This window comes from Cyclopterus lumpus, chromosome 18 (genome assembly GCF_009769545.1).
Source record: "Cyclopterus lumpus isolate fCycLum1 chromosome 18, fCycLum1.pri, whole genome shotgun sequence".
In the NCBI taxonomy this organism is placed as follows: Eukaryota; Metazoa; Chordata; class Actinopteri; order Perciformes; family Cyclopteridae; genus Cyclopterus; species Cyclopterus lumpus.
The window spans coordinates 296,912-368,610 of NC_046983.1; the positions used below are offsets into that span (position 1 = coordinate 296,912).

Here is a 71,699-nt window from a genome sequence, read left to right on the forward strand (position 1 = left end):
GATATGATGGTGCATCACCAATCAAGGCTTTGTAGGTGAGGAGAAGAATTTTAAATGTGATTCTTGATTTTACAGGGAGCCAGTGCAGAGCAGCTAATACAGGAGTCATGTGATCTCTTGTCTTAGTTCAGTTCACCTTTAGCTTCTCAAACACCATTTCCAGCCTCTGCAGCTGTTAGTTGGGTGCAAAGACAACGATGTCATCCAGGTAACACAAGAGGCTCAAGGTTTGAAGATGGCCATCATCATCCTCATGAATGCGTTGAACTGCTTCTCCTCGTCATGGACCTCCACATTGTACTATCCAGAGGTCAAGCGTTCCCTCTCAGAGCAGTTACACACACATGTAACAAACACATAAAAACGTGTGGACCAGCTTCACTTGAATGGGGTTTCAGAAGAGAAAACGCTAATCAACACTAATCTTTGTGCCCACACTGTGTCTCCATACATTAAGGTAGAGAAATGATTTAAAGTTTAAAACGTTAACAAAAGGATGGCGCTTATTTGCCAAATTGGACATTTTTTCATAGCTAGCACAGTTTACATGGAATCTTTGTTCGGGTTTCGGTAGATTTCCGGGCTGTTTCAGAGTTTATAATGTGTGTGTGTGGGACGGGATGTTCAGATCCAACTGCCAGAGTGAGAGGGAGACACCGAAAGTCCTACAAAAATAAAGGTACCATGTTCACTCTTTTTACACCATTTATGGATCAAAACGTAGGGATTGTTGTGCTGGTCCTCACATGTGTCGATGGAATCCACAATGTTTCCCACATGTGTCAGGAGAACCCTTAACGAGGGAGTCCACCTCTCTGCCCCATCTGACTCCAACCGAGCCACCTTTTCTTTAAAGAAGTGAGAGCATTAAGCCGTCATATCTAAACCCAAAACACATTTCAGGACGCGTAAACGTTGACAAGCCTTGAGCCTCTCCTAATGTCCACATGTTTGAGATCAGAGTTATAGTTTTCTGTGACATTCCACAGTTTGACAGGTTCTTTTTCACGAAATACCAGATTAGTCAGGGACACAGCTGTGCTACTTAATCAAGGCAGTTTCTCACACACAGATTCTCGTTTATAATACGTACTGGGGTCAGCGCTGTGGAAGAGAGATAGAGAAGTCTCACATGACATCTATTGTTCATCTGGTCACATGACATCTAGTGTTCAACTGGTCACATGACATCTATTGTTCATCTGGTCACATGACATCTAGTGTTCATCTGGTCACATGACATCTAGTGTTCATCTGGTCACATGACATCTAGTGTTCATCTGGTCACATGACATCTCTTGTTCATCTGGTCACATGACATCTATTGTTCATGTGGTCACATGACATCTAGTGTTCATCTGGTCACATGACATCTAGTGTTCATCTGGTCACATGACATCTAGTGTTCATCTGGTCACATGACATCTATTATTCATCTGGTCACATGACATCTATTATTCATCTGGTCACATGACATCTCTTGTTCATCTGGTCACATGACATCTATTGTTCATCTGGTCACATGACATCTATTGCTTCTGTCTCTCCTCTGTCTCCTGAAGGGTTCTTTTCTTGGGAGTTGTTCCTGATCCTTTGAGGTCAAAGGTCAGGAATGTCGTATGTGTACAGACTGTAAAGCCCTCTGAGGGGAGTTTGTGATGAGTCTCTGAGTAAAGAGTTCCACAAAAGCTCTTATGCTGTGTTCACACCAAACGCAGGAAATTCCGTGCGACCAGATCCCAAAGTCAACGCACAGACGCGTTTGACGCGTTTGATGAAATTTGCCCGAGGCGACAGCCAATCAGCGTTAAGATGCTCCGCCCGTCACTGTCCTGCCGTTGTTGAATCAGAAAAACATGGAGGACATCGTAGCGATTTGCGGACCCCCCGAGCTCTTTAATACAGCTACAGGTTAGCCTGAAGTAGCGCTGGAAGCTACTTCAGGCTAACCTGTAGCTCTTTAACACAGCTACAGGTTATCCTGAAGTAGCGCTGGAAGCTACTTCAGGATAACCTGTAGCTCTTTAACACAGCTACAGGTTAGCCTGAAGTAGCGCTGGAAGCTACTTCAGGCTAACCTGTAGCTCTTTAACACAGCTACAGGTTATCCTGAAGTAGCGCTGGAAGCTACTTCAGGCTAACCTGTAGCTCTTTAACACAGCTACAGGTTAGCCTGAAGTAGCGCTGGAAGCTACTTCAGGCTAACCTGTAGCTCTTTAATACAGCTACAGGTTAGCCTGAAGTAGCGCTGGAAGCTACTTCAGGCTAACCTGTAGCTCTTTAATACAGCTACAGGTTAGCCTGAAGTAGCGCTGGAAGCTACTTCAGGCTAACCTGTAGCTCTTTAACACAGCTACAGGTTATCCTGAAGTAGCGCTGGAAGCTACTTCAGGCTAACCTGTAGCTCTTTAATACAGCTACAGGTTAGCCTGAAGTAGCGCTGGAAGCTACTTCAGGCTAACCTGTAGCTCTTTAATACAGCTACAGGTTAGCCTGAAGTAGCGCTGGAAGCGGCAGTCATCCAGACGCAGTTCCTGGAGAAGACGGTGAAATTCTCCGAGCTGCGGTGACGGGTGATGTTATGAACCCAAACACGAGGGCGGCTGATGTTCCGACGTTTGTGGGATTTCCACAACAAGTACAGAGTAGAAATAGTGGTTATTTATTTCATGGCGGACAGCGGTAGTTATAACTTTACGGAGACAAGCCACGGAGATAAGCCACGCCCCCTTTTCGCGTCTAAACGCGCCTGTGCACTGACTTTGGGATCTGTCACTGAGATAAGAACGACAAATCACCTTCTACACACACACATGACAGAATGAAAACAGATGTGGAAACTGACTATACGAATATAATAAAAAAGATGAAGAGGTGAACTATGTCTGTCTGTCTCTCTGTCTGACTCTGTCTGACTCTGTCTGTCTGTCTCTCTGTCTGACTCTGTCTGTCTGTCTCTCTGTCTGACTCTGTCTGTCTGTCTCTGTCTGACTCTGCCTGTCTGTCTCTCTGTCTGACTCTGCCTGTCTGTCTCTCTGTCTGACTCTGCCTGCCTGTCTCTCTGTCTGACTCTGCCTGTCTGTCTCTCTGTCTGACTCTGCCTGTCTGTCTGTCTGTCTGACTCTGCCTGTCTGTCTCTCTGTCTGACTCTGTCTGTCTGTCTGACTCTGCCTGTCTGTCTCTCTGTCTGACTCTGTCTGTCTGTCTGACTCTGCCTGTCTGTCTCTCTGTCTGACTCTGTCTGACTCTGTCTGTCTGTCTGACTGCCTGTCTGTCTCTCTGTCTGACTCTGCCTGCCTGTCTCTCCTTCATTCCTTCATCTAACTCGTCCCAGATGTCGGAGGATCAGAGGAAACAGGAGACATGAGTTTGAGGTCCATGTGTAAACAAGCTGAGAACGACAGCAGCCTGTCTGTCTGTCTGTTTCACTGTCTGTCTCTCTGTTTCACTGTCTGCCTGCCTGTCTGTCTCTCTGTTTCACTGTCTGTCTGCCTGCCTGTCTGTTTCACTGTCTGTCTGTCTGCCTGCCTATCTGTCTCTCTGTTTCACTGTCTGTCTGCCTGCCTGCCTGTCTGTCTCTCTGTTTCACTGTCTGTCTCTCTGTTTCACTGTCTGTCTCTCTGTTTCACTGTCTGTCTCTCTGTTTCACTGTCTGCCTGCCTGTCTGTCTCTCTGTTTCACTGTCTGTCTGCCTGCCTCTCTGTCTCTCTGTTTCACTGTCTGTCTCTCTGTTTCATTGTCTGTCTGCCTGCCTGTCTGTCTCTCTGTTTCACTGTCTGTCTGTCTGCCTCTCTGTCTCTCTGTTTCACTGTCTGTCTCTCTGTTTCATTGTCTGTCTGCCTGCCTGTCTGTCTCTCTGTTTCACTGTCTGTCTGCCTGTCTGCCTGCCTGTCTGTTTCACTGTCTGTCTGTCTGCCTGCCTGTCTGCCTCTCTGTTTCACTGTCTGCCTGCCTGTCTGTCTGTCTGTCTCTGTTTCACTGTCTGTCTGCCTGCCTATCTGTCTCTCTGTTTCACTGTCTGTCTGCCTGCCTGTCTGTCTCTCCGTTTCACTGTCTGTCTGTCTGCCTGCCTATCTGTCTCTCTGTTTCACTGTCTGTCTGCCTGCCTGTCTGTCTCTCTGTTTCACTGTCTGTCTGCCTGCCTGCCTATCTGTCTCTCTGTTTCACTGTCTGTCTGCCTGCCTGTCTGTCTCTCTGTTTCACTGTCTGTCTGTCTGCCTGCCTATCTGTCTCTCTGTTTCACTGTCTGTCTGTCTGCCTCTCTGTCTCTGTTTCACTGTCTGTCTGCCTGTCTGCCTGCCTATCTGTCTCTCTGTTTCACTGTCTGTCTGTCTGCCTCTCTGTCTCTGTTTCACTGTCTGTCTGTCTGCCTGCCTATCTGTCTCTCTGTTTCACTGTCTGTCTGTCTGCCTCTCTGTCTCTGTTTCACTGTCTGTCTGTCTGCCTCTCTGTCTCTGTTTCACTGTCTGTCTGTCTGCCTCTCTGTCTCTGTTTCACTGTCTGTCTGCCTGTCTGCCTGCCTGTCTGTTTCACTGTCTGTCTGTCCCATATTTGTATTACTTGTAATCAGCCGTCAGATGAAACACGTTTGAAACTTGTGACATCATCAGCAGATCTGGTTGCTCAGACTGAACGGCTCCATAATGAAAGGCATCATGGGAAACGTAGGAAATGAGGGTCAGGGACATCACTTCCTGTCTGCTGATGGAATGTTCCGAGCGGCCAATCGGAGGCCAGGATTCACACAGAAGAGACACACAGGAAGTCCAGGAGGGAGGAGCGCACAGGAAGTGGAGCTACTGCAGGGACGGGGTCAAAGGTCACACGGGTGTGTCAGCCATGAAGACACGGCCCACAATGCTTTGGGGCTGACTGAGAGACGACCAGAGAGACAGACTGTATTCTTCTTCCTGTCTGATGATGATGGTGATGATGAAGATATGATTATGGTGATGATGAAGAAGATGATGGTGATTGTGACGATGGTGTTGAGGATGATGATGAAGAAGATGATGGTGAGGATGATGATGATGGTGTTGATGGTGATGAGGATAATGTTGATGATGGTGATGATGATGATGAAGAAGAAGATGATAGTGATGGTGGTGATGATGATGAAGATATGATGGTGATGAAGAAGATGATGGTGATGATGATGAAGATATGATGGTGATGAAGAAGATGATGGTGATGATGATGAAGATATGATGGTGATGATGAAGATATGATGGTGATGAAGAAGATGATGGTGATGAAGAAGAAGATGATGGTGATGATATGATATCATGATGATGATGGTGATATGGTGATGATGACATGATGATGATGGTGGTGATGGTGATGATGACGATGATATGATGATGATGATGGTGATGATGGTGATGATATGATGATGATGATGGTGATGATGACGATGATATGATGATGATGGTGATGGTAATATGATGGTGATGGTGATGATGATGGTGATGATGATGATGATGATATGATGGCGATGATGATATGATGGTGATGATGATGGTGATGATGATGATGGTGATGATGATGATATGATGATGATGATGAGATGATGATGATGGTGATGATGATATGATGGTGATGATGATATGATGATATGATGGTGATGATGATGGTGATGATGGTGATGATGGTGATGATGATGGTGATGATGATGATATGATGGTGATGATGATATGATGATGGTGATGATGATATGATGATGGTGATGATGATATGATGATGGTGATGATGATATGATGATGGTGATGATGATATGATGATATGATGGTGATGATGATGGTGATGATGGTGATGATGGTGATGGTGATGATGATATGATGATATGATGGTGATGATGATGGTGATGATGGTGATGATGGTGATGGTGATGATGATATGATGGTGATGATGATGGTGATGATGATGGTGATGGTGATGATGATATGATGGTGATGATGATGGTGATGATGATATGATGGTGATGATGATATGTTGGTGATGATGATGATGATGATGATGGTGGTGATGATATGATGGTGATGATGGTGATGATGATGGTGATGATGGTGATGATGGTGATGATGATATGATGATATGATGATGATGATGGTGATGATGATATGATGATATGATGATGATGATGGTGATGATGGTGATGATAATATGATGATGATATGATGATATGATGATATGATGATGATGATGGTGGTGATGATATAATGATGATGGTGATGATGATGGTGGTGATGATATGATGGTGATGATGATATGATGATATGATGATGATGATGGTGATGATATGATGATGATGATGGTGATGATGATATGATGGTGATGATGATGATGATATGATGATATGATGATGGTGATGATGATATGATGATGGTGATGATGATATGATGATGATGATGGTGATGATGATATGATGATATGATGATATGATGGTGATGATGATGATATGATGATGATGATGGTGATGATGATGGTGATGATGATATGTTGGTGATGATGATGATGATGATGGTGGTGATGATGATGGTGGTGATGATGATGATGATGGTGGTGATGATGATGGTGATGATGATATGATGGTGATGATGGTGATGATGGTGATGATGATATGATGATGATGATGGTGATGATATGATGGTGATGATGATATGATGATGATGATGGTGATGATGATATGATGGTGATGATGATATGATGATGATGGTGATGATGATATGATGGTGATGATGATATGATGGTGATGATGGTGATGATGATGGTGATGATGATGATATGATGGTGATGATGATATGATAATGATGATGGTGATGATGATATGATGATGATGATGGTGATGATGATATGATGGTGATGATGATGATATGATGGTGATGATGGTGATGATGATATGATGATATGATGGTGATGATGGTGATGGTGATGATGGTGATGGTGATGATGATATGATGGTGATGATGATGGTGATGATGATGGTGATGATGATGGTGATGATGATATGATGATATGATGGTGATGATGATGGTGATGATGGTGATGGTGATGATGATATGATGGTGATGATGATATGATGGTGATGATGATGGTGATGATGATATGTTGGTGATGATGATGATGATGATGGTGGTGATGATGATATGATGGTGATGATGATGATGATGATATGATGGTGATGATGGTGATGATGATGATGATGATATGATGGTGATGATGGTGATGATGGTGATGGTGATGATGGTGATGGTGATGGTGATGATGATATGATGGTGATGATGATGATGATATGATGGTGATGATGGTGATGATGGTGATGATGATGGTGATGATGATATGATGATATGATGGTGATGATGATGGTGATGATGGTGATGGTGATGATGGTGATGATGATATGATGATATGATGGTGATGGTGATGATGATATGATGGTGATGATGATGGTGATGATGATGGTGATGATGATGGTGATGATGATGATGATATGATGATATGATGGTGATGATGATGGTGATGATGGTGATGGTGATGATGATATGATGGTGATGATGGTGATGGTGATGATGGTGATGATGATATGATGATATGATGGTGATAATGATGGTGATGATGATGGTGATGATGATGATGATGATATGATGATATGATGGTGATGATGATGGTGATGATGGTGATGGTGATGGTGATGATGGTGGTGATGATGATATGATGGTGATGATGGTGATGATGATGATGATGATGATGGTGATGATGATATGATGGTGATGATGATGGTGATGATGATATGTTGGTGATGATGATGATGATGATGATGATGGTGGTGATGATGATATGATGGTGATGATGATGGTGATGATGATGGTGATGATGATATGTTGGTGATGATGATGATGATGATGATATGTTGGTGATGATGATGATGATGATGATGGTGGTGATGATATGATGGTGATGATGATATGATGGTGATGATGATATGATGATGGTGATGATGGTGATGATGATATGATGATATGATGATGATGATGGTGATGATGATATGATGATATGATGATGATGATGGTGATGATGATACGATGGTGATGATGATATGATGATGATGATGGTGATGATGATATGATGATATGATGATGATGATGGTGATGATGGTGATGATGATATGATGATATGATGGTGATGATGATGGTGATGATGATGGTGGTGATGATGATATGATGGTGATGATGGTGATGATGGTGATGATGATATGATGGTGATGATGATATGATGATGATGATGGTGATGATGGTGATGATGATGGTGGTGATGATGATGGTGATGATGATATGATGGTGATGATGGTGATGATGATATGATGATATGATGATATGATGATGATGATGGTGATGATGATACGATGGTGATGATGATATGATGATGATGATGGTGATGATGATATGATGATATGATGATGATGATGGTGATGATGGTGATGATGATATGATGATATGATGGTGATGATGATGGTGATGATGATGGTGGTGATGATGATATGATGATGATGATGGTGATGATGGTGATGATGATATGATGGTGATGATGGTGATGATGGTGATGATGATATGATGGTGATGATGATATGATGATGATGATGGTGATGATGATGATATGATGGTGATGGTGATGATGACGATTATATGATGATGGTGATGATGATGGTGATGGTGATGATGGTGATGATGATATGATGATATGATGATGATGATGGTGATGATGATGATATGATGGTGATGATGATGATGATGGTGATGATGATGATGATGGTGGTGATGATGACGATTATATGATGATGGTGATGATGATGATGGTGATGATGATGATGATGATGATATGATGGTGATGATGATGATGATGGTGATGATGGTGATGATGATATGATGATATGATGATGGTGATGGTGGTGATGATGATGATTATATGATGATGGTGATGGTGGTGATGATGATGATATGATGATGATGATGGTGGTGATGATGATGGTGATATGATGATGATGATGGTGATGATGATGATGGTGATGATGATGATATGATGATGATGATGGTGATGATGATGATATGATGGTGATGATGATGATGATAATGGTGATGATGATGATGATGATGGTGATGATGATATGATGGTGATGGTGATGATGACGATTATTTGATGATGGTGATGATGATGGTGATGATGACGATTATATGATGATGGTGATGATGGTGATGGTGATGATGATGGTGATGGTGATGATGATATGATGATGATGATGGTGATGATGATGATATGATGGTGATGATGATGACGATTATATGATGATGGTGATGATGATGGTGATGATGACGATTATATGATGATGGTGATGATGATGGTGATGATGATGATATGATGGTGATGATGGTGATGATGGTGATGATGATATGATGATGGTGATGGTGATGATGGTGATGATGATATGATGGTGATGATGATATGATGATGATGATATGATGATATGATGATGGTGATGATGATATGATGATGGTGATGATGATATGATGATTTGATGATGATGATGGTGATGATGATATGATGATGGTGATGATGATATGATGATATGATGGTGATGATGATGATATGATGATGATGATGATGATGGTGATGATGATGGTGGTGATGATATGATGGTGATGATGATGGTGGTGATGATGGTGATGATGGTGGTGATGATGATGGTGGTGATGATGATGATGATGGTGGTGATGATGGTGATGATGATATGATGGTGATGATGGTGATGGTGATGATGATATGATGATGATGATGATATGATGATGATGGTGATGATGATGATATGATGATGATATGATGATGGTGATGATGATGATGATGGTGATGATGGTGATGATGATATGATGATATGATGATGATGGTGATGATGATGATATGATGGTGATGATGATATGATGATATGATGATGATGGTGATGATGATGATATGATGGTGATGGTGATGATGATGATATGATGATGATATGATGATGGTGATGATGATGGTGGTGATGATGATGATGGTGATGATGATATGATGATATGATGATGATGGTGATGATGATGATATGATGGTGATGATGATATGATGATGATGATGGTGATGATAGTGATGATGATGGTGATGATGATGATATGATGGTGATGATATGATGATGATGGTGATGATGATATTAATGGTGATGATATGATGATGATGGTGATGATGATATGATGATGATGATGATGGTGATGATATGATGATGGTGATGATATGATGATGATGGTGATGATGATATGATGATGGTGATGATGACGATGATATGATAATGGTGTTGATGATATGATGGTGATGATGATATGATGATGATGGTGATGATGATGATGGTGATGATATGATGATGATGGTGATGATGATGGTGATGGTGATGATATGATGATGATGGTGATGATGATATGATGATGGTGATGATGACGATGATATGATGATGGTGTTGATGATATGATGGTGATGATGATATGATGATGATGGTGATGATGATGATGGTGATGATATGATGATGATGGTGATGATGATGGTGATGATGGTGATGATGACGATGATATGATGGTGATGATATGATGATGATGATAGTGATGATGATGGTGATGATGGTGATGATGACGATGATATGATGGTGATGATATGATGATGATGGTGATGATGATATGATGATGATGATGATGACGATGATATGATGGTGATGATAGTGATGATGATGGTGATGATGATATGATGGTGATGATGATGATGGTGGTGATGGTGATGATGGTGATGATATGATGATGGTGATGATGATATGATGATGATGATGATGATGATGGTGATGATGATATGATGATGATGATGATGATGGTGATGATGGTGATGATGGTGATGATATGATGATGGTGATGATGATATGATGATGATGGTGATGATGATATGATGATGATGGTGATGATGATATGATGATGGTGATGATGATGATGATGGTGATGATGGTGATGATGATGATGATATGATGATGGTGATGATGATATGATGATGGTGATGATATGATGATGATGGTGATGATGATATGATGATGGTGATGATGATATGATGATGGTGATGATATGATGATGGTGATGATATGATGATGATGGTGATGATGATATGATGATGGTGATGATGACGATGATATGATGGTGATGATGATATGATGATGGTGATGATATGATGATGGTGTTGATATGATGATGGTGATGATGATGATATGATGATGGTGATGACGATGATATGATGGTGATGATGATATGATGATGGTGTTGATATGATGATAGTGATGATGATGGTGATGATGATATGATGATGATGGTGATGATGATATGATGATGGTGATGATGATGATGGTGATGATATGATGATGTTGATGTTGACGATGATATGATGATGGTGTTGATATGATGATGATGGTGATGATGACGATGATATGATGATGGTGATGATATGATGATGGTGATGATGATGATATGATGATGGTGATGATATGATGATGGTGATGTTGACGATGATATGATGATGGTGTTGATATGATGATGATGGTGATGATGACGATGATATGATGATGGTGATGGTGTTGATATGATGATGATGGTGATGATGACGATGATATGATGATGGTGATGATGTTGATGTTGACGATGATGATGATGATGATGGTGATGATGATATGATGATGGTGATGATGACGATGATATGATGATGGTGATGATATGATGATGGTGTTGATATGATGATGATGGTGGTGTTGATGATGATGGTGATGATGACGATGATATGATGATGGTGTTGATATGATGATGATGGTGATGGTGACGATGATATGATGATGGTGTTGATATGATGATGATGGTGATGTTGACGATGGTATGATGATGGTGTTGATATGATGATGATGGTGATGATGACGATGATATGATGATGGTGATGGTGTTGATATGATGATGATGGTGATGATGACGATGATATGATGATGGTGATGATATGATGATGATGGTGATGATGATATGATGATGGTGATGATATGATGATGATGGTGATGATGATATGATGATGGTGATGATGACGATGATATGATGATGGTGATGATATGATGATGGTGTTGATATGATGATGATGGTGATGGTGACGATGATATGATGATGGTGATGATATGATGATGGTGATGATATGATGATGGTGATGATATGATGATGATGGTGATGGTGACGATGATATGATGATGGTGATGATATGATGATGGTGATGATATGATGATGGTGATGATATGATGATGATGGTGATGATGATATGATGATGGTGATGATGACGATGATATGATGGTGTTGATGATATGATGATGATGGTGATGATGATATGATGATGGTGATGATGACGATGATATGATGATGGTGATGATGATGGTGATGATGATATGATGATGGTGATGATATGATGATGGTGGTGATGATGATATGATGATGATGGTGATGATGACGATGATATGATGATGGTGATGATGATATGATGATGGTGATGATATGATGATGATGGTGATGATGATATGATGATGGTGATGATATGATGATGGTGGTGATGATGATATGATGATGGTGATGATGACGATGATATGATGGTGATGATGATATGATGATGGTGATGATATGATGATGGTGGTGATGATGATATGATGATGGTGATGATGACGATGATATGATGGTGATGATGATATGATGATGGTGATGATATGATGATGATGGTGATGATGATATGATGATGGTGATGATATGATGATGGTGGTGATGATGATATGATGATGGTGATGATGACGATGATATGATGGTGATGATGATATGATGATGATGGTGATGATGACGATGATATGATGATGATGATGAAGGCTCATTGATGAGCTTGTTATAGATACTTTCACTGCTGACTTCTGACTATAAATACTCCATACTCCATACAGTATTTATACAAGTGTGTACATATACTTAAGACAAAGTACAAATACTACCGCATGTACACAGTACTGCGTAGAGCTTGGTGAGGACCGAGGACAGGAAGTGCATACTGTAGACTGAAGATGTACTACAGTACTGAAGTACCTCAATATTGTACTTCAATGTTGTAGTTGTACCTCCATCAATGCTTCTTCTCTTCTTTCATTTTGTCTTCCTTATTTTATTTATTTACAAAATAATTTACTCTTCGCACAACAATATAATATAAAATAATATAATGTAGAGCCCTGCTAAGTTGTTTACATGTGTTTGTTGTCATTTCTGCCTTCTGCTAGAGGCTAACAATCTAGCGGCTAACAAGCTAACGCCTAACCACTGGACCCTGTGCACTTCATTTGTTTTTATGTTGATGTTCTGTTTTAATGTTGTTCCTATCTTTCATGCTTTTATCTTTTATCCTGTATTATTTTATTGTAAAGTGACCTTGGGTGACTTGAAAGGCGCCTCCAAATAAAATGTATTAATATTATTATTATTATTATTATTAACAAGCTAGCGGCTAACAAGCTAGTGGTTAACAAGCTAGTGCCTAACAAGCTAACGCCTCACAAGCTAGCGGCTAACAAGCGAGGGACAGCGCCTCCTGTTGGACACAAGGGGAAGACTCTCTCTAAGGAACAGTGAGTACTTGCCACTCTTTTCTGTGGAGGATTTAAATAAGGACTATTGAATCCCCTGTATTATTGTGTTTTTCTGTTAACAATCTGTGGGTTATTGTTTTGTGTTATAATAAATGTCGACCGTTGTATTCAATGTGTGTGGTTGAAATGAATGTGTTAAAGCAATGTAATCTTTACTTTAAAACAGCGCTATGTATGAATTCATGGGAGTGTGAGCTGTATTTGAAGATAACCAGGCCTCTGCACTTTAGGCCGAATTAGACAATTAAATTGGGCTCGTTTTAGACGCATTCTTAAAATCTATATTTTAGTAGACCCTCTCCAAGTCACCTCTCATGCAACAGGGGTAGTGAATACCCTGACTAGAACTACAATTGAGAATGAATATAGAGTATAATATGATATACCATAATATATAATATAATATACAATAATAACATAATATAAATTAATATTAAGTATAATAACAGAACATTTAATTTAAATGCAAAAATGATATAATAAAACACAAATAAATAAACATGATTTTAAAGTAAATAAATGAAATGAACACTACATATTTTTGGAGGCAGTGCTATCAGCTGTCTGTCAAACCCTCATCTCTTCCTGTCGTTTGACAAACTTGTGACAATTCCCCACAATCCATCTTTTCCTCCACTTCTATCCTTCCTAACCTATCGCTTTCCTCTCTTTTCCTGCCTCTTGACCTTCTCCTCAACTTCTTACCTTCCCCTCCTCCTCCCCATTCCCTCCTCTGTTGTTGTCATTCACACCTCCTGACAGAACAGGAGCTGATACATGACACCTCCAACAGGAGGGGGGGGGGGGGGGGGGGGGGGTATCTGCCTCCTTTCATATGACTCCATAGGGCTCAGCCTTAGAGATAGGGTAAGGAGATGAGTTTCCTCCTTAGGACTCAGCCTTAGAGATAGGGTAAGGAGATGAGTTTCCTCCTTAGGACTCAGCCTTAGAGATAGGGTAAGGAGATGAGTTTCCTCCTTAGGGCTCAGCCTTAGAGATAGGGTAAGGAGATGAGTTTCCTCCTTAGGACTCAGCCTTAGAGATAGGGTAAGGAGATGAGTTTCCTCCTTAGGGCTCAGCCTTAGAGATAGGGTAAGGAGATGAGTTTCCTCCTTAGGGCTCAGTCTTAGAGATAGGGTAAGGAGATGAGTTTCCTCCTTAGGACTCAGCCTTAGAGATAGGGTAAGGAGATGAGTTTCCTCCTTAGGACTCAGCCTTAGAGATAGGGTAAGGAGATGAGTTTCCTCTGTAGGGCTCAGCCTTAGAGATAGGGTAAGGAGATGAGTTTCCTCCTTAGGACTCAGCCTTAGAGATAGGGTAAGGAGATGAGTTTCCTCCTTAGGGCTCAGCCTTAGAGATAGGGTAAGGAGATGAGTTTCCTCCTTAGGACTCAGCCTTAGAGATAGGGTAAGGAGATGAGTTTCCTCCTTAGGACTCAGCCTTAGAGATAGGGTAAGGAGATGAGTTTCCTCTGTAGGGCTCAGCCTTAGAGATAGGGTAAGGAGATGAGTTTCCTCTGTAGGGCTCAGCCTTAGAGATAGGATAAGGAGATGAGTTTCCTCTGTAGGGCTCAGCCTTAGAGATAGGATAAGGAGATGAGTTTCCTCCTTAGGGCTCAGTCTTAGAGATAGGGTAAGGAGATGAGTTTCCTCCTTAGGACTCAGCCTTAGAGATAGGGTAAGGAGATGAGTTTCCTCTGTAGGGCTCAGCCTTAGAGATAGGGTAAGGAGATGAGTTTCCTCCTTAGGACTCAGCCTTAGAGATAGGGTAAGGAGATGAGTTTCCTCCTTAGGACTCAGCCTTAGAGATAGGGTAAGGAGATGAGTTTCCTCCTTAGGACTCAGCCTTAGAGATAGGATAAGGAGATGAGTTTCCTCCTTAGGACTCAGCCTTAGAGATAGGGTAAGGAGATGAGTTTCCTTCTTAGGGATCAGCCTTAGAGATAGGGTAAGGAGATGAGTTTCCTCTGAAGGGCTCAGCCTTAGAGATAGGGTAAGGAGATGAGTTTCCTCCTTAGGACTCAGCCTTAGAGATAGGGTAAGGAGATGAGTTTCCTTCTTAGGGATCAGCCTTAGAGATAGGGTAAGGAGATGAGTTTCCTCCTTAGGGCTCAGCCTTAGAGATAGGGTAAGGAGATGAGGTTCCTCCTTAGGACTCAGCCTTAGAGATAGGGTAAGGAGATGAGTTTCCTCTGTAGGACTCAGCCTTAGAGATAGGATAAGGAGATGAGTTTCCTCTGTAGGACTCAGCCTTAGAGATAGGATAAGGAGATGAGTTTCCTCCTTAGGGCTCAGCCTTAGAGATAGGGTAAGGAGATGAGTTTCCTCTGAAGGGCTCAGCCTTAGAGATAGGGTAAGGAGATGAGTTTCCTCTGTAGGACTCAGCCTTAGAGATAGGATAAGGAGATGAGTTTCCTCCTTAGGGCTCAGCCTTAGAGATAGGGTAAGGAGATGAGTTTCCTCTGAAGGGCTCAGCCTTAGAGATAGGGTAAGGAGATGAGTTTCCTCTGAAGGGCTCAGTCTTAGAGATAGGGTAAGGAGATGAGTTTCCTCTGTAGGAATCAGCCTTAGAGATAGGGTAAGGAGATGAGTTTCCTCCTTAGGGCTCAGCCTTAGAGATAGGGTAAGGAGATGAGTTTCCTCTGAAGGGCTCAGCCTTAGAGATAGGGTAAGGAGATGAGTTTCCTTCTTAGGACTCAGCCTTAGAGATAGAGTAAGGAGATGAGTTTCCTCTGAAGGGCTCAGCCTTAGAGATAGGGTAAGGAGATGAGTTTCCTCCTTAGGGCTCAGCCTTAGAGATAGAGTAAGGAGATGAGTTTCCTCCTTAGGGCTCAGCCTTAGAGATAGGGTAAGGAGATGAGGTTCCTCCTTAGGGATCAGCCTTAGAGATAGGGTAAGGAGATGAGTTTCCTCCTTAGGGCTCAGCCTTAGAGATAGGGTAAGGAGATGAGTTTCCTCCTTAGGGCTCAGTCTTAGAGATAGGGTAAGGAGATGAGGTTCCTCCTTAGGGCTCAGCCTTAGAGATAGGGTAAGGAGATGAGTTTCCTCCTTAGGGCTCAGTCTTAGAGATAGGGTAAGGAGATGAGGTTCCTCCTTAGGGATCAGCCTTAGAGATAGGGTAAGGAGATGAGTTTCCTCCTTAGGGCTCAGCCTTAGAGATAGGGTAAGGAGATGAGTTTCCTCTGTAGGGCTCAGCCTTAGAGATAGGGTAAGGAGATGAGTTTCCTCTGTAGGGCTCAGCCTTAGAGATAGGGTAAGGAGATGAGGTTCCTCCTTAGGGCTCAGCCTTAGAGATAGGGTAAGGAGATGAGGTTCCTCCTTAGGGCTCAGCCTTAGAGATAGGGTAAGGAGATGAGTTTCCTCCTTAGGGCTCAGCCTTAGAGATAGGTTAAGGAGCTTGGACATCAGGAACTTGAGGCGCTACTCCTTTGTGTTGAAAGGAGTCAGCTGAGGTGGTTCATCTCATCAGGACACCTCCTGGATGGTTGTCCGGGCTTGTCCAACTGGGAGGAGGCCCCGGGGAAGACACGCTGGAGGGATTAGAGCTCTCAGCTGGTCTGGGAACGCCTCGGGATTTTCCTCATGTTGTTTTAATTATTTTTTAAAAATAAATAAAGTATTTACTCCTTCATGTTTTATCATTATTATAATTAATAATAATAACATTATTAAAGAGCGACAGACACATTCCCTTACAGCAGTCTGTCGCTCTGATGATTGACGGCTCGGACAGCCAACCACAGCCGGGAGAGGAGGCGTGGCCTCAGCGTCTCTCCAGGACGAAACTTGATTCTTTTGTCCCAACTTTCTGAGCGCTGTTCCTGGAGGTCCGGACTGGGACCACTGGAAGCCCTGGGAACCGCCCGGAGATCGGACTGGTCGGGACGGACCTGCTGTTTCTGTGTGTGTGTGTGTGTGTGTGTGTGTGTGTTTGTTTCGGGACCCTCCAGCCGACACACCGACCCTTCTCCGCTCACCAGGCCGCCTTTCAGAGCTCCTTTCCCGGACACAGGGGTAGCCACGCCCCGCTGTCTCTCCTGGAGGAGATAACATTTCGGAATGTAGGAGTGAGAGAGTGAGAGAGTGAGAGGGGGTGAGGGGAGTGCTCCCTTTTCTTTCTGAAGCTCTACTTCACTTTTGACGGCGTCCATCTTGAAAAGTTTCGGATTCTTTCTGAACTAAAAGAGTTTTTTTGGATCTCTGGGTTCCAATGAGGAGCGCGCGACCCACTGAGTGCGCGCGACCCACTGAGTGCGCGCGACGTTGACGGTCAGCGGTCAAGGATCGATAGGTGTGATCCGGGTCCGGGTCTGGATGGAGGCTCAGAGGGGTCCGGGTGGGGCCTCCTCCCTCTGCGGGCTGCTCCTCCTCCTCCTCCCGCTGCTGAGCTGCTGCGGAGCAGAAGAAGGTCGGTGCTCCATCAATAAGAGAGAGTACTTCTACCTCTGAGAGGTACTTCTACCTCTGAGAGGTACTTCTACCTCTGAGTACTTCTACCTCTGAGAGGTACTTCTACCTCTGAGAGGTACTTCTACCTCTGAGAGGTACTTCTACCTCTGAGAGGTACTCTACCTCTGAGTACTTCTACCTCTGAGAGGTACTTCTACCTCTGAGTACTTCTACCTCTGAGTACTTCTACCTCTGAGAGGTACTTCTACCTCTGAGTACTTCTACCTCTGAGAGGTACTCTACCTCTGAGTACTTCTACCTCTGAGAGGTACTTCTACCTCTGAGAGGTACTCTACCTCTGAGAGGTACTTCTACCTCTGAGTACTTCTACCTCTGAGAGGTACTTCTACCTCTGAGTACTTCTACCTCTGAGAGGTACTTCTACCTCTGAGAGGTACTCTACCTCTGAGAGGTACTTCTACCTCTGAGTACTTCTACCTCTGAGAGGTACTCTACCTCTGAGTACTTCTACCTCTGAGAGGTACTTCTACCTCTGAGTACTTCTACCTCTGAGAGGTACTTCTACCGGTACTTCTACCTCTGAGAGGTACTTCTACCTCTGAGTACTTCTACCTCTGAGAGGTACTCTACCTCTGAGTACTTCTACCTCTGAGAGGTACTTCTACCTCTGAGTACTTCTACCTCTGAGAGGTACTTCTACCGGTACTTCTACCTCTGAGAGGTACTCTACCTCTGAGTACTTCTACCTCTGAGAGGTACTCTACCTCTGAGAGGTACTTCTACCTCTGAGAGGTACTCTACCTCTGAGTACTTCTACCTCTGAGAGGTACTCTACCTCTGAGAGGTACTTCTACCTCTGAGAGGTACTTCTACCTCTGAGAGGTACTCTACCTCTGAGAGGTACTCTACCTCTGAGAGGTACTCTACCTCTGAGTACTTCTACCTCTGAGAGGTACTCTACCTCTGAGAGGTACTCTACCTCTGAGAGGTACTTCTACCTCTGAGTACTTCTACCTCTGAGAGGTACTCTACCTCTGAGTACTTCTACCTCTGAGAGGTACTTCTACCTCTGAGTACTTCTACCTCTGAGAGGTACTTCTACCGGTACTTCTACCTCTGAGAGGTACTCTACCTCTGAGTACTTCTACCTCTGAGAGGTACTCTACCTCTGAGAGGTACTTCTACCTCTGAGAGGTACTCTACCTCTGAGAGGTACTCTACCTCTGAGAGGTACTTCTACCTCTGAGAGGTACTTCTACCTCTGAGAGGTACTCTACCTCTGAGAGGTACTCTACCTCTGAGAGGTACTCTACCTCTGAGAGGTACTCTACCTCTGAGTACTTCTACCTCTGAGTACTTCTACCTCTGAGAGGTACTCTACCTCTGAGTACTTCTACCTCTCAGTACTTCTGTGGTGTCAGAGTACTTCTACTTCTGAGTACTTCTGTGGTGTCAGAGTACTTCTTCAGAACATCTGTTCTTCATCTGTGAGGTTCTTCTGATCTGTGAGGTTCTCCTGATCTCAGATCTGTGAGGTTCTCCTGATCTTAGATGTGTGAGGTTCCCTTCATCTGAGCTTCTACCCTTGATGAAGGTTCCCTCCAGAACATTACAAACACGTTCCCCCGTGTTCTCAAAGAATGTTCGACTTCACTCAACTTTATTGAAATATTTACACATTTCTTTCCTAAAATGTCAATGTTGTTGTTAAATGATCCAGATTCACTCCACTCAACTTCATTAAGTTCCTTTAGGATGAGTAGAAGGACTACATGTCGGTATCCAGATGTTCTTAAAGTACCAACAGTAGAAGGACTACATGTCGGTATCCAGATGTTCTTAAAGTACCAACAGTAGAAGGACTACATGTCGGTATCCAGATGTTCTTAAAGTACCAACAGTAGAAGGACTACATGTCGGTATCCAGATGTTCTTAAAGTACCAACAGTAGAAGGACTACATGTCGGTATCCTGATGTTCTTAAAGTACCAACAGTAGAAGGACTACATGTCGGTATCCTGATGTTCTTAAAGTACCAACAGTAGAAGGACTACATGTCGGTATCCAGATGTTCTTAAAGTACCAACAGTAGAAGGACTACATGTCGGTATCCAGATGTTCTTAAAGTACCAACAGTAGAAGGACTACATGTCGGTATCCAGATGTTCTTAAAGTACCAACAGTAGAAGGACTACATGTCGGTATCCAGATGTTCTTAAAGTACCAACAGTAGAAGGACTACATGTCGGTATCCTGATGTTCTTAAAGTACCAACAGTAGAAGGACTACATGTCGGTATCCAGATGTTCTTAAAGTACCAACAGTAGAAGGACTACATGTCGGTATCCAGATGTTCTTAAAGTACCAACAGTAGAAGGACTACATGTCGGTATCCAGATGTTCTTAAAGTACCAACAGTAGAAGGACTACATGTCGGTATCCAGATGTTCTTAAAGTACCAACAGTAGAAGGACTACATGTCGGTATCCAGATGTTCTTAAAGTACCAACAGTAGAAGGACTACATGTCGGTATCCAGATGTTCTTAAAGTACCAACAGTAGAAGGACTACATGTCGGTATCCTGATGTTCTTAAAGTACCAACAGTAGAAGGACTACATGTCGGTATCCAGATGTTCTTAAAGTACCAACAGTAGAAGGACTACATGTCGGTATCCTGATGTTCTTAAAGTACCAACAGTAGAAGGACTACATGTCGGTATCCAGATGTTCTTAAAGTACCAACAGTAGAAGGACTACATGTCGGTATCCAGATGTTCTTAAAGTACCAACAGTAGAAGGACTACATGTCGGTATCCAGATGTTCTTAAAGTACCAACAGTAGAAGGACTACATGTCGGTATCCTGATGTTCTTAAAGTACCAACAGTAGAAGGACTACATGTCGGTATCCTGATGTTCTTAAAGTACCAACAGTAGAAGGACTACATGTCGGTATCCAGATGTTCTTAAAGTACCAACAGTAGAAGGACTACATGTCGGTATCCTGATGTTCTTAAAGTACCAACAGTAGAAGGACTACATGTCGGTATCCTGATGTTCTTAAAGTACCAACAGTAGAAGGACTACATGTCGGTATCCAGATGTTCTTAAAGTACCAACAGTAGAAGGACTACATGTCGGTATCCTGATGTTCTTAAAGTACCAACAGTAGAAGGACTACATGTCGGTATCCTGATGTTCTTAAAGTACCAACAGTAGAAGGACTACATGTCGGTATCCTGATGTTCTTAAAGTACCAACAGTAGAAGGACTACATGTCGGTATCCTGATGTTCTTAAAGTACCAACAGTAGAAGGACTACATGTCGGTATCCTGATGTTCTTAAAGTACCAACAGTAGAAGGACTACATGTCGGTATCCAGATGTTCTTAAAGTACCAACAGTAGAAGGACTACATGTCGGTATCCTGATGTTCTTAAAGTACCAACAGTAGAAGGACTACATGTCGGTATCCAGATGTTCTTAAAGTACCAACAGTAGAAGGACTACATGTCGGTATCCAGATGTTCTTAAAGTACCAACAGTAGAAGGACTACATGTCGGTATCCTGATGTTCTTAAAGTACCAACAGTAGAAGGACTACATGTCGGTATCCAGATGTTCTTAAAGTACCAACAGTAGAAGGACTACATGTCGGTATCCAGATGTTCTTAAAGTACCAACAGTAGAAGGACTACATGTCGGTATCCTGATGTTCTTAAAGTACCAACAGTAGAAGGACTACATGTCGGTATCCAGATGTTCTTAAAGTACCAACAGTAGAAGGACTACATGTCGGTATCCTGATGTTCTTAAAGTACCAACAGTAGAAGGACTACATGTCGGTATCCAGATGTTCTTAAAGTACCAACAGTAGAAGGACTACATGTCGGTATCCAGATGTTCTTAAAGTACCAACAGTAGAAGGACTACATGTCGGTATCCAGATGTTCTTAAAGTACCAACAGTAGAAGGACTACATGTCGGTATCCTGATGTTCTTAAAGTACCAACAGTAGAAGGACTACATGTCGGTATCCAGATGTTCTTAAAGTACCAACAGTAGAAGGACTACATGTCGGTATCCAGATGTTCTTAAAGTACCAACAGTAGAAGGACTACATGTCGGTATCCAGATGTTCTTAAAGTACCAACAGTAGAAGGACTACATGTCGGTATCCTGATGTTCTTAAAGTACCAACAGTAGAAGGACTACATGTCGGTATCCAGATGTTCTTAAAGTACCAACAGTAGAAGGACTACATGTCGGTATCCAGATGTTCTTAAAGTACCAACAGTAGAAGGACTACATGTCGGTATCCTGATGTTCTTAAAGTACCAACAGTAGAAGGACTACATGTCGGTATCCAGATGTTCTTAAAGTACCAACAGTAGAAGGACTACATGTCGGTATCCTGATGTTCTTAAAGTACCAACAGTAGAAGGACTACATGTCGGTATCCAGATGTTCTTAAAGTACCAACAGTAGAAGGACTACATGTCGGTATCCAGATGTTCTTAAAGTACCAACAGTAGAAGGACTACATGTCGGTATCCAGATGTTCTTAAAGTACCAACAGTAGAAGGATTGTACTCTCCAGGTGCAGAACATTGCTCACCTGTTGAAACAACAATAAATAAAGTTAATTCATCTTCAATTAATTAGAAATACAACAACATGTTGTTCTGTTGGCTAAAAGCTTCCAACATGTTTCCAGACACCATTGATCCTACTTTAATAATAATATGATCATTCTAACAGCTCCGTACGTGTGTGTGTGTGTGTGTGTGTGTGTGTGTTAGTGTGTGTGAGTATATGTGTGTGTGAGTATATGTGTGAGTATATGTGCGTATGTGTATATCTACGCGTGTGTGTGTTAGTGATTGTGTGTGTGTGTGTGTGAGTATATGTATATGTGTGTGAGTATGTGTGTGTGTGTGTGAGTATATGTGTGTGTGTGTGTGAGTATATGTATGTGTGTGTGTGAGTATGTGTGTGTGTGTGTGTGTGAGTATATGTGTGTGTGTGAGTATATGTGCGTATGTGTACATCTACGCGTGTGTGTGTTAGTGATTGTGTGTGAGTATATGTATATGTGTGTGTGTGTGAGTATATGTATATGTGTGTGTGTGTGTGTGTGTGTGAGTATATGTGCGTATGTGTATATCTAAGCGCGTGTGTGTGAGTATATGTGTGTGTTAGCGTGTGTATATGTATATGTATGTATGTGTGTGTGTGTGTTTACCTGTCTCACTGACTAACCTGTCTGTCTCTCAGAGGTCCTGCTGAACACCAAGCTGGAGACTTCAGATCTCGGGTGGACGAACTATCCAGCTGAAGATCCTCAGGTACGTCCCGAGAGCTGTTAGCTCCCCGCTAACGGCTACTATTCATGTCAATGGAGAAGGCTAGTCCATAACCCGCGCTCCCATGTGCAGTGGGAAGAGCTAAGTGGCCTGGACGAGGAGGCGACCAGCGTGAGGACCTATGAGATCTGCACGCCGGACAGCCCGACCTCCTATTGGCTGAGGACCCGCTGGATCCCTCGCCGTGCGGCGAGCATCATCTACGTGGAGATCCGGTTTACCATGATGGAGTGCGTCAGTCTGAACTGGCGGCATTGCAAGGAGACCTTTGACCTCTACAGCTACCAGAGCGACAGCGACGAGGCCACGCCCTCCCACCCGGCCTGGATGGAGAACCCGTACGCCAAGGTGTCCACGCTGGCGGCCGACCAGCTGATGTCGCGGAGCGAGCGGCGCTCCAACCTGCGTCTGCTGCGGGTGCAGCGGCTGCAGGGGGCGGGGCTCTACCTGGCCTTCCGCAGCCAGGGCACCTGCATGGCGCTGCTCGCCGTGCGCGTCTTCTACAGGAAGTGCCCCCCCCTCCGCCGCGCCTTCGCCTACTTCCCCGAGACCGTCCCCCATTCTCTGGTGGAGCAGGTAAGCTACATTTTATTTTGAAAAGTAAAATCACCATCGCCACATAGTTTACAAAATAAAAGCTTTGACATGTAGTTTATAAAAGAAAAGTATTATTTAGTTTAGTTTACAAAATAAAAGCTTCGACATGTAGTTTTCGACATGTAGATCAATTCCCTTCATCAGGAGTTCAGTAATGTGTAGTGGCATGAAATACACAAGAATTACTGGACAAATCACACAAAAATCCAAATGGCTGACTTCTGGTACCGTTTAGAGCATGGTCCCAAGAGACTTTCTTTTCAGTTTACATGTTGTACATATGACTACCAAGTTTCATAAATGTAGGTGAAACGTAGCGCTGGGGCTGCTTAAATTAATGTTTGTAGGGGGCGCTATCGAGCATTAAAATCGTATCAGGTAACTACATCGTTGACTTTAAATGTGCTAAGTTTAGTTGCGTTTCGAGCATGTTACATTGGTTTATTCGGTCACGGCGAAGGATCAAACTTCGCCTCACACACTCACACACTCACGCGTAGATATACACGTACGCACATATACTCACACACACACACACACACACACACATATACTCACACACACACATATATATACATATACTCACACACACACACACACATATACTCACACACACACACACATATATATATACATATACTCACACACACACACACACATACACACACACGTATAAAAGTAGAAAACATGTAACTTAATGTTGCCACTAGGTGGCGCTATAACTAGAATTCAAAATTACCATATGGATGTCTTCAGGGTCAGTGTGTCATGACACATTAGAAATATGGAGCAGATTACATAATGTATGGCCGAGTTAAAAAAACGTCCATTTTCATGGCGAATGGTGTTTTTTGCCGCTGCGGCCTACGCACATAGTTTTATATTTTTTAAATCCTTTGATAACTTTTCTTTGCTAAGGTCTCTAGATCACACTGCCCGACTTTGGAATGAATCGGGTTTGATCTCTAGGAGGAGTTCGCTATTTTACAACTCCCCAAAATGTGAAAAAACGTGAAAAAAGGCAAGAAATGCAGATATTGAGCGATTGACTGCAGCGCCCCCTAATGTTTAAATATGATGAGAGTAGGTAGGTAGCTTTAGGGATGCCATGTGGACATAGGCTAGCAATCTGGTGAGAATAGGCTAAGTGTTTTCAAAGTTATGTGTCTTTACATATTAGGCCACACCCCTTAGATATTCATTGGTCCATATCCTCTGAGATATCAACAAGCTTTTGACAAGTTCTGATGACATTGAACCACAGAAAGTTCTGTAGAAATCGGCACCAGCATTTCTGAGAAAATGGAAAATAAACATGTTTTTTACTAAATTCAAAATGGCATTTTATGGCCACCATTGACCTTTTTGTAGAGCAGTTTGTGCCAAATTCAATTCAAAGTGGGCTTTTCCAACTTAACTCTGTGAGAATTCTAAAATATTACATTTTTCACCAGTCCTGATATGCATGTCAAATTTAACAACTTGTGGGATATGATAAAGCCCCCCAAAACACTTTCATTGCTAGAGAATAATACTAATAAAAATACTAATAATTCCTCAAAATACAATAGGTTCCTCGACGATGAAGTCGTCACGAGGACCCTAATAAAATCATTATTTTATTACAGTATCTTTATACTAGTTTACAAAGTAAACGTTTTATGTCAAGGTGCCTAGACCAGCAGTCCAGACACAGCAGGGTTCTCCGAGTCAACAGAGGTACAAAACATATTGTTTCAAACAATTTACTGTGTGTGTGTTGCAGGCTCAAGGTGTGTGTGTGGAGAACGCTGTGACTCCGCCCGGCGAGCAGTCTCAACCTCCCAGCATGCTTTGCGGTGAGGACGGGCAGTGGGTGGGGCAGCCGACGTCCAGCTGCTCCTGTCGCCCCGGATACGAGGCGGGAGACACCAACGTGCGCTGTCGAGGTGAGTTTTAATAATAATAATAATCAATAATACTTTTAATTAAAACCAAGGCTTTGAGGGCGTGGCCTCTCTGAGTGACAGGTTCCCAAGCTATGAGTCTCCTCAGTGTCTCTGTCTCGCCGCCTGTCAACAATAATAACAACAATAATAATAATAACCCTAATTATATAAACAACAGTGAATCTCTTGATGAACAGTTTGGTTTTCAAAGCTTCCTATTATTCTTTTTGAGTTCAGAGTTCAACAGACAGAAACAGACACACAAGCTGACACACACACACACTCACAGACGTGTGTGTGTGTGTGTGGGATATGGCGGTGATGACATCATGGCAGCACTTTCCACATCCTGTTGAAGCCGCTGTCACTTCCTGTCTCTCATTGTCCTGGTGGTGTCTTTCTGGGATCCGGTCTCCTAAATTAAACTATGAGTCACTGGGTTCTGGGTCTGGTGGATTCTCTGGGTTCTGGGTCTGGTGGATTCTCTGGGTTCTGGGTCTGGTGGATTCTCTGGGTTCTGGGTCTGGTGGATTCTCTGGGTTCTGGGTTCTGGGTGGATTCTCTGGGTTCTGGGTCTGGTGGATTCTCTGGGTTCTGGGTTCTGGGTGGATTCTCTGGGTTCTGGGTCTGGTGGATTCTCTGGTTTCTGGGTTCTGGGTGGATTCTCTGGGTTCTGGGTCTGGTGGATTCTCTGGGTCTGGTGGGTTCTGGGTCTGGTGGATTCTCTGGGTTCTGGGTCTGGTGGATTCTCTGGGTTCTGGGTGGATTCTCTGGGTTCTGGGTCTGGGTGGATTCTCTGGGTTCTGGGTGGATTCTCTGGGTTCTGGGTCTGGTGGATTCTCTGGGTTCTGGGTTCTGGGTGGATTCTCTGGGTTCTGGGTCTGGTGGATTCTCTGGGTCTGGTGGGTTCTGGGTCTGGTGGATTCTCTGGGTTCTGGGTCTGGTGGATTCTCTGGGTTCTGGGTTCTGGGTGGATTCTCTGGGTTCTGGGTCTGGTGGATTCTCTGGGTTCTGGGTTCTGGGTGGATTCTCTGGGTTCTGGGTCTGGTGGATTCTCTGGGTCTGGTGGGTTCTGGGTCTGGTGGATTCTCTGGGTTCTGGGTCTGGTGGATTCTCTGGGTTCTGGGTTCTGGGTGGATTCTCTGGGTTCTGGGTCTGGGTGGATTCTCTGGGTTCTGGGTGGATTCTCTGGGTTCTGGGTCTGGTGGATTCTCTGGGTTCTGGGTTCTGGGTGGATTCTCTGGGTTCTGGGTCTGATGGATTCTCTGGGTTCTGGGTCTGGTGGATTCTCTGGGTTCTGGGTCTGGTGGATTCTCTGGGTTCTGGGTGGATTCTCTGGGTTCTGGGTCTGGTGGATTCTCTGGGTTCTGGGTTCTGGGTGGATTCTCTGGGTTCTGGGTCTGGTGGATTCTCTGGGTCTGGTGGGTTCTGGGTCTGGTGGATTCTCTGGGTTCTGGGTCTGGTGGATTCTCTGGGTTCTGGGTGGATTCTCTGGGTTCTGGGTCTGGGTGGATTCTCTGGGTTCTGGGTGGATTCTCTGGGTTCTGGGTCTGGTGGATTCTCTGGGTTCTGGGTTCTGGGTGGATTCTCTGGGTTCTGGGTCTGGTGGATTCTCTGGGTCTGGTGGGTTCTGGGTCTGGTGGATTCTCTGGGTTCTGGGTCTGGTGGATTCTCTGGGTTCTGGGTTCTGGGTGGATTCTCTGGGTTCTGGGTCTGGGTGGATTCTCTGGGTTCTGGGTGGATTCTCTGGGTTCTGGGTCTGGTGGATTCTCTGGGTTCTGGGTTCTGGGTGGATTCTCTGGGTTCTGGGTCTGGGTGGATTCTCTGGGTTCTGGGTGGATTCTCTGGGTTCTGGGTCTGGTGGATTCTCTGGGTTCTGGGTTCTGGGTGGATTCTCTGGGTTCTGGGTCTGGTGGATTCTCTGGGTTCTGGGTTCTGGGTGGATTCTCTGGGTTCTGGGTCTGGTGGATTCTCTGGGTTCTGGGTCTGGTGGATTCTCGTGAGACTCTGGTTTTAAAGCAGTCTGGTTGTCATCACACCAGCAGCATGTCTGACTTCCTGTCACATATCTGTAGTTTTTACTTGTTGGGGACATTTAGGTTCACCACCAAAGTCTTCTTGTAAAGTCCAGGTCTCAGACCTGATCCAGAAGCATGTGTTTCCGCAGCCTGTCCCTCGGGACAGTTTAAGGCGGGTTCAGGACCCGGGGTCTGCGTCCCGTGTCCAGACCGGAGCAACACTCTGATCCCAGGCTCCGCTTACTGCCTCTGCCACCCCGGTTACCGCCGAGCCGACTCCGACCCGCCGCACGCCGCATGCACACGTAAGACTCTCTTCTTCCTGTTTCCCAGAATGCATCTCTCCTCGCTGTGAGATCGCCCCGATAAAGTCGCCGTCAGTCGTGAACATCCGTTTAGTTTTAGAGAGAAAGAAAAAAGGAGAAGAAATATAGGATCTGCCTGTGAGTCTAAACCCGGGGCCAGAGAGACCCCTTGACCTCTGACCTCTGACCCTCAGGCCCCCCCTCTGCCCCCCGCTCCATTGTGAGTCAGATCAACGACACATCGGTCACTCTGGAGTGGAGTGAGCCGCTGGACCGAGGAGGACGAGGAGACCTGGTCTACAGAGTCTTCTGTTCCAGCTGTGGGACCGCATCCAAGGTATAGAATCCAAGACCACTTGACCAGAACCATATAGACCAGAACCACGTAGACTAGGTACACCAAAACCACGTAGACCAGGTGCACCAGAACCACGTAGACCAGGTGCACCAGAACCACGTAGACTACGTACACCAGAACCACGTAGACTACGTACACCAGAACCACGTATACCAGGTAGACCAGTACCACGTAGACCAGGTGCACCATAACCAACGTAGACCAGGTGCACCGGAACCACGTAGATCAGGTGGACCAGTAAGATAAGACCAGGTAGACCAGAACCATGTAGACCAGGTGCACCAGAACCACGTAGACCAGGTGGACCAGTAAGATAAGACCAGGTATTGCAGAACCACGTAGACCAGGTGCACCAGAACCACGTAGGCCAGGTGGACCAGTAAGATAAGACCAGGTATTGCAGAACCACGTAGACCAGGTGCACCAGAACCATGTAGACCAGGTGCAGCATAACCAACGTAGACCAGGTAGACCAGTAAGATAAGACCAGGTGGACAAGGACCACTAAGAACTGGTGGACCAGTAAGATAATACCAGGTGGACCAGTCTCATCTCCTGACTCCTCCCCCTCCGGCTTCCTCTCCAGGGATTGGCTGGTTCCTGTTCCCCGTGTGGTGACAGCGTTCTGTACCGTCCGGCGCAGCGAGGACTGACTCAGCGCCGCGTCTCTGTGTGGGGACTCCGCCCACACACCAAGTACACCTTCACCGTCCAATCACTGAACGGCGTCTCTGCTCTGAGCCAATCGGAGCCGGCCTCCGACAGAGTCAACGTCACCACCAGCAGAGACGGTACGTGACCCAGTACCTGGATATGCCCCCCCCCCCTGGGACTACATTACCCAGAAGGCCTTGCATACAACAGCATGCGTTTTATTAGATAATAATACTACAATTAATAATAATAATGTCATTAATAATAATAATGTGTGTGTAGTTCCTCCTCCAGTGTCCGGCCTCAGGAGGGCTGCGGCCTCAGAATCCAGTCTGACTCTAGAGTGGAACGTTCCACTTCTGCAGAACCAGTTCCAGGTCCTGGACTACCAGCTCCGCTACAGCCCCAAGGTACACACACACACACACACACACACACACACACACACTGGAAGACTGTAATGTAACACTGATGTCATCAGGACGGCGGGGAGGCGGGGCAGTGGCAGTACGTGTCCAGCAGGTCTTCTTCGGTGGTGGTGACGGGGCTCCAGCGGGCAGGAAGGTATCGGGTTCAGGTCCGAGCTCGTTCACAGGCCGGATACGGGTCCTTCAGCTCGGAGGCCAGCTTCAACACACTGCCTGATGGTGAGACGCCTGTCTGTCTGACTGTCTGTGTATATAATATACAGACATCCGGAAAGTATTCACAGCGATTCACTCCACATTGTTGTTATGTTATATCCCATAATGACAACGGGGAAAAGGTTTGACATTTTATTAAAAATAAAAAACCAGAAAATCCCATGTACACAGTGGCCTCCATCACCTGTAAATGAAATGGAAAGTCCTCACCTGGCCCATACCATCTCTACAGTGGAGCATGGGGGTGGCATCATGTCTGGAGGAAACCAGCCCCGCTCCTCACCTGGCCCATACCATCTCTACAGTGGAGCATGGGGGTGGCATCATGTCTGGAGGAAACCAGGCCCGCTCCTCACCTGGCCCATACCATCTCTACAGTGGAGCATGGGGGTGGCATCATGTCTGGAGGAAACCAGCCCCGCTCCTCACCTGGCCCATACCATCCCTACAGTGGAGCATGGGGGTGGCATCATGTCTGGAGGAAACCAGCCCCGCTCCTCACCTGGCCCATACCATCCCTACAGTGGAGCATGGGGGTGGCATCATGTCTGGAGGAAACCAGGCCCGCTCCTCACCTGGCCCATACCATCCCTACAGTGGAGCATGGGGGTGGCATCATGTCTGGAGGAAACCAGCCCCGCTCCTCACCTGGCCCATACCATCCCTACAGTGGAGCATGGGGGTGGCATCATGTCTGGAGGAAACCAGCCCCGCTCCTCACCTGGCCCATACCATCTCTACAGTGGAGCATGGGGGTGGCATCATGTCTGGAGGAAACCAGGCCCGCTCCTCACCTGGCCCATACCATCTCTACAGTGGAGCATGGGGGTGGCATCATGTCTGGAGGAAACCAGGCCCGCTCCTCACCTGGCCCATACCATCTCTACAGTGGAGCATGGGGGTGGCATCATGTCTGGAGGAAACCAGGCCCCGCTCCTCACCTGGCCCATACCATCCCTACAGTGGAGCATGGGGGTGGCATCATGTCTGGAGGAAACCAGCCCCGCTCCTCACCTGGCCCATACCATCCCTACAGTGGAGCATGGGGGTGGCATCATGTCTGGAGGAAACCAGGCCCGCTCCTCACCTGGCCCATACCATCCCTACAGTGGAGCATGGGGGTGGCATCATGTCTGGAGGAAACCAGCCCCGCTCCTCACCTGGCCCATACCATCCCTACAGTGGAGCATGGGGGTGGCATCATGTCTGGAGGAAACCAGCCCCGCTCCTCACCTGGCCCATACCATCCCTACAGTGGAGCATGGGGGTGGCATCATGTCTGGAGGAAACCAGCCCCGCTCCTCACCTGGCCCATACCATCCCTACAGTGGAGCATGGGGGTGGCATCATGTCTGGAGGAAACCAGGCCCGCTCCTCACCTGGCCCATACCATCTCTACACTGGAGCATGGGGGTGGCATCATGTCTGGAGGAAACCAGGCCCGCTCCTCACCTGGCCCATACCATCTCTACAGTGGAGCATGGGGGTGGCATCATGTCTGGAGGAAACCAGCCCCGCTCCTCACCTGGCCCATACCATCCCTACAGTGGAGCATGGGGGTGGCATCATGTCTGGAGGAAACCAGGCCCGCTCCTCACCTGGCCCATACCATCTCTACAGTGGAGCATGGGGGTGGCATCATGTCTGGAGGAAACCAGGCCCGCTCCTCACCTGGCCCATACCATCTCTACAGTGGAGCATGGGGGTGGCATCATGTCTGGAGGAAACCAGGCCCCGCTCCTCACCTGGCCCATACCATCTCTACAGTGGAGCATGGGGGTGGCATCATGTCTGGAGGAAACCAGCCCCGCTCCTCACCTGGCCCATACCATCTCTACAGTGGAGCATGGGGGTGGCATCATGTCTGGAGGAAACCAGGCCCCGCTCCTCACCTGGCCCATACCATCCCTACAGTGGAGCATGGGGGTGGCATCATGTCTGGAGGAAACCAGGCCCGCTCCTCACCTGGCCCATACCATCTCTACACTGGAGCATGGGGGTGGCATCATGTCTGGAGGAAACCAGGCCCGCTCCTCACCTGGCCCATACCATCTCTACAGTGGAGCATGGGGGTGGCATCATGTCTGGAGGAAACCAGGCCCGCTCCTCACCTGGCCCATACCATCCCTACAGTGGAGCATGGGGGTGGCATCATGTCTGGAGGAAACCAGGCCCCGCTCCTCACCTGGCCCATACCATCCCTACAGTGGAGCATGGGGGTGGCATCATGTCTGGAGGAAACCAGGCCCGCTCCTCACCTGGCCCATACCATCTCTACAGTGGAGCATGGGGGTGGCATCATGTCTGGAGGAAACCAGGCCCGCTCCTCACCTGGCCCATACCATCCCTACAGTGGAGCATGGGGGTGGCATCATGTCTGGAGGAAACCAGGCCCGCTCCTCACCTGGCCCATACCATCTCTACAGTGGAGCATGGGGGTGGCATCATGTCTGGAGGAAACCAGCCCCGCTCCTCACCTGGCCCATACCATCCCTACAGTGGAGCATGGGGGTGGCATCATGTCTGGAGGAAACCAGCCCCGCTCCTCACCTGGCCCATACCATCTCTACAGTGGAGCATGGGGGTGGCATCATGTCTGGAGGAAACCAGCCCCGCTCCTCACCTGGCCCATACCATCTCTACAGTGGAGCATGGGGGTGGCAGCATCATGCTGTGGGATGTTCTTCAGCAGGAGGAACTGGGAGACTAGTCAGGATTGAGGGAAAGATGAATGCAGCCATGTACAGAGACATCCTGGATGAAAACAGACCTCTGGAGCTCAGACTGGGGCGACGGGTCATCTTCCAACCACAGCCAAGATAACAAAGGACTCTGAATGTCCTGGAGCGGCCCAGCCAGAGCCGGGACCAGAACCCCATTGAACATCTCTGGCTGTGCACCGACGCTCCCCATCCAACCTGGTGGAACTTGAGAGGTTCTGCAGAACGGGAGAAGCTGCCCAGAAATAGGTGTGCCGAGCACAGGCTGTGAATACTTATGTACATGTTATGTGTTCGTTCTTTATTTTTAATAGATTTGCAAAAAACAGTTTTCACTTTGTCATTCTGGGTTGTTGTGTGTAGAATGTTGAGGAAAATAATTAATTTAATCCATTTTGGAATAAGGCTGTAAAAATGTGGAAAAAGTGAAGCGCTGTGAATTCTTTCTGAAGTGTGTGTGTGTGTGTGTGTGTGTGTATATATATATATATATATATATATATATGAAATGTATATATTTCTTAGTAAAGCATTGGTGTCCTTGTCCTCTGAAGCTGTTGGTTCTCAGCTGGTGGTGACAGCGGTTCTCGTCTCCATCGGGGTTCTGATTCTCATCGCAACGGCCATCCTGGCTCTGTACTGTTACCGGTAAGAACAATGGAGACATGACCTCAGGGACACACACACACACACACACTCACACTCACACTCACACTCACACTCACACTCACACTCACACTCACACACTCACACTCACACTCACACTCACACACTCACTCACACTCACACACAGCAGGGTGGGACACGTTGACTATATCAGGACGGAGAAACTCGACACTCTGAGAGAAGATGAAGAGATACAGACAGATAATAACATTCCTGAGTGGGTTTTGTGTCTGTCTGTCTGTCTGTCTGTCTGTCTGTCTGTCTGTCTGTCTGTCTCCTTCCTGTCTGTCTCCTTCCTGTCTGTCTCTCTTCTGTCTGTCTCCTTCCTGCCTGTCTCCCTTCTGTCTGTCTCCTTCCTGTCTGTCTCCTTCCTGTCTGTCTCCCTTCTGCCTGTCTCCCTTCTGTCTGTCTCCTTCCTGTCTGTCTCCTTCCTGTCTGTCTCTCTTCTGTCTGTCTCCCTTCTGCCTGTCTCCCTTCTGTCTGTCTCCTTCCTGTCTGTCTCCTTCCTGTCTGTCTCCCTTCTGTCTGTCTCCCTTCTGCCTGTCTCCCTTCTGCCTGTCTCCCTTCTGTCTGTCTCCCTTCTGTATGTCTCCCTTCTGTATGTCTCCCTTCTGTCTGTCTCCTTCCTGTCTGTCTCTCTTCTGTCTGTCTCCCTTCTGCCTGTCTCCTTCCTGTCTGTCTCTCTCCTGTCTGTCTCCTGTCTGTCTCCCTCCTGTCTGTCTCCTTCCTGTCTGTCTCCTTCCTGTCTGTCTCTCTCCTGTCTGTCTCCCTTCTGTCTGTCTCCTGTCTGTCTCCCTCCTGTCTGTCTCCTTCCTGTCTGTCTCCTTCCTGTCTGTCTCTCTCCTGTCTGTCTCCCTTCTGTCTGTCTCCTGTCTGTCTCCCTCCTGTCTGTCTCCTTCCTGTCTGTCTCCTTCCTGTCTGTCTCCATCAGCAGGAGGGTGAAGGACTCTGAACTAAGTGATAAAAGTGGACACTACCAGATGGGACAGAGTGAGTTTCAGTTTGACAAATCAGAATGATGATGATGATGATGATGATGGTGGTGGTACTGATGAAGATGTGAATGATGATGTCGTCGTAGCGATGAAGGTGTACATCGACCCGTTTACGTATGAGGACCCCAACGAGGCGGTGAGGGAGTTCGCCAAAGAGATCGAGGCGTCTTTTGTGAAGATTGAGGAAGTGATCGGAGCAGGTGAGCATCATGTCTTTACCTGGGGAACCTTTAGAGGAACATTTAGGGTTAAGGAACCTTAGAGGAACATTTAGGGTCTTGAAAGCGTGTAATTGGATGCCTGGTAGACCCTTCTTCAGCAGAACATTAAACTGACCGTGCACGAGCAACCTGTCAGTTACCACAGGGATCGACGTCTCCACGGACTCCATCTTGGATTTCTACCGACTAAGAGTCGACCTCGGTAGCTCCCACGAGCGTCTTAGTCCTATTTAAACTCTCTATTCTTTTACCAGTGGACACTTGTTCTCTTAAAAACACAGTGGTGTGCGATCGGGGACAATTTCCATAGAACTATTTCTAAAGTACGGGCAGAGGCTTATTCTGCTGTTGACAACTCAATGTAGTTTATCACAGACAGTCGAACAAAAGGTCGTCTGCTCACCTTCATGAGGCCTCTCGTTGGAGTCTTTACCAGGTCAACCAACCAACGTTGTTCTGAACTAACCGGACATTAACATAAGAATGGAACCATATGTAAGAATTATATTATCAGTCTGTAAGAAACCCTAGAGGAACATTTAAGGTATTTACGGAACCTTAGAGGAACATTCGGGTCTGTAAGGAACCTTTGAGGAACCCTAGGGTCTGTAAGGAACCCTAGAGGAACATTTAAGGTATTTACGGAACCTTAGAGGAACCTTTAGAGGAACATTTGGGTCTGTAAGGAACCTTTGAGGAACCCTAGGGTCTGTAAGAAACCTTAGAGGAACATTTAAGGTCTTTACAGAACCTTAGAGGAACCTTTAGAGGAACATTTGGGTCTGTAAGGAACCTTTGAGGAACCCTAGGGTCTGTAAGGAACCCTAGAGGAACATTTAAGGTATTTACGGAACCTTAGCGGAACCTTTAGAGGAACATTTGGGTCTGTAAGGAACCTTGGAGGAACCCTAGGGTCTGTAAGGAACCTTAGAGGAACATTTTGCGTCTGTAAGGGACCTTGGAGGAACCCTAGGGTCTGTAAGGAACCTTAGAGGAACATTTCGCGTCTGTAAGGGACCTTGGAGGAACCCTAGGGTCTGTAAGGAACCCTAGAGGAACATTTATGGTATTTATGGAACCTTAGAGGAACCTTTAGAGGAACATTTGGGTCTGTAAGGAACCCTAGAGGAACATTTAAGGTATTTACGGAACCTTAGAGGAACCTTTAGAGGAACATTTGGGTCTGTAAGGAACCTTTGAGGAACCCTAGGGTCTGTAAGGAACCTTAGAGGAACATTTCGCGTCTGTAAGGGACCTTGGAGGAACCCTAGGGTCTGTAAGGAAACTGTAGGGTCTTTAAAAGAACCTTTAGGGTGTTTAAGGAATATTTAAAGAAAACTTTATGAATCTAAAGATCTGTAAATATCTGTCTGAGGAACACAGGAACCTTTTTAGGTACTTTGAGAAACAGGTGTTTAGTAATAGTTCATATTTACCAGACCCTAGGGTTCCTCCAAGGTCCCTTACAGACGCGAAATGTTCCTCTAAGGTTCCTTACAGACGCTAGGGTTCCTCCAAGGTCCCTTACAGACGCGAAATGTTCCTCTAAGGTTCCTTACAGACCCTAGGGTTCCTCCAAGGTTCCTTACAGACCCAAATGTTCCTCTAAAGGTTCCTCTAAGGTTCCGTTGAATAGGTAGCACTTAAATGCCGTAGTAGCACTTAAATGTCCCTTACCGATAGCACTTTAGTAGCACTTAAATGTCCCTTACTAATAACACTTTGTTGTTTAGCACTTTAGTAGCACTTAAATGTCTCTTACTGATAGCACTTTGTAGTTTAACACTTTAGTAGCACTTAAATGTCTCTTACTGATAGCACTTTGTTGTTTAACACTTTAGTAGCACTTAAATGTCTCTTACTGATAGCACTTTGTAGTTTAACACTTTAGTAGTACTTAAATGTCTCTTACTGATAGCACTTTGTAGTTTAACTTTATTGAAGAAATTGTACTTTCTTGATTCTTGTTGTTCTGAGTTTGGACTCATGGTTTAATGCACTTATTGTAAGTCGCTTTGGATAAAAGCGTCAGCTAAATGACATTTAATGTAATGTAGTAATAGTTCATATTTACCTGTCCAGGTGAGTAGTAATAGTTCATATTTACCTGTCCAGGTGAGTAGTAATAGTTCATATTTACCTGTCCAGGTGATGGTTCATATTTACCTGTCCAGGTGATGGTTCATATTTACCTGTCCAGGTGTGTAGTAATAGTTCATATTTACCTGTCCAGGTGAGTAGTAATAGTTCATATTTACCTGTCCAGGTGAGTAGTAATAGTTCATATTTACCTGTCCAGGTGATGGTTCATATTTACCTGTCCAGGTGTGTAGTAATAGTTCATATTTACCTGTCCAGGTGATAGTTCATATTTACCTGTCCAGGTGATGGTTCATATTTACCTGTCCAGGTGTGTAGTAATAGTTCATATTTACCTGTCCAGGTGAGTAGTAATAGTTCATATTTACCTGTCCAGGTGAGTAGTAATAGTTCATATTTACCTGTCCAGGTGATAGTTCATATTTACCTGTCCAGGTGATGGTTCATATTTACCTGTCCAGGTGATAATTCATATTTACCTGTCCAGGTGTGTAGTAATAGTTCATATTTACCTGTCCAGGTGATGGTTCATATTTACCTGTCCAGGTGATGGTTCATATTTACCTGTCCAGGTGTGTAGTAATAGTTCATATTTACCTGTCCAGGTGATGGTTCATATTTACCTGTCCAGGTGATGGTTCATATTTACCTGTCCAGGTGATAGTTCATATTTACCTGTCCAGGTGATGGTTCATATTTACCTGTCCAGGTGATGGTTCATATTTACCTGTCCAGGTGATAGTTCATATTTACCTGTCCAGGTGATGGTTCATATTTACCTGTCCAGGTGTGTAGTAATAGTTCATATTTACCTGTCCAGGTGAGTAGTAATAGTTCATATTTACCTGTCCAGGTGAGTAGTAATAGTTCATATTTACCTGTCCAGGTGATAGTTCATATTTACCTGTCCAGGTGATGGTTCATATTTACCTGTCCAGGTGATAATTCATATTTACCTGTCCAGGTGTGTAGTAATAGTTCATATTTACCTGTCCAGGTGATAGTTCATATTTACCTGTCCAGGTGATGGTTCATATTTACCTGTCCAGGTGTGTAGTAATAGTTCATATTTACCTGTCCAGGTGATGGTTCATATTTACCTGTCCAGGTGATGGTTCATATTTACCTGTCCAGGTGTGTAGTAATAGTTCATATTTACCTGTCCAGGTGATGGTTAATATTTACCTGTCCAGGTGATGGTTCATATTTACCTGTCCAGGTGTGTAGTAATAGTTCATATTTACCTGTCCAGGTGATGGTTCATATTTACCTGTCCAGGTGATAGTTCATATTTACCTGTCCAGGTGATGGTTCATATTTACCTGTCCAGGTGATGGTTCATATTTACCTGTCCAGGTGATGGTTCATATTTACCTGTCCAGGTGTGTAGTAATAGTTCATATTTACCTGTCCAGGTGATAGTTCATATTTACCTGTCCAGGTGAGTTTGGCGAGGTGTGTCGAGGTCGGCTGAGGGTCCCTGGCCGGAAAGAGAACTACGTGGCGATCAAGACGCTGAAGGGCGGGTACACAGACAAGCAGAGGCGGGACTTCCTGTCGGAGGCGTCCATCATGGGTCAGTTCCAGCACCCCAACATCATCCACCTGGAGGGCGTCATCACCACTTCCTGTCCCGTCATGATCCTCACCGAGTTCATGGAGAACGGAGCGCTGGACAGTTTCCTGAGGGTGAGACGGGCAGCAATGACAGTACGTCTCACAATCTCTGTCCACCTGTCTGTGTCTCACGGCGACCCGTCTGTCTGTGCAGGTGAATGACGGACAGTTCACCACCATACAGCTGGTGGGGATGCTGCGGGGCATCGCGGCGGGGATGAAGTACCTGTCCGACATGAGCTTCGTCCACAGAGACCTGGCAGCCCGCAACATTCTGGTCAACTCCAACCTGGTCTGTAAGGTGAGACTGTGTCCCCTGTCTGCCTGCACACCTGTCTGTCTGCCCACCTGTCTGTCTGTGTGATCAGCTGCGTTTGTGTTTTCAGGTGTCAGATTTTGGTCTCAGCAGGTTTCTGACTGAGAACTCTTCCGATCCGACATACACCAGCTCTCTGGTAGGTCAGCTGACTAACATCCCCCATGATGCTCTCTGTTCACACCCGGGAGACAAAGGCCATATCCCAATTATTCATAAAGAGACAACATTAGTTTGAAATTATGTTTTACTGTAAAATCATAACTATTTATTTTTACCCAGCTTATTTTAAAATGTTCTATGAGTCTTAAAGGAACAGTACGCCTCTCTAGACTATCCAAGTCCCCATCGCTGATTTGTTAGCTTAGCATAGTGTGGAAACAACATGGCCACCACACAGAGGATGTGTTGTATTTTATTGCTCAGTTTAAACAACACGTTGATGAATATTTATATTATGTTATTATTGTTTTACTTGACTTATCATGATGAGTGCTAATAAATAACCATGCTTTTATTTTGAAAGGCTAACTGTCTATCTATTCCTCAGGGAGGGAAGATTCCTATTCGCTGGACGGCCCCTGAAGCCATCGCCTACAGGTGAGCCTCAGCGCTGCAGGTGGACGACGTGGCGTTGAGTTCATTAAAGGTTATCATCTCATTTCATCTGACTCTCAGGAAGTTCACCTCAGCCAGCGATGGGTGGAGCTACGGCATCGTCATGTGGGAGGTGATGTCATACGGGGAGCGGCCATATTGGGACATGAGCAACCAAGACGTAAGAAACCCATCTCTGTCCTGTCTGTCTCTCTCCTGTCTGTCTCCTGTCTCACCCTCCTACCTGTCTCTATCTCACTGTCAGGTGATCAACGCCATAGAGCAGGACTACCGTCTGCCCCCCCCCCCAGAGTGTCCCGCCTCCCTTCATGCTCTCATGCTGGATTGCTGGCAGAAGGAACGAGCCAATCGGCCGAGGTTCTGCGACGTAGTGTCTGCTCTCGATAGGCTGATCCGAAACCCCGCCTCCCTGAAGGTGACGCTCCCGGAGGGCCGCAGGTGAGACTATATATATATATATGTCTGTCTGTCTGTCTGTCTGTCTGCATGTCTCACTGTCCCTATGTGTCTGTCTGCATGTCTCACTGTCCCTGTCTGTCTCTCTGTGTCTGTCTGCCTCTCTGTGTCTGTCTGCATGTCTCACTGTCCCTGTCTGTCTGTCTGTCTGCATGTCTCACTGTCCCTGTCTGTCTCTCTGTGTCTGTCTGCATGTCTCACTGTCCCTGTCTGTCTCTCTGTGTCTGTCTGCATGTCTCACTGTCCCTGTCTGTCTCTCTGTGTCTGTCTGCATGTCTCACTGTCCCTGTCTGTCTCTCTGTGTCTGTCTGCATGTCTCACTGTCCCTGTCTGTCTCTATGTGTCTGTCTGCATGTCTCACTGTCCCTGTCTGTCTCTCTGTGCCTGTCTGCATGTCTCACTGTCCCTGTCTGTCTCTCTGTGCCTGTCTGCATGTCTCACTGTCCCTGTCTGTCTCTATGTGTCTGTCTGCATGTCTCACTGTCCCTGTCTGTCTCTCTGTGCCTGTCTGCATGTCTCACTGTCCCTGTCTGTCTCTCTGTGCCTGTCTGCATGTCTCACTGTCCCTGTCTGTCTCTATGTGTCTGTCTGCATGTCTCACTGTCCCTGTCTGTCTCTCTGTGCCTGTCTGCATGTCTCACTGTCCCTGTCTGTCTCTCTGTGTCTGTCTGCATGTCTCACTGTCCCTGTCTGTCTCTCTGTGTCTGTCTGCATGTCTCACTGTCCCTGTCTGTCTCTATGTGTCTGTCTGCATGTCTCACTGTCCCTGTCTGTCTCTCTGTGCCTGTCTGCATGTCTCACTGTCCCTGTCTGTCTCTCTGTGCCTGTCTGCATGTCTCACTGTCCCTGTCTGTCTCTATGTGTCTGTCTGCATGTCTCACTGTCCCTGTCTGTCTCTCTGTGCCTGTCTGCATGTCTCACTGTCCCTGTCTGTCTCTCTGTGCCTGTCTGCATGTCTCACTGTCCCTGTCTGTCTCTCTGTGCCTGTCTGCATGTCTCACTGTCCCTGTCTGTCTCTCTGTGCCTGTCCTCAGTGGGTCCCAGCCCCTGCTGGACCAGCGCGTCCCCCCGTCCCTCTCGTCCTGTGGGTCCGTCTCCGAGTGGCTTCGAGCCTTAAAGATGGAGCGATACGAGCAAAGCTTCCTGCAGTCTGGATTCACCAGTCTGGAGGTCGTCTCTCAGCTCAACACCGAGTAAGTGTGTGTGTGTGTGTGTGTGTGTGTGTGTGTGTGTGTGTGTGTGTGTGTGTGAAGATGTGTGAAGATGTGTCTCGATCTGTTTCCATAGCGACCTGCTCAGAGTGGGCGTGACCCTCGCCGGACACCAAAAGAAAATCCTGTCCTCCGTCCAGACGCTCAGGGTCCACGAAGCTCCGCCCACACTGCTCTACTGACCAATCGCAGTCTAAAACCACTACACTCAGGGGGATGCTGAGCCACTCTTTTTAACCACTAAACATTGTTACCAATCAGATAGCTGGAGGACCGGTGAGACTCCGCCTCCTAATGGTCAGTCCAATGAGACTGTGACATTTAAGAAGCACAGAACAGTGTACAGGTTCTGTACGCTTCATTATGTTTGACTCAGGGGCAACAGGACTCCGCCCCCTTCTTAATCCGACCAATCATAGCTGAGGACAGAGTCACCACGGTGAACACATGATTGTTTAACCACATCAGCCCTCCACCACTCAGGAAAACCAAAGCTCCTCCTACTTGGCCGGGTGTTGTTATAATCTTGCTCCAAACCCTGGAATTACCGGCCAATCAGCATCCAGCACAGCAGACGTCTCTTATTGGACATAGAGACGTTTGAACTGCCCCTTTGGCCCGGCTGCTATCTCCCGCCCGCTTCATGGGAGCACAGCTGGGATTGGTTCCAACACTGGGTTGGTTCTGGTTCTGCTGGTTTTGGGATCTGTCATCGCTGCACCATCAACGGATCTGAAGCCCAGAAGGTGGAGAACGAAATTCTGACCTCTACTGGATTCTATTGAGACCTCTACAACTACGGACGCTATGACCGACGAAACAAACAAACCCCTTTTACAGGATGAGCTGGTGATCAAAACAAGCGCCCCAAACCAGAGCCACGGAAACCTTCATCCCAGGGACACCAGGATGTCCAGACGGGGACACGGAGCATCAAACTCTTCCTGATCTGTGATGAATATTATGGGATGGCCTCCGAGAACAGAGCGGACGATGTTTTTTGAGCAAATCTTCCATCAATCGTTGAGATTAACAACTTCTGTGGAAATGTTCCAGCTTTGGTCCAAATGAATGTGATTCTTCAGGCGATGGAAGTCTCTGGACTCCTGGGAGGCGTTCAGGGAGACACTTAGAAGGACCATGAGTTCCACGTGTGGTGGATCCTTTCACATGTAAAAGTACTCACGTGTATTTAATTGAGCCCATTCTGAGGATCTGGTCCTGTTTTTAAACCTTGAAGTGAAATCTATCATTCATACAATCGAACACTAATCGGTTTGGTCCAGAACCGATGGTCCGCCTGGATCCATGTCAGTGGAGTCCGGTGTTTTGAGCGTTTCGCTTTCTACCTTCTGGAACAAAACCACTGCAGAGAAAGTTGAATTTGTCCATTTAAACCGATTTGACAATAAACAAAGCGGTTTTAACAGATCTTTAAAAAGTCCCAGATCCAGGACTGTGGTCTTGGTTCAGGTTTGAGGACGACAAGAAATTGTAAAACTGTTGGTTTTGTATTTTAGCACTTTTTGTACACAATATTTTATCATGTTTTAAAGCAGAGTAGGTATCAATGTTTTTATACTAAAGTCATTTTGTTAAGAAAAAGAAAACATAAAAAAGATTTGACCCCGAGATCAAAGAGGACGTCTGATGAAGACCCAGTTACCAGAGTCACACCTCTGAAGCTGGTCCAAGTGTCTTCTGGACCAAAGGACCAGCTGAGTGTCTCTGGAAGACGGCGCCATCCTTTCAGAAAATGTAACGGTATCAGGGAATCAGTTGTCAAAGAACCAGACCTGATCTCAGACCAGGTCTGGAACCAGGAGTCTCCTGAACCATCGTAGCCATCAGCCTGTTCGATTCTCTGTCAGCCAATCACAATAAAGATGAACCGTCTTGTCCAATCAGGAGTCTGTTTGTTGTAGTTTAATCACAAGAGTCCGCCAGATTAGAGACCGCAACGCCAAACCAATTAATTCTATTGTGCAAAGTCTGCATCTAATTTAGGGAAAGGGTTCATGAAGGACTCAAACTGAGAGAAACACTACGATGGGACACAACTAAACCCTCATGGCGGTTGGGATTGAGCCGTTGATTCATGTCCAGCGGCTCCGATGGAGAACGGCATCTCCTGAGCGGTGCAGCGGCCTCAAGTATCCCCGTGCAACGTGTCCTCACACAGTGGTTCCTATGAGGTCTCATAAAGCCACCTCAACAACTCTTACGTGTTCCTTAAGAACCTCTAAAGCACCTGGTACCTCCTCTAAATCACCTGGTACCTCCTCTAAATCACCTGGTACCTCCTCTAAATCACCTGGTACCTCAACAACTCTTACGTGTTCCTTAAGAACCTCTAAATCACCTGGTACCTCCTCTAAATCACCTGGTACCTCAACAACTCTTACGTGTTCCTTAAGAACCTCTAAAGCACCTGGTACCTCAACAACTCTTACGTGTTCCTTAAGAACCTCTAAATCACCTGGTACCTCAACAACTCTTACGTGTTCCTTAAGAACCTCTAAAGCACCTGGTACCTCAACAACTCTTACGTGTTCCTTAAGAACCTCTAAAGCACCTGGTACCTCAACAACTCTTACGTGTTCCTTAAGAACCTCTAAATCACCTGGTACCTCAACAACTCTTACGTGTTCCTTAAGAACCTCTAAAGCACCTGTTCCTTAAGAACCTCTAAATCACCTGGTACCGCAACAACTCTTACATGTTCCTTAAGAACCTCTAAAGCACCTGGTACCTCAACAACTCTTACGTGTTCCTTAAGAACCTCTAAAGCACCTGGTACCTCAACAACTCTTACGTGTTCCTTAAGAACCTCTAAAGCACCTGGTACCTCAACAACTCTTACGTGTTCCTTAAGAACCTCTAAAGCACCTGGTACCTCAACAACTCTTACGTGTTCCTTAAGAACCTCTAAAGCACCTGGTACCCCAACAACTCTTACGTGTTCCTTAAGAACCTCTAAATCACCTGGTACCCCAACAACTCTTACGTGTTCCTTAAGAACCTCTAAAGCACCTGGTACCCCGACAACTCTTACGTGTTCCTTAAGAACCTCTAAAGCACCTGTTCCTTAAGAACCTCTAAAGCACCTGGTACCTCAACAACTCTTACGTGTTCCATAAGAACCTCTAAAGCACTTGGTACCCCAACAACTCTTACGTGTTTCTTAAGAACCTCTAAAGCACCTGGTACCGCAACAACTCTTACGTGTTCCTTAAGAACCTCTAAAGCACCTGGTACCTCAACAACTCTTACGTGTTCCTTAAGAACCTCTAAAGCACCTGGTACCTCAACAACTCTTACGTGTTCCTTAAGAACCTCTAAAGCACCTGGTACCCCGACAACTCTTACGTGTTCCTTAAGAACCTCTAAATCACCTGGTACCGCAACAACTCTTACGTGTTCCTTAAGAACCTCTAAAGCACCTGGTACCCCAACAACTCTTACGTGTTCCTTAAGAACCTCTAAATCACCTGGTACCTCAACAACTCTTACGTGTTCCTTAAGAACCTCTAAAGCACCTGTTCCTTAAGAACCTCTAAAGCACCTGGTACCTCAACAACTCTTACGTGTTCCATAAGAACCTCTAAAGCACTTGGTACCCCAACAACTCTTACGTGTTTCTTAAGAACCTCTAAAGCACCTGTTCCTTAAGAACCTCTAAATCACCTGGTACTGCAACAACTCTTACGTGTTCCTTAAGAACCTCTAAAGCACCTGGTACCTCAACAACTCTTACGTGTTTCTTAAGAACCTCTAAAGCACCTGTTCCTTAAGAACCTCTAAAGCACTTGGTACCCCAACAACTCTTACGTGTTTCTTAAGAACCTCTAAAGCACCTGTTCCTTAAGAACCTCTAAATCACCTGGTACTGCAACAACTCTTACGTGTTCCTTAAGAACCTCTAAAGCACCTGGTACCGCAACAACTCTTACGTGTTCCTTAAGAACCTCTAAAGCACCTGGTACCGCAACAACTCTTACGTGTTCCTTAAGAACCTCTAAAGCACCTGGTACCTCAACAACTCTTACGTGTTCCTTAAGAACCTCTAAAGCACCTGGTACCTCAACAACTCTTACGTGTTCCTTAAGAACCTCTAAAGCACCTGGTACCTCAACAACTCTTACGTGTTCCTTAAGAACCTCTAAAGCACCTGGTACCTCAACAACTCTTACGTGTTCCTTAAGAACCTCTAAAGCACCTGGTACCTCAACAACTCTTACGTGTTCCTTAAGAACCTCTAAAGCACCTGGTACCCCGACAACTCTTACGTGTTCCTTAAGAACCTCTAAATCACCTGGTACCGCAACAACTCTTATGTGTTCCTTAAGAACCTCTAAAGCACCTGGTACCTCCTCTAAATCACCTGGTACCTCCTCTAAATCATCTGGTACCTCAACAACTCTTATGTGTTCCTTAAGAACCTCTAAATCACCTGGTACCTCCTCTAAATCACCTGGTACCGCAACAACTCTTACGTGTTCCATAAGAACCTCTAAAGCACCTGGTACCTCAACAACTCTTACGTGTTCCTTAAGAACCTCTAAATCACCTGGTACCGCAACAACTCTTATGTGTTCCTTAAGAACCTCTAAAGCACCTGGTACCTCCTCTAAATCACCTGGTACCTCCTCTAAATCATCTGGTACCTCAACAACTCTTATGTGTTCCTTAAGAACCTCTAAATCACCTGGTACCTCCTCTAAATCACCTGGTACCGCAACAACTCTTGCGTGTTCCATAAGAACCTCTAAAGCACCTGGTACCGCAACAACTCTTACGTGTTCCATAAGAACCTCTAAAGCACCTGGTACCGCAACAACTCTTACGTGTTCCTTAAGAACCTCTAAAGCACCTGGTACCTCAACAACTCTTACGTGTTCCTTAAGAACCTCTAAAGCACCTGGTACCTCAACAACTCTTATGTGTTCCTTAAGAACCTCTAAAGCACCTGGTACCTCAACAACTCTTATGTGTTCCTTAAGAACCTCTAAAGCACCTGGTCCCTCAACAACTCTTACGTGTTCCTTAAGAACCTCTAAATCACCTGGTACCTCGACAACTCTTACGTGTTCCTTAAGAACCTCTAAAGCACCTGGTACCTCAACAACTCTTACGTGTTCCTTAAGAACCTCTAAATCACCTGGTACCTCAACAACTCTTACGTGTTCCTTAAGAACCTCTAAAGCACCTGGTACCTCAACAACTCTTACGTGTTCCATAAGAACCTCTAAAGCACCTGGTACCTCAACAACTCTTACGTGTTCCTTAAGAACCTCTAAAGCACCTGGTACCTCAACAACTCGTACGTGTTCCTTAAGAACCTCTAAAGCACCTGGTACCTCAACAACTCTTACGTGTTCCTTAAGAACCTCTAAAGCACCTGGTACCTCAACAACTCTTACGTGTTCCTTAAGAACCTCTAAAGCACCTGGTACCTCAACAACTCTTACGTGTTCCTTAAGAACCTCTAAATCACCTGGTACCGCAACAACTCTTACGTGTTCCTTAAGAACCTCTAAAGCACCTGGTACCTCAACAACTCTTACGTGTTCCTTAAGAACCTCTAAAGCACCTGGTACCTCAACAACTCTTACGTGTTCCTTAAGAACCTCTAAATCACCTGGTACCGCAACAACTCTTACGTGTTCCTTAAGAACCTCAACAACACCGTTGACTAGTTCCTTAACCCTTTGGTCTTTTTCTCGATTTGACATCATTTCTTAAATTCAAGGATCCCCTCCAAGGACCCCGAAGCCTTCCAGACAGAAAGACTACCTGTTGCCATGGTAATGATCATGCCCGTCAGTCAACAGGTGATCCGTCAGCTGATAGGCTCACACCTCACTTCCTCCCCCGACCCAGTGATGACCTCACATACACAGTAATATGATCTTTTTGAAGTGTAATTAGTATGTTTGCTCGTGTCCCTAGAGAGCAGATGACCTGATGCAGAGCACCTGGTCCGAGAACAGGGAGGCATGAAGCCCTGAGCGGGGCAGAACGGTTACACTCCATTACACACGCCTGTTACCGACTGCCATAAAGTTAACTATTTCTTTAAGTTTAAATAAACACTTTACGTCTCTCTCCCTACACGGTGTAAATATCTGTCTGCCTGCCTCACTGTCCCTGTAAATATTGTATTTTTGACCTCACATTTGTCTGAAAACTTTAGTTTCGTTAACTAAATGTATATACTTTTACGTCAGTAATGTTGACTATCAGTTTTATTGTTACATTACATTACATGTCATTTAGCTGACGCTTTTATCCAAAGCGACTTACAATAAGTGCATTAAACCATGAGTCCAAACTCAGAACAACAAGAATCAAGCAAGTACAATTTCTTCAATAAAGTTAAACAACAAAGTGCTATCAGTAAGAGACATTTAAGTGCTACTAAAGTGTTAAACTACAAAGTGCTACAAAGAGACATTTAAGTGCTACTAAAGTGTTAAACTACAAAGTGCTGTCAGTAAGGGACATTTAAGTGCTACTAAAGTGTTAAACTACAAAGTGCTGTCAGTAAGGGACATTTAAGTGCTACTAAGGTGCTACTACGGCTCTACCTTCCCTATTCAAGGTGTAGTCACTAAGATGTGTTTTTAGTCTGTAGAGACTTCCTGTCCTGATGTCAATGGGGAGCTCGTTCCACCAATGAGGAGCCAGAACAGCAAACAGTCGTGACTTTGTTGTTTAGCTCGAAGTGAAGGAGCTACAAGCTGATTGGCTGAAGCTGAGCAGAGTGAGCGAGGTGGGGTGTGAGGTTAGACCATGTCCTGGATGTGAGGTTAGACCATGTCCTGGGTGTGAGGTTAGACCATGTCCTGGGTGTGAGGTTAGACCATGTCCTGGGTGTGAGGTTAGACCATGTCCTGGTGTGAGGTTAGACCATGTCCTGGGTGTGAGGTTAGACCATGTCCTGGGTGTGAGGTTAGACCATGTCCTGGGTGTGAGGTTAGACCATGTCCTGGGTGTAAGGTTAGACCATGTCCTGGATGTAGACCGGACCCGATCTGTTCGCAGCACGGTACACAAGTACCAATGTTTTGAAGCGGATGCTGCAGCCACCGGTAACCAGTGAAGGTCGCGGAGGAGCAGAGGATTGTGGGTAAATTTCGGAGGTTGAAGACCAGTCGAGCAGCTGCTTTCTGGATGAGCTGTAGAGGTCGAATGGCATTAGCAGGTAGACCTGAAGGAGGAGTTACAGTAGTCTAGCCGTGAGATGACCAGAACCTGGACCAGAACCTGGACCAGAACCTGTGCCGCCTTCTGAGTGAGAAGAGGTCGTATTCTCCTGATGTTGTACAACATGTACCTACAGGAGCGTGTTATTGTGGTGATGTTGGCAGTCAGGGAGAGTTGACTGACAGGTGTCACACCGAGGTTCCTGGCAGTCGGGGGCGGGGCCAACACTGAGTTGTTGAAGTTAATAGACAGGTCGTGGGTGGGAGAGCCTTTTCCTGGAAGGAGGAGAAGTTCAGTCTTGTCCGGGTTAATTTTCAGGTGGTGAGCGGACAACCACTGAGAGATGTCAATCAGACATCCACTGAGAGATGTCAGTCAGACATCCACTGAGAGATGTCAGACAGACATCCACTGAGAGATGTCAGTCAGACATCCACTGAGAGATGTCAATCAGACATCCACTGAGAGATGTCAGTCAGACATCCACTGAGAGATGTCAATCAGACATCCACTGAGAGATGTCAGTCAGACATCCACTGAGAGATGTCAATCAGACATCCACTGAGAGATGTCAGTCAGACATCCACTGAGAGATGTCAGTCAGACATCCACTGAGAGATGTCAGTCAGACATCCACTGAGAGATGTCAGTCAGACATCCACTGAGAGATGTCAATCAGACATCCACTGAGAGATGTCAATCAGACATCCACTGAGAGATGTCAATCAGACATCCACTGAGAGATGTCAGTCAGACATCCACTGAGAGATGTCAGACAGACATCCACTGAGAGATGTCAGTCAGACATCCACTGAGAGATGTCAGACAGACATCCACTGAGAGATGTCAATCAGACATCCACTGAGAGATGTCAATCAGACATCCACTGAGAGATGTCAGTCAGACATCCACTGAGAGATGTCAGACAGACATCCACTGAGAGATGTCAGTCAGACATCCACTGAGAGATGTCAATCAGACATCCACTGAGAGATGTCAATCAGACATCCACTGAGAGATGTCAGTCAGACATCCACTGAGAGATGTCAGACAGACATCCACTGAGAGATGTCAGTCAGACATCCACTGAGAGATGTCAGTCAGACATCCACTGAGAGATGTCAGACAGACATCCACTGAGAGATGTCAATCAGACATCCACTGAGAGATGTCAGTCAGACATCCACTGAGAGATGTCAGTCAGACATCCACTGAGAGATGTCAGACAGACATCCACTGAGAGATGTCAGTCAGACATCCACTGAGAGATGTCAATCAGACATCCACTGAGAGATGTCAGTCAGACATCCACTGAGAGATGTCAGACAGACATCCACTGAGAGATGTCAGTCAGACAGGCAGAGATTCGTGCTGCTACCCATGTTTCAGATTGGGGAAACGAGAGGATCAGTTGGGTGTCGTCAGCATAGCTGTGGTAGGTGAAGCCATGAGAGAGAATAACAGAGCGAAGAGAGTTGGTGTACAGAGAGAAGAGAAGAGGACCAAGTACTGAACCCTGAGGGACCCCAGTAGTCAGAGGACAAGGCTCAGACACAGATCCTCTCCAGGTTACCCGGTAAGAGCGGTCGGTGAGGATAAGGACAGAGGAGAGAGAGGCTGCTCTAGTGTGAAGGATGAGGACAGAGGAGAGAGAGGCTGCTCTAGTGTGAAGGATAAGGACAGAGGAGAGAGAGGCTGCTCTAGTGTGAAGGATAAGGACAGAGGAGAGAGAGGCTGCTCTAGTGTGAAGGATAAGGACAGAGGAGAGAGAGGCTGCTCTAGTGTGAAGGATAAGGACAGAGGAGAGAGAGGCTGCTCTAGTGTGAAGGATAAGGACAGAGGAGAGAGAGGCTGCTCTAGTGTGAAGGATAAGGACAGAGGAGAGAGAGGATGCTCTAGTGTGAAGGATAAGGACAGAGGAGAGAGGATGCTCTAGTGTGAAGGATAAGGACAGAGGAGAGAGAGGCTGCTCTAGTGTGAAGGATGAGGACAGAGGAGAGAGAGGCTGCTCTAGTGTGAAGGATAAGGACAGAGGAGAGAGAGGCTGCTCTAGTGTGAAGGATAAGGACAGAGGAGAGAGAGGATGCTCTAGTGTGAAGGATAAGGACAGAGGAGAGAGAGGCTGCTCTAGTGTGAAGGATGAGGACAGAGGAGAGAGAGGCTGCTCTAGTGTGAAGGATAAGGACAGAGGAGAGAGAGGCTGCTCTAGTGTGAAGGATAAGGACAGAGGAGAGAGAGGCTGCTCTAGTGTGAAGGATGAGGACAGAGGAGAGAGGATGCTCTAGTGTGAAGGATAAGGACAGAGGAGAGAGAGGCTGCTCTAGTGTGAAGGATGAGGACAGAGGAGAGAGAGGATGCTCTAGTGTGAAGGATGAGGACAGAGGAGAGAGAGGCTGCTCTAGTGTGAAGGATAAGGACAGAGGAGAGAGGATGCTCTAGTGTGAAGGATAAGGACAGAGGAGAGAGAGGCTGCTCTAGTGTGAAGGATGAGGACAGAGGAGAGAGAGGCTGCTCTAGTGTGAAGGATAAGGACAGAGGAGAGAGAGGCTGCTCTAGTGTGAAGGATGAGGACAGAGGAGAGAGAGGCTGCTCTAGCAGTGTGAAGCTGCTCAGAGACAGCAAGGAGGGCAGTCTCTGTTGAGTGGTCTTGAATCCAGACTGGTGGGGGTCTAGAAGGTTGTTACAGTGAAGAAAGGAGGAGACTTGGTTAAAGATAGCTCGCTCTAGAGTTTTGGAAAGGAAGGGGAGGAGAGAGACAGGTCTGTAGTTATTGACTTCAGGTCTGTAGTTGTTGACTTCAGGTCTGTGGTTGTTGACTTCAGGTCTGTAGTTGTTGACTTCAGGTCTGTAGTTGTTGACTTTAGGTCTGTAGTTGTTGATTTCAGGTCTGTAGTTATTGACTTCAGGTCTGTGGTTGTTGACTTCAGGTCTGTAGTTGTTGACTTCAGGTCTGTAGTTGTTGACTTCAGATGGGTCCAGAGTGGGTTTCTTCAGGAGAGGGTTGACTCCGCCTCCTTCAGAGAGTTGGGGAAACAGCCGGTTGAGAGGGAGGTGTTAATAAGATGGGTGAGAAAGGGAAGAAGGTCCGGAGCAATGGACTGGAGAAGGTGAGAAGGGATGGGGTCAAGGGGGCAGGTGGTTGGGGGGTCAGAGGTTACCAAGGTAAGAACTTGATTAGGAGACAGGGGGATAAAAGAGGAAAACAAGGGGGAAGAAGGTGAAGTTACTGGAGGTGTAGTTGAGGAAGATGGATTAGTAAATGAAGAGCGTATGTTGTCTATCTTTTTTGTAAAGTAGTCAACAAAGTGGCTTGGTAGAAGGGTGGAGGGAGGGGGGGGACCAGGGGGGTCAAGGAGGTTGGAGCTTTTTGGGGTTAGATAAAGAGGATTCGATTCTGGATTGATAGAACAGACTTTTGGCTGCAGAGATGGACGCAGAGAAGGAGGAGAGAAGAGATTGATAGGCGAGCAGGTCGCTGGCGTGTTTGGATTTTCGCCATTTCCTTTCCGATGCTCGCATTGTGGCTCTCTCGGAGCGCACCGGTTCGGACAGCCACGGAGCCGGAGAGGACTTGAGGACCTTTCGAGTCGTAAGAGGACTTGAGGACCTTTAGAGTCCTAAGAGGACAGAGATAATCAAGAGAGGACAACAGCGTAGAGAGAAGAGTGTCAGTGGCAAAGTTAGGCTGCATGAGTGCAAAGGAATCGGTTGAAGGGAGGGCTGACAGAACAGAGGAGGCCAGAGTGGAGGGTGAGAGGGTGAGAGGGAGAGAGAGGGAGAAAGGGGGAGAGGGAGAGAGAGAGAGAGAGGGTGTGGATGTTGTGACGGACAGGTGCAGAGTCCGTTGTGGGAGGGTTGTCAGTTCCAAAGAGTGGGAGAGAGTACGAGATGAAGAAGTGGTCAGAGACAGGAAGTGGAGTTACAGTGAGGTTAGATGTAGAGCAGTTTCTGGTGAGCATATAGTCAAGGTGGTGTCCAGCTTTGTGAGTAGGAGGGGAAGGACTGAGAGAGAGAGCAAAGGAAGACAGGAAGAGTAGCAGGTCACATGACTTCTCTGTCTGGATGGTAAAGTCACCCAGAAGGATGAGCGGGGGGCAGTTTTCTGGGAAGTTTGATAGGAGGACGTCTAGTTCTTCCAAGAAGTCTCCAAAGGAACCATGAGGACGGTAGAGAACGACAATGGTTAGTTGAACCGGATGAGTAACCGTCAGTGACAGTGGGGTAAATAATGGAAGCGGGTAGAGAGCAAAACTCCATTTGGGTGAGATGAGTAGACCTGAACCACCACCTTGACCAGAGGGTCTGGGTGTGTGGCTGAAGGAGAAGGCCGAGGAGAGAGTAGCAGGGGTTGATGTTGTCTGATGTGATCCAGGTCTCAGTGAGAGCCAGGAAGTCCAGCGATTGCTTGATAGCGAAGCCAGAGATGAAGTCCGCCTTGTCTGACTGGCAGTTCCAGAGGCCCCCAGTGACGAGGTGCTGGGTCTGTGTGTTGCGGGTGGGATAAATAGGAGAGGAAGGATTTTGATGCATGTGTGAACGAGTCCGCGGTCTCTAGTATCTACGAATAGATGTGCACACAGGTATGGAAAAAAACACATCACACGGAAATGTTTACTCAGCCGCCCTCAGCCACCACCGAAGACTCCCACGAAAGACTCCTAGGTCTTTATCCTCCGAGTCTTGACTCCCACGAAAGACTCCTAGGTCTTTATCCTACGAGTCTTGACTCCAACGAAAGACTCCTAGGTCTTTATCCTCCGAGTCTTGACTCCAACCAAAGACTCCTAGGTCTTTATCCTACGAGTCTTGACTCCAACGAAAGACTCCTAGGTCTTTATCCTCCGAGTCTTGACTCCCACGAAAGACTCCTAGGTCTTTATCCTACGAGTCTTGACTCCAACCAAAGACTCCTAGGTCTTTATCCTCCGAGTCTTGACTCCCACGAAAGACTCCTATGTCTTTATCCTACGAGTCTTGACTCCAACGAAAGACTCCTAGGTCTTTATCCTCCGAGTCTTGACTCCAACCAAAGACTCCAACGAAAGACTCCTAGGTCTTTATCCTCCGAGTCTTGACTCCCACGAAAGACTCCTAGGTCTTTATCCTCCGAGTCTTGACTCCCACGAAAGACTCCTAGGTCTTTATCCTACGAGTCTTGACTCCAACCAAAGACTCCAACGAAAGACTCCTGGGTCTTTATCCTCCGAGTCTCCATACGAGGAGTCTTCCCTGACGCTACAAGCCCCAACCTGGTTATACACCCGAGTTGGCGGTAATTGGTTACAGCTGTGTCGAGCCCGCCCACAGGTCGTTGAAGGAATTGCCCACTCAGTGATCGATACTGGTAAACAGGGGATTCATTGCTAACAGTGAAGTCTCAGTTTGCTAGAATGTGAAATTCTTGCCAAACTGATTAAGGACAAAGATCAGTTTACCTCAAGGTAAAAAGTAGAATAAAGTTTAGTCCCTAGTAGATTTGGATTACAGAGCAAATACTGAAATCCTAGCTGGTTTGGTTGACTTTTCAGTCACTTGTGTAAAAAAGCAAGAAATCGCAGCTCAAAATGTTCAAATTAGAAAGACAGTACAGACTAGCATTCTAGTAGAACTAAATACAGCAGATACAGTAGTAATATAGCAGAGAAACCTCTTTAAAGAATATACTCAGCAAGATACAGGAAGTCCCAGAAGTCAGTGGACACAGCTCAGATGCACTGTTCTTGTTAGTATTATAATTGTTATTGCCCTGATCTTAAAACCTAAGTTAATGTTCCAGAAGAGAAATTAAAGCCAAAATAGTGCATGCGTGTTTTCTAAAAAGAAAACCCAGTTGGTTTGGAAGATAAGATTTATATAAAAATGTACTTTAAATATATATATTGTTTTTGGAAGTTTTTTTTTACATTATATTCTTTATGAATTGAGTTATACATTTCTTTAAATTTACTATATTAATTATAATCTTATTTGTGTATATTAAATTCTTGATACTGTTGTATAATTCTATTTTGTTAACATCCTTTAGATCTACTTTTTTTAATTAAGTCTTAGAATCTTCAACGACGCTCCGCCTGCTGGACAGAAAGGGAACTGGTTGATCAACATCCCTTTTATTCAGAGGCGCTTATGATTGACAGACTCCAACACGGCTAGTCTTTGTGCTACGCTAACGTTAAGGAGAACAGAAGAGCAGGACGACGAAGCCGGACTGAAAACTTTATTGACAGCACAAAATGGTGAAAAGTGTGTGTGTGTGTGTGTGTTCAGTGAGTTGAGCACTTGGGCAGCTGGTTCCCCAGAATGACCCGTCTCTCCACTCCATCCTCCGAGATGCTCGCCAGTCTCACCACACCACCGCTGGAGCCGTCTCTCTCCATCGCCAGAGCTACAGCTGAGAGACAGACAGGTAGGACAGAGTCACAGACAGTAGACACCCGACTCCCAGCATGCCTTGCAGCAGTGCGTACCTGCAGCGGTGAGCTCCAGACACTGGTCCTTGGTCATGTTGGGTTTGTAGTTAGAGTCCATGAAGCCGTAGATGTAGGAGCTGCCGCTGCCGCCCACCGACACCGGCTGCCTCACCAGCATCCCACCAATAGGAACGCAGTACACCTGGACAGGTGAGCCACGTTATTAACAACGTTTGAAACGTGAAGAAAACCATGACTGGAGAGCGGTTTTTGTGTACATGTACACACATGTAGGACTAGAACTACATGTAGCAGCCGTAGTACTACATGTAGGACTAGTACATGTAGCAGCCCTAGCAGTACATGTAGGACTAGTAGTACTACTATGACTGCTACATGTAGCAGCACATGTAGCTGCCCTAGCAGTAGCAGTACATGTAGCAGCAGTAGCAGTACATGTAGCAGTAGTACCTGCCCCCCCTTCCGGCGGTCCCAGCCGGCCACCAGGATCCCAGCAGTCAGCTCCTCTCTGTAGCGGTAGCAGCTAGCTCTGAACAAATTGGCAGCAGTCTCCACCAATGGGGGCTCGTCCAGCTCGATGCTGGGGGCGGGACCACATGCAGGTATAATGTTAGCAACAGCTGACTGGAGGCTGGGACTGTCAATCAAACAGCTTGGGGTCTGTTACCTGTGGAAGCCCAGCTGGTAGGTGACCACATCAGCAATGGCCTGAGTGTCAGCAGCTGACCCAGACCTGTAAACACATGAGGTCATCAGGGTTAGGGGTCCCCATGCCTATAAAGGCCCATGTGTTCTGGACTCAGTGGTAACAAGGGGAGGACGTGGAAGGAAAGAGGAGGAAGTGGAAGGGAAGAGGAGGAAGTGGAAGGGTAAGAGGAGGAAGTGGAAGGGAAGAGGAGGAAGGGGAAGGGAAGAGGAGGAAGTGGAAGGGAAGAGGAGGAAGTGGAAGGGAAGAGGAGGAAGGGAAGTGGAAGGTAAGACGAGGAAGTGGAAGGTAAGAGGAGGAAGAGGAAGAGGAGGAAGTGGAAGGTAAGAGGAGGAAGTGGAAGGGAAGAGGAGGAAGGGAAGTGGAAGGTAAGAGGAGGAAGTGGAAGAGGAAGAGGAGGAAGGTAAGAGGAGGAAGTGGAAGGGGAAGGGAAGAGGAGGAAGGGAAGAGGAGGAAGGGGAAGGTAAGAGGAGGAAGTGGACGGTAAGAGGAGGAAGTGGAAGGGAAGAGGAGGAAGTGGAAGGTAAGAGGAGGAAGTGGAAGGTAAGAGGAGGAAGTGGAAGGTAAGAGGAGGAAGTGGAAGGTAAGAGGAGGAAGTGGAAGGTAAGAGGAGGAAGTGGAAGGTAAGAGGAGGAAGTGGAAGGGAAGAGGAGGAAGGGGAAGAGGAAAGAGGAGGAAGTGGGAGGAAAGAGGAGGAAATAGGAGGAAGTGGAAGGGAGGAAGAGGAACAAGAAGACTGACCTGCAGCAGAAGATCCGGTCATGGATCGGTGTCAGTTTGTCTGTTACTCTATTGGCGATGTAAGCTCTGAGAGAGAGAGACAGGTAAAGAGACAGACGGGTTTAAATGCGTGTCACTCAGTGTTAGTAATCTGAAAGCACGCACACGCGCGCGCTTACCCGGTGGTGGTGCGTGAGTCGGCACCGATCACCACTCCTCCATCATACTCCACCGCCATGATGGTGGTCTGAGGACAGACATGTTAACACAAGGAGTACATTATCGGACACCGGTAGCAGTTTAACAGGTTCCAACCCCGGTCACTTGTATACAAATATTCCGGTCCGGTTAGCATTAGCCACCCTTAGCTCCCAGCTGAAGAACTGCAGTCTCATTCAGACGCTGTTCTGCTCTAAAACTCTCCACAGAAACAAAACCGGGTCCGGTCTAGTCCGCATACTCACCCCGGTGCTGACTTCCTGGCTGGTCCAGTCCGGGACCAGCTCGCTTTGAGAAGACATCTGCTGTCCGAAGAGCGGCATCATTGTTGCGGCCGCCATCTTGTACTGTGATTCGTGATTTACAGTCCGGCGGAGTTTTAAACGTTCAGCGCCACGTTTGAGTTCAAACTAAAGCAGAGCACCATCATCATCATCATCATCATCATTCATCGTCATTAGAGAGTTCAACGCGTGGTTCTTTATCTTCACTTTAAGGTCAAATGTAAATGTATAAAACTCAGGCAAAAAAAACTGTTTTGTTCAGGCGCGGATGCGGACAGCCCTCCAGCGGGGTCCTGAGCGCGGCAGGAAACAGGAAAAGAAGGTAAACACTGCGGCCGCTTCCTTAAATGTCTCATAAATCTCACTTTAAAGACTGAATTGAGTTCGTTTGTTTTTAACGAGATATTAAATATGTTTCCTTTACATAATTTTTAAATAAGTTCTGTCTGTTTGAACCATGTAATTCAACTCGGACATTTAACAATGAGTAAATAACAAAAAACATTCTTCAACGCGTTGTTTATGTTCTCTCGGAGGTGCTCGTGAGTTCGGCTCCCACGTGACGCTGACACGTGCGCTTTATTACAGATGACCGTCCATAACTTGTACATCTTCGACCGCAACGGCAGCTGCCTGTTTTATAACGAGTGGAACCGGAAGAAGCAGGCCGGCATCTCCAAGGAGGAGGTGAGACAGGCACAATGACGTGAACCTGTCTGCCTATCTACCTGTCTGTCTATCGACCTGTCTGTTTACCTGTCTGTCTGTGCAGGAGTTTAAGCTGATGTACGGGATGCTCTTCTCCATCCGCTCATTCGTCAGTAAGATGTCTCCTCTGGACATGTATCCTTACCAGCAGCCTGTCTGTGGTCCTCATCAGCCTGTCTGTGGTCCTCATCAGCCTGTCTGTGGTCCTCATCAGCCTGTCTGTCTGTGGTCCTCATCAGTCTGTCTGTGGTCCTCATCAGCCTGTCTGTAGTCCTCAGCAGCCTGTCTGTGGTCCTCATCAGCCTGTTTGTCTGTGGTCCTCATCAGCCTGTCTGTTTGTGGTCCTCATCAGCCTGTCTGTCTGTAGTCCTCATCAGCCTGTCTGTAGTCCTCAGCAGCCTGTCTGTAGTCCTCATCAGCCTGTCTGTGGTCCTCATCAGCCTGTTTGTGGTCCTCAGCAGCCTGTCTGTAGTCCTCATCAGCCTGTCTGTGGTCCTCAGCAGCCTGTCTGTAGTCCTCATCAGCCTGTCTGTAGTCCTCATCAGCCTGTCTGTGGTCCTCAGCAGCCTGTTTGTGGTCCTCAGCAGCCTGTCTGTGGTCCTCATCAGCCTGTCTGTAGTCCTCAGCAGCCTGTCTGTAGTCCTCATCAGCCTGTCTGTGGTCCTCATCAGCCTGTTTGTGGTCCTCAGCAGCCTGTCTGTAGTCCTCATCAGCCTGTCTGTAGTCCTCATCAGCCTGTCTGTGGTCCTCATCAGCCTGTTTGTGGTCCTCAGCAGCCTGTCTGTGGTCCTCATCAGCCTGTCTGTCTGTGGTCCTCAGCAGCCTGTTTGTGGTCCTCATCAGCCTGTCTGTAGTCCTCATCAGCCTGTCTGTCTGTGGTCCTCAGCAGCCTGTTTGTGGTCCTCATCAGCCTGTCTGTAGTCCTCATCAGCCTGTCTGTGGTCCTCAGCAGCCTGTTTGTGGTCCTCATCAGCCTGTCTGTAGTCCTCATCAGCCTGTCTGTGGTCCTCAGCAGCCTGTTTGTGGTCCTCAGCAGCCTGTCTGTGGTCCTCATCAGCCTGTCTGTAGTCCTCAGCAGCCTGTCTGTAGTCCTCATCAGCCTGTCTGTGGTCCTCATCAGCCTGTTTGTGGTCCTCATCAGCCTGTCTGTAGTCCTCATCAGCCTGTCTGTGGTCCTCAGCAGCCTGTCTGTAGTCCTCATCAGCCTGTTTGTGGTCCTCATCAGCCTGTCTGTAGTCCTCAGCAGCCTGTTTGTGGTCCTCAGCAGCCTGTCTGTGGTCCTCATCAGCCTGTCTGTAGTCCTCAGCAGCCTGTCTGTAGTCCTCAGCAGCCTGTCTGTGGTCCTCATCAGCCTGTTTGTGGTCCTCATCAGCCTGTCTGTGGTCCTCAGCAGCCTGTTTGTGGTCCTCAGCAGCCTGTCTGTGGTCCTCAGCAGCCTGTCTGTGGTCCTCAGCAGCCTGTCTGTAGTCCTCATCAGCCTGTTTGTGGTCCTCATCAGCCTGTCTGTAGTCCTCAGCAGCCTGTTTGTGGTCCTCAGCAGCCTGTCTGTGGTCCTCATCAGCCTGTCTGTAGTCCTCAGCAGCCTGTCTGTAGTCCTCAGCAGCCTGTCTGTGGTCCTCATCAGCCTGTTTGTGGTCCTCAGCAGCCTGTCTGTGGTCCTCAGCAGCCTGTTTGTGGTCCTCAGCAGCCTGTCTGTGGTCCTCAGCAGCCTGTCTGTGGTCCTCAGCAGCCTGTTTGTGGTCCTCAGCAGCCTGTCTGTGGTCCTCAGCAGCCTGTCTGTGGTCCTCAGCAGCCTGTCTGTGGTCCTTAACTGTCTGTCCTCAGGAAGGATGGCTTCCTGTCCTTCCAGACCAGTAAGTACCGGCTCCACTACTACGAGACTCCCAGTGGACTTCGGTTTGTGATGAACACGGACCTGTCTGTCCCCAACGGGCGAGACACGCTGCAGAGCATCTACAGCAATGTGAGACACACACGCATGTACACACACACATGTATGTGTGTGTGTGTACATATATATATATATATATATATATATATATATATATATAGACATATATATATATATATATATATATATATATATATATATATATATATATATATATATATATACACACACACACACACACACGTTGTTTATTTTTCGAGGCTGAATTATGATACTATCTATATGTTTTGTGCCCCCCCATCAGCTGTATGTGGAGTACATCGTGAAGAACCCCGTCTGTGTGTTGGGTCACAGTTTGGACAGCGAGTTGTTCAGCAGTCGCCTGGACTCGTTCATCAGAGGGCTCCCGTTCTACAGTCCCCGTGCCGCCTGATAGACAAACTCGCGCGCACACACACACACACAGTGACCTAATATTTATTGTGAACGTTGGATTAAACGTGTGAACACGATGCTGCCATCTTGTCTTTATTTCAGAGAACACGTCGCCTCCTGCTGGCCGGCCGTCGTATTATGTTCATGTTCAGACAGACAGGAGGTCTCACTCTCTCCTTTATTTGAAACACTTTGTTCTCTACATTTCCTGTTTTTGAAACCAGCGTGTCTTGTCTTCTCCTCAACTGTCTCTCTGTCCGAGCTTCCTCTGTCCTAGCCTCCTGTGTCCTAGCTTCCTGTGTCCTAGCTTCCTGTGTCCTAGCCTCCTGTGTCCTAGCTTCCTCCGTCCTAGCCTCCTGTGTCCTAGCTTCCTCTGTCCTAGCCTCCTGTGTCCTAGCTTCCTCTGTCCTAGCCTCCTGTGTCCTAGCCTCCTCTGTCCTAGCCTCCTGTGTCCTAGCCTCCTCTGTCCTAGCCTCCTGTGTCCTAGCCTCCTGTGTCCTAGCTTCCTGTGTCCTAGCCTCCTGTGTCCTAGCCTCCTCTGTCCTAGCCTCCTGTGTCCTAGCTTCCTGTGTCCTAGCCTCCTCTGTCCTAGCTTCCTGTGTCCTAGCCTCCTGTGTCCTAGCCTCCTGTGTCCTAGCTTCCTGTTTCGCCACAGTGAGATTGCCTCGCAGCCAATGAGCTGGTCATGCTAACCTTAGCTCATGTCACTAACATCACACGGCTGAACCCTTCTGTAAATGTTTCATAATTACAGGAACTGTGACGTGACTTGAAGACATTGAGATTGTGAGGTGTTATAAGTACCTGGGTGTTCACCTGAACAATAAAGGTCTGACCACACACATGCTCTATAACAAGGGACAGTAGACTATCTGCTGAGGAGACCTCGGTCTTCAGGAGGTCAGGGAGCACTCCTGAAGACCTTCTTTGACTCTGGAGCAGCAGCATCTCCACAGCTGACAGGAAGAGACTGAACTAACTGAAGATGGCCAGCAGGGTGCTGGTGTCCACTGGGTACGGTGGAGGTGGTGAGAGACAAGAGGCTGATGGCTAAGCTCTCATCCCTGATGGACAACACCTCCACCCCATGCAGGACACTAGCAGCTCCTTCAGCTCCTCCATCGAGAACTGAGGACACATTACAGACTGAGGACACGCTACAGACTGAGGACAGATTACAGACTGAGGACAGACTGAGGTCACATTACAGACTGAGGACAGACTGAGGACAGATTACAGACTGAGGACAGACTGAGGTCACATTACAGACTGAGGTCACATTACAGACTGAGGACACGCTACAGACTGAGGACACATTACAGACTGAGGACACACTGAGGACAGATTACAGACTGAGGACAGACTGAGGTCACATTACAGACTGAGGACAGACTACAGACTGAGGACACATTACAGACTGAGGTCACATTACAGACTGAGGACACACTGCAGACTGAGGACACTACAGACTGAGGACACGCTACAGACTGAGGACAGACTGAGGACACATTACAGACTGAGGACACACTACAGACTGAGGACACGCTACAGACTGAGGACACACTACAGACTGAGGACACATTACAGACTGAGGACACGCTACAGACTGAGGACAGACTGAGGACACATTACAGACTGAGGTCACATTACAGACTGAGGACACGCTACAGACTGAGGACACGCTACAGACTGAGGACACACTACAGACTGAGGACACATTACAGACTGAGGACACACTACAGACTGAGGACACACTACAGACTGAGGACACGCTACAGACTGAGGACACGCTACAGACTGAGGACACACTACAGACTGAGGACACGCTACAGACTGAGGACACACTACAGACTGAGGACACATTACAGACTGAGGACACATTACAGACTGAGGACACATTACAGACTAAGGTCACATTACAGACTGAGGACACACTACAGACTGAGGACACATTACAGACTGAGGACACATTACAGACTGAGGACACATTACAGACTAAGGTCACATTACAGACTGAGGACACACTACAGACTAAGGTCACATTACAGACTGAGGACACACTACAGACTGAGGACACATTACAGACTGAGGACACACTACAGACTGAGGACACATTACAGACTGAGGACACATTACAGACTGAGGACACATTACAGACTGAGGACACACTGCAGACTGAGGACACACTGCAGACTGAGGACACATTACAGACTGAGGACACATTACAGACTAAGGTCACATTACAGACTGAGGACACATTACAGACTGAGGACACACTACAGACTGAGGACACATTACAGACTGAGGACACACTACAGACTGAGGACACATTACAGACTGAGGACACACTACAGACTGAGGACACACTACAGACTGAGGACACACTGCAGACTGAGGACACACTACAGACTGAGGACACATTACAGACTGAGGTCACATTACAGACTGAGGACACACTGCAGACTGAGGACACACTACAGACTGAGGTCACATTACAGACTGAGGACACATTACAGACTGAGGACACACTACAGACTGAGGACACATTACAGACTGAGGACACACTGCAGACTGAGGACACATTACAGACTAAGGTCACATTACAGACTGAGGACACATTACAGACTAAGGTCACATTACATACTGAGGACACATTACAGACTGAGGACACACTGCAGACTGAGGTCACATTACAGACTGAGGACACGCTACAGACTGAGGACACACTGCAGACTAAGGTCACATTACAGACTGAGGACACACTGCAGACTGAGGACACATTACAGACTGAGGACACATTACAGACTGAGGTCACATTACAGACTGAGGACACACTACAGACTGAGGACACGCTACAGACTGAGGACAGACTGAGGACACATTACAGACTAAGGTCACATTACAGACTGAGGACAGACTGAAGACACATTACAGACTGAGGTCACATTACAGACTGAGGACACACTACAGACTGAGGACACGCTACAGACTGAGGACAGACTGAGGACACATTACAGACTAAGGTCACATTACAGACTGAGGACAGACTGAGGACACATTACAGACTAAGGTCACATTACGGACTGAGGACACACTACAGACTGAGGACAGACTGAAGACACATTACAGACTGAGGTCACATTACAGACTGAGGACACGCTACAGACTGAGGACAGACTGAGGACACACTACAGACTAAGGTCACATTACAGACTGAGGACACATTACAGACTAAGGACACACTACAGACCGAGGACACACTACAGACTAAGGACACATTACAGACCGAGGACACACTACAGACTGAGGACACATTACAGACTGAGGACACACTACAGACTGAGGACACATTACAGACCGAGGACACACTACAGACTGAGGACACATTACAGACTGAGGACACACTACAGACTGAGGACACACTACAGACTGAGGACACACTACAGACTGAGGACACAGGGCGCTACCGGAGCTGCACAGGCCTGCAGTGTGTGTGAGTGTGTGTGGGCCAATTATTTACAATTAAGTTTGTAACAGTTCACATGTTAAGGACTTGTTTTGAGAAGTTTCGAAAGTGTAGATATTATTTAATCAGTAAACCGATTGTTTTTTAAGCAAAAGCTGTTGTCTGTGGTCTTTTAACGTCTAATATGGTCAATCATTTAATCAATCAATTATTCCAATGACAGGTAAACCTTCGGGTAGCTACCTTTTTTAAAGAAAAGAACCCAACCACCCCACCATTAGACCTACTGGAGAGTGGTGGGGCGCTACATGAGCGTAAACAGGCTACAAGGCTCATCGAGAAGTGAAGCCCCGCCTCTTCCTGTGTCAACCTGTTTGAACTTCACATGTGATGTTTGTCCTTCAGCAGGCTCAGAACATCAGTTCGTCGTTTAGTTTGGAGAGAAACGAAAAGAAAGGAGTGAGACTTCTTGTTTGTGAGAGAACATCCTGGTTCTTCTTTATAAATATGTGTTTTCAATCTGAAGCGACAAACGGACACTTTTCTATCTTGAAGACGTTCAAACTTTAATTCAAACGTTGTTCATTCCATTATCCAAACTGCTCATCCTATCCTATAGGGAGGGTTCACCTGGACAGGTTTCATATTCAGGATAATCATGGAATATTAGTGTGAAGTCAGTGAGACAAGCAGATTAATACACACACACACACACACACACACACACACTAAACCTAACTACACACACATCTGTCCAGTACAGATGTGTGTCTAATCCCTGTGGTGATATAATCTGTAATCCCACTGAAAAACATACTGCCAACCAGCAGCCACACACAGCCCACCGCTCTGTCTGGATCTGTGAGGACGAAGTGTTCCCAGTTTATGTTGTATAGCCCAATATCACAAATCACAACCTCCCCTCAGAGGGCTTTACAATCTGTACACATAGACATCCCTGACCTTTGACCTCACATCGGATCAGGAAAAACTCCCCAAAAATAACCTTTGACAGGGAAAAAAGGGAAGAAACCTTCAGGAGAGCAACAGAGGAGGATCCCTCTCCCCGGATGGACAGAAGAATAGATGTCATGTGACCAGATGAACAGAGTTACATAAACATAAGGCAAACCTGATTCAGCCCTAACTATAAGCACTATTAAAGAGGAAAGTCTTAAGTCTATTCTTAAATGAGGTGACTGTGTCTGCCTCCTGGACTGAAAGTGGAAGCTGGTTCCATAAAAGAGGAGCTTGATAACTGAAGGCTCTTGCTCCCATCCTACTTTTTAGGACTCTAGGAACCACAAGTAGCCGCACATTTAGTGAGCGCAGCTCTCTAGTGGGGCAATATGGTACTACAAGCTCCTTAAGATATGATGGTGCATCACCAATCAAGGCTTTGTAGGTGAGGAGGAGAATTTTAAATGTGATTCTTGATTTTACAGGGAGCCAGTGCAGAGCAGCTAATACAGGAGTCATGTGATCTCTTTTCTTAGTTTTTGTGAGTACACGAGCTGCAGCATTCTGGATCAACTGGAGGGATTTAAGAGACTTATTAGAGCAGCCTGATAATAAGGAGTTGCAGTAATCTAGTCTGGAAGTAACAAACGTGTTAACCAGCTTTTCTGCATCTTTTTGAGACAAGATGTGTCTGATTTTTGAAATGTTACGTAGATGAAAAAATGCAATCCTTGAGATTTGCTTAACGTGGAGTTAAAGGACAAGTCTGGGTCAAAGATAACTAGAGATTCTTTACAGTGGTGTTGGATGCCAGGGCAATGCCATCTACAGAAACCACATCACCAGATAATTGATCTCTGAGGTGTTCAGGGCCAGTAAAATAACTTCAGTTGTGTCTGAGTTTAACATCAGGAAGTTGCAGGTCATCCATGTTTTTATGTCTTTAAGATATGCTTGAAAATGTCAAGACCTGAACCTGGTCCGAGCTGAACCATGAGACCAGGTCTGAACCTTCAAACAGGTGTGAGACAAGTAGTGAGGACGAGACAACATGTAGAAATGAAGAGTACTTTATACTATCCTATATTTGACTGTACTTTATACTAGACTACATCTAAGCGTATCTTTTATTATAGTAGATCTCAGAGTACTTCAAACTATTCTACATATCAGAGTAGTGAGTGGGTTAGAGAAAGATTAGGGTCAGATTAATTTTGGATTTGGGCAAGTGGCCATATTTAACATCTGTACACAGAGCTTGATATTATGGAGCTACCCGTTTTAATACAGACAGACAGGCAGACAGACAGGCAGACAGACAGGCAGACAGAAGTGATATCTGAGTTTGGATTGGTGGGATTAAACCAACAGGATTATTATCGGAGCCCCAGCAGAGAACCAGACAGACGAAGGTGAACAGTGAGCTGAAAACAAACAGACAGACGTGGGATGTAGTATAGAATAAAGTTCTCTAAAATATAGTAAATATATGTAGTGCGGACAACAGACAGACAGGTTTAGTGCGGACAACAGACAGACAGGTGTAGTGCGGACGACAGACAGACAGGTGTAGTGCGGACGACAGACAGACACCTAAGCAGGTAAGGTGTTTGTTTTGTGTGTGACCTCCTGCAGGGGCTGAAGGGATATGTTGTAGTTCAAAGGAACTTTAGAACAACCTAATAACTCAATTGTGTATTGTGGCTGTAGTTTGGTTTGTATCTTGGCTGTAGTTTGGTTTGTATCTTGACTGTAGTTTGGTTTGTATCTTGGCTGTAGTTTGGTTTGTATCTTGACTGTAGTTTGGTTTGTATCTTGACTGTAGTTTGGTTTGTATCTTGGCTGTAGTTTGGTTTGTATCTTGGCTGTAGTTTGGTTTGTATCTTGACTGTAGTTTGGTTTGTATCTTGACTGTAGTTTGGTTTGTATCTTGGTTGTAGTTTGGTTTGTATCTTGGCTGTAGTTTGGTTTGTATCTTGGTTGTAGTTTGGTTTGTATCTTGGCTGTAGTTTGGTTTGTATCTTGGCTGTAGTTTGGTTTGTATCTTTGCTGTAGTTTGGTTTGTATCTTTGCTGTAGTTTGGTTTGTATCTTGGCTGTAGTTTGGTTTGTATCTTGACTGTAGTTTGGTTTGTATCTTGACTGTAGTTTGGTTTGTATCTTGGCTGTAGTTTGGTTTGTATCTTGACTGTAATTTGGTTTGTATCTTGACTGTAGTTTGGTTTGTATCTTGGCTGTAGTTTGGTTTGTATCTTGGCTGTAGTTTGGTTTGTATCTTGACTGTAGTTTGGTTTGTATCTTTGCTGTAGTTTGGTTTGTATCTTTGCTGTAGTTTGGTTTCTATCTTTGCTGTAGTTTGGTTTGTATCTTGGCTGTAGTTTGGTTTGTATCTTGACTGTAGTTTGGTTTGTATCTTGGTTGTAGTTTGGTTTGTATCTTGGCTGTAGTTTGGTTTGTATCTTGACTGTAGTTTGGTTTGTATCTTGGTTGTAGTTTGGTTTGTATCTTGGTTGTAGTTTGGTTTGTATCTTGACTGTAGTTTGGTTTGTATCTTGGTTGTAGTTTGGTTTGTATCTTGACTGTAGTTTGGTTTGTATCTTGGCTGTAGTTTGGTTTGTATCTTGACTGTAGTTTGGTTTGTATCTTGACTGTAGTTTGGTTTGTATCTTGGCTGTAGTTTGGTTTGTATCTTGGTTGTAGTTTGGTTTGTATCTTGGTTGTAGTTTGGTTTGTATCTTGACTGTAGTTTGGTTTGTATCTTGGTTGTAGTTTGGTTTGTATCTTGACTGTAGTTTGGTTTGTATCTTGGTTGTAGTTTGGTTTGTATCTTGGCTGTAGTTTGGTTTGTATCTTGGCTGTAGTTTGGTTTGTATCTTGACTGTAGTTTGGTTTGTATCTTGGCTGTAGTTTGGTTTGTATCTTGGCTGTAGTTTGGTTTGTATCTTGACTGTAGTTTGGTTTGTATCTTGGCTGTAGTTTGGTTTGTATCTTGGTTGTAGTTTGGTTTGTATCTTGGCTGTAGTTTGGTTTGTATCTTGGCTGTAGTTTGGTTTGTATATTGACTGTAGTTTGGTTTGTATCTTGGCTGTAGTTTGGTTTGTATCTTGGCTGTAGTTTGGTTTGTATCTTGACTGTAGTTTGGTTTGTATCTTGACTGTAGTTTGGTTTGTATCTTGACTGTAGTTTGGTTTGTATCTTGGCTGTAGTTTGGTTTGTATCTTGGCTGTAGTTTGGTTTGTATCTTGGTTGTAGTTTGGTTTGTATCTTGACTGTAGTTTGGTTTGTATCTTGGCTGTAGTTTGGTTTGTATCTTGACTGTAGTTTGGTTTGTATCTTGACTGTAGTTTGGTTTGTATCTTGGCTGTAGTTTGGTTTGTATCTTGGCTGTAGTTTGGTTTGTATCTTGGTTGTAGTTTGGTTTGTATCTTGACTGTAGTTTGGTTTGTATCTTGGCTGTAGTTTGGTTTGTATCTTGACTGTAGTTTGGTTTGTATCTTGGCTGTAGTTTGGTTTGTATCTTGGCTGTAGTTTGGTTTGTATCTTGACTGTAGTTTGGTTTGTATCTTGGCTGTAGTTTGGTTTGTATCTTGGTTGTAGTTTGGTTTGTATCTTGGCTGTAGTTTGGTTTGTATCTTGGCTGTAGTTTGGTTTGTATATTGACTGTAGTTTGGTTTGTATCTTGGCTGTAGTTTGGTTTGTATCTTGGCTGTAGTTTGGTTTGTATCTTGACTGTAGTTTGGTTTGTATCTTGACTGTAGTTTGGTTTGTATCTTGACTGTAGTTTGGTTTGTATCTTGACTGTAGTTTGGTTTGTATCTTGGTTGTAGTTTGGTTTGTATCTTGGCTGTAGTTTGGTTTGTATCTTGGTTGTAGTTTGGTTTGTATCTTGACTGTAGTTTGGTTTGTATCTTGGCTGTAGTTTGGTTTGTATCTTGACTGTAGTTTGGTTTGTATCTTGACTGTAGTTTGGTTTGTATCTTGACTGTAGTTTGGTTTGTATCTTGACTGTAGTTTGGTTTGTATCTTGGCTGTAGTTTGGTTTGTATCTTGGCTGTAGTTTGGTTTGTATCTTGGTTGTAGTTTGGTTTGTATCTTGACTGTAGTTTGGTTTGTATCTTGACTGTAGTTTGGTTTGTATCTTGGTTGTAGTTTGGTTTGTATCTTGACTGTAGTTTGGTTTCCTTTGTTAGCATTAGCTCTCGTGTTCATCTCCTCGGGATCAGCCATGTTTGCGGGCCGCTTGCCGGCGACAGGAGCAGCCGGCGGGTCGGCAGCGACGGGAGGAAAAGGAGGGAAGTTCTCGGTAGAGGAGCTGTACGGTTTTAACAAGAAGCCGAAAGTGAACAGAGGGAATGCTGGGAAACCAGAGACGAGTGACGGGAAGAAAGAAACGAAGGAGAAAGAAGAATCTGTGCTGGCGTCTCAGATCCTGGAGGCAGCGAGAAGGCTGATGGAGAGACGACGACTGGAGATGTACCTGAAAGAGTGTGATGTCACCATGGAGCAGAGCAACATGCCATACAGGTGAGACGCAGTGAGACAGGTCAGGCACAGGTATGTCCACTCCCTCAGCTTTCTTTACCAATATCTTTCAGTGTAATACAATTCCCATTTTGGCCGTGGTGAAAAGAGGTTAACGTTCCCTCACAACTCAGATCAACAGTTACTACTGACTCTGAAGGAATCACATGCACATCTTGAGGCAGCTCCTTGAAACACATGGATGTCCACATTTCATTTTCATTTGGAGGCAATGAACACATTGTGTTGTCAAAAATGCCTCAATCCCGAGCCCCCTCTTCACCCTGCTGGGCCCCACCCTGCCCATCCCGAGCCCCCTCTTCACCCTGCTGGGCCCCACCCTGCCCCTCCTGAGCCCCCTCTTCACCCTGTTGGGCCCCACCCTGCCCCTCCTGAGCCCCCTCTTCACCCTGCTGGGCCCCACCCTGCCCCTCCTGAGCCCCCTCTTCACCCTGCTGGGCCCCACCCTGCCCATCCCGAGCCCCCTCTTCACCCTGCTGGGCCCCACCCTGCCCATCCCGAGCCCCCTCTTCACCCTGCTGGGCCCCACCCTGCCCATCCCGAGCCCCCTCTTCACCCTGCTGGGCCCCACCCTGCCCATCCCGAGCCCCCTCTTCACCCTGCTGGGCCCCACCCTGCCCCTCCTGAGCCCCCTCTTCACCCTGCTGGGCCCCACCCTGCCCCTCCCGAGCCCCCTCTTCACCCTGCTGGGCCCCACCCTGCCCCTCCCGAGCCCCCTCTTCACCCTGCTGGGCCCCACCCTGCCCCTCCCGAGCCCCCTCTTCACCCTGCTGGGCCCCACCCTGCCCCTCCCGAGCCCCCTCTTCACCCTGCTGGGCCCCACCCTGCCCCTCCCGAGCCCCCTCTTCACCCTGCTGGGCCCCACCCTGCCCCTCCCGAGCCCCCTCTTCACCCTGTTGGGCCCCACCCTGCCCATCCTGAGCCCCCTCTTCACCCTGTTGGGCCCCACCCGTCTCCCCCTGTCCTTCCTGCCCCTCCTGCCGGTCCTCTCCGCCCCCCTCCGGACCCTCCTGGTTCTGTCCCTCAGGAGCCGCTTCACTAGAAGCATCCGGCTCAGCTGACCTCTTCCTTGGGCACTCCCTGGCCTGATGCCCCTCTCGTCCACACCTGAAACATTTCCTGTTTCCAGAGGTCACAAACAGCACATAGTCAAAGCCCTCGACTCTGGTCCTGATGACGAGGTTGAGCTCCTCACTCCTGTTGTTCAGGACCATGAGGAGCTGCCTCCTGTGAGACACAACGTGTTTCTGCAGGGGAGACCTGCACCCCGAGGAGACCTTCCTCACCCCCGACACCACCCTCCTGTGTCTCCAGCTCTCTGAGCAACACCTCGTCCCTAATGAACGGGGGCACGTTGTCCACCGTGACCTTCACCACGATGCCTCTCGCCGCCACCGTGCTCACCTTCTCCACGCTGTCGAGGAAGATCACGACCGCGCTGTTCATGCGGGCGGCACTCAGAACCCACTAAATGCCTTCGTGCACCCAGTAACACCACACACACTACAACACACACTACAACACACACTACCACACACACTACAACACACACTACCACACACACTACAACACACACTACAACACACACTACAACACACACTACAACACACACTACCACACACACTACAACACACACTACAACACACACTACCACACACACTACAACACACACTACCACACACACTACAACACACACTACAACACACACTACAACACACACTACAACACACACTACCACACACACTACAACACACACTACAACACACACTACAACAAACAATACCACACACACTACAACACACACTACAACACACACTACCACACACACTACAACACACACTACAACACACACTACCACACACACTACAACACACACTACAACACACACTACCACACACACTACAACACACACTACAACAAACAATACCACACACACTACAACACACACTACAACACACACTACAACACACACTACCACACACACTACAACACACACTACAACACACACTACTACACACACTACAACACACACTACAACAAACACTACAACACACACTACAACACACACTACAACACACACTACAACACACACTACAACACACACTACCACACACACTACAACACACACTACAACACACACTACCACACACACTACAACACACACTACAACACACACTACAACACACACTACAACACACACTACCACACACACTACAACACACACTACAACACACACTACAACACACACTACAACACACACTACCACACACACTACAACACACACTACAACACACACTACAACACACACTACCACACACACTACCACACACACTACAACACACACTACAACACACACTACCACACACACTACAACACACACTACAACACACACTACAACACACACTACAACACACACTACTACACACACTACAACACACACTACCACACACACTACAACACACACTACAACACACACTACCACACACACTACAACACACACTACAACACACACTACAACACACACTACAACACAGACTACCACACACACTACAACACACACTACAACACACACTACCACACACACTACCACACACACTACAACACACACTACAACACACACTACAACACACACTACAACACACACTACAACACACACTACAACACACACTACAACAAACACTACAACACACACTACAACAAACACTACAACACACACTACTACACACACTACAACACACACTACTACACACACTACTACACACTCCGCTCTCTGTCGACCACTTTCAACAAGAAAAACAGACAAAAACCACTCAACTCAAACTCCGTGCTCACGCTCAGAGAGAGAGAGAGAGGGAGGGAGAGAGAGAGACAGAGAGAGACAGAGAGGGAGGGAGAGAGAGAGAGAGAGACAGAGAGAGAGAGGGAGGGAGGGAGAGAGAGACAGAGAGAGACAGAGAGGGAGGGAGAGAGAGAGAGAGAGAGAGAGAGAGAGAGACAGAGAGAGAGAGGGAGGGAGGGAGAGAGAGAGAGAGACAGAGAGAGAGAGGGAGGGAGGGAGAGAGAGAGAGAGAGAGAGAGAGAGAGAGAGAGAGAGACAGAGAGAGAGAGGGAGGGAGGGAGAGAGAGAGAGAGAGGGAGAAAGAGAGAGAGACAGAGAGAGAGAGGGAGGGAGAGAGAGAGAGAGAGAG

General features: G+C 46.3%; 4 protein-coding genes across 9 annotated transcripts in view; 3 read left to right on the top strand and 1 right to left on the bottom strand.

Moving 5' to 3' along the window:
- The first annotated feature begins 17,510 nt into the window (after positions 1 to 17,510).
- On the top strand, positions 17,511 to 42,848 carry ephb4b (eph receptor B4b). 3 transcript variants are annotated; one of them, XM_034556731.1, is made up of 20 exons: positions 17,511 to 18,148; positions 23,429 to 23,499; positions 23,590 to 24,093; positions 25,880 to 26,042; positions 28,210 to 28,365; positions 28,560 to 28,702; positions 29,310 to 29,514; positions 29,660 to 29,787; positions 29,859 to 30,024; positions 33,296 to 33,389; positions 34,339 to 34,397; positions 34,489 to 34,602; positions 38,165 to 38,412; positions 38,495 to 38,641; positions 38,727 to 38,795; positions 39,207 to 39,256; positions 39,335 to 39,434; positions 39,519 to 39,712; positions 40,765 to 40,923; positions 41,018 to 42,848. In XM_034556731.1, the coding sequence occupies exons 1-20, from the start codon at positions 18,055 to 18,057 to the stop codon at positions 41,121 to 41,123; spliced, it is 2,970 nt and encodes a 989-aa protein (XP_034412622.1). In that variant the 5' UTR covers positions 17,511 to 18,054; the 3' UTR covers positions 41,124 to 42,848. The 3 variants fall into 3 exon arrangements, with proteins under 3 accessions (XP_034412622.1, XP_034412623.1, XP_034412624.1); XM_034556732.1 differs by having other exon boundaries at positions 34,342 to 34,397; XM_034556733.1 differs by lacking the exon at positions 40,765 to 40,923 and having other exon boundaries at positions 40,984 to 41,135.
- Positions 42,849 to 54,353: 11,505 nt separating this feature from the next.
- psmb6 (proteasome 20S subunit beta 6) lies at positions 54,354 to 56,774 on the bottom strand. Of its 2 annotated transcripts, XM_034557483.1 has the most exons (7): positions 56,472 to 56,769; positions 56,187 to 56,254; positions 56,029 to 56,094; positions 55,249 to 55,314; positions 55,032 to 55,161; positions 54,618 to 54,762; positions 54,354 to 54,541 (listed from the first exon to the last, which is right to left on the bottom strand). In XM_034557483.1, exons 1-7 carry the CDS (start codon positions 56,565 to 56,567, stop codon positions 54,414 to 54,416), a joined length of 699 nt encoding a protein of 232 aa, XP_034413374.1. In that variant the 5' UTR covers positions 56,568 to 56,769; the 3' UTR covers positions 54,354 to 54,413. The 2 variants fall into 2 exon arrangements, with proteins under 2 accessions (XP_034413374.1, XP_034413376.1); XM_034557485.1 differs by lacking the exon at positions 56,029 to 56,094 and having other exon boundaries at positions 56,472 to 56,774.
- On the top strand, positions 55,992 to 59,621 carry trappc1 (trafficking protein particle complex 1). Of its 3 annotated transcripts, XM_034557486.1 has the most exons (6): positions 55,992 to 56,111; positions 56,773 to 56,832; positions 57,099 to 57,197; positions 57,283 to 57,353; positions 59,043 to 59,181; positions 59,414 to 59,621. In XM_034557486.1, the coding sequence occupies exons 1-6, from the start codon at positions 56,049 to 56,051 to the stop codon at positions 59,540 to 59,542; spliced, it is 561 nt and encodes a 186-aa protein (XP_034413377.1). In that variant the 5' UTR covers positions 55,992 to 56,048; the 3' UTR covers positions 59,543 to 59,621. The 3 variants fall into 3 exon arrangements, with proteins under 3 accessions (XP_034413377.1, XP_034413378.1, XP_034413379.1); XM_034557487.1 differs by lacking the exon at positions 55,992 to 56,111 and having other exon boundaries at positions 56,815 to 56,832; positions 57,047 to 57,197; XM_034557488.1 differs by lacking the exons at positions 55,992 to 56,111; positions 56,773 to 56,832 and adding an exon at positions 56,839 to 56,997.
- An 8,573-nt stretch (positions 59,622 to 68,194) lies between these two features.
- The window catches only part of LOC117748076 (voltage-gated potassium channel subunit beta-2-like), a 33,579-nt gene continuing 30,074 nt past the window's right edge, over positions 68,195 to 71,699 (top strand). The window contains exon 1 of the mRNA XM_034557699.1: positions 68,195 to 68,493. Coding sequence (XP_034413590.1) covers positions 68,195 to 68,493 — 299 coding nt within the window. The remainder of the gene's footprint in view (positions 68,494 to 71,699) is intronic.

Bases quoted from the DNA above. Each gene is read 5' to 3' on its own strand.
- psmb6 (XM_034557483.1), bottom strand. From the start codon at position 56,567: ATGGCGGCCGCAACAATGATGCCGCTCTTCGGACAGCAGATGTCTTCT. The intron at 56,255-56,471 runs GTGAGTATGCGG...GTCTGTCCTCAG, and splicing joins GCCAGGAAGTCAGCACCGGG to ACCACCATCATGGCGGTGGA. The intron at 55,162-55,248 runs GTAACAGACCCC...TCCCGCCCCCAG, and splicing joins TACCAGCTGGGCTTCCACAG to CATCGAGCTGGACGAGCCCC.
- trappc1 (XM_034557486.1), top strand. From the start codon at position 56,049: ATGGATCGGTGTCAGTTTGTCTGTTACTCTATTGGCGATGTAAGCTCT. The intron at 56,833-57,098 runs GTAAACACTGCG...GCTTTATTACAG, and splicing joins GCAGGAAACAGGAAAAGAAG to ATGACCGTCCATAACTTGTA. The intron at 59,182-59,413 runs GTGAGACACACA...CCCCCCCATCAG, and splicing joins TGCAGAGCATCTACAGCAAT to CTGTATGTGGAGTACATCGT.
- ephb4b (XM_034556731.1), top strand. From the start codon at position 18,055: ATGGAGGCTCAGAGGGGTCCGGGTGGGGCCTCCTCCCTCTGCGGGCTG. The intron at 30,025-33,295 runs GTGAGACGCCTG...TGTCCTCTGAAG, and splicing joins CTTCAACACACTGCCTGATG to CTGTTGGTTCTCAGCTGGTG. The intron at 39,257-39,334 runs GTGAGCCTCAGC...TCTGACTCTCAG, and splicing joins CCTGAAGCCATCGCCTACAG to GAAGTTCACCTCAGCCAGCG.